Source organism: Bidens hawaiensis, unplaced genomic scaffold (assembly GCF_021521415.1).
Source record: "Bidens hawaiensis isolate Kalapana, Puna unplaced genomic scaffold, B.hawaiensis_p1.1 tig00047572_1, whole genome shotgun sequence".
Classification (NCBI taxonomy): Eukaryota; Viridiplantae; Streptophyta; class Magnoliopsida; order Asterales; family Asteraceae; genus Bidens; species Bidens hawaiensis.
This window is the reverse complement of record NW_027498511.1, coordinates 8,292-71,720: the sequence shown is the minus strand read 5'-3', so window position 1 is coordinate 71,720 and position 63,429 is coordinate 8,292. Positions and strand designations below refer to the sequence as shown.

The 63,429-nt window shown below is 34.4% G+C and overlaps 2 protein-coding genes across 2 annotated transcripts; one reads left to right on the top strand and one right to left on the bottom strand.

Annotated features, from left to right (window-relative positions):
* The first annotated feature begins 27,435 nt into the window (after positions 1–27,435).
* LOC143597104 (uncharacterized) lies at positions 27,436–28,389 on the top strand. Its single transcript, XM_077075698.1, has one exon. The coding sequence runs from the start codon at positions 27,436–27,438 to the stop codon at positions 28,387–28,389; it is 954 nt and encodes a 317-aa protein (XP_076931813.1).
* Positions 28,390–28,938: 549 nt separating this feature from the next.
* On the bottom strand, positions 28,939–35,731 carry LOC143597103 (uncharacterized). Its single transcript, XM_077075697.1, has 18 exons — positions 34,817–35,731; positions 34,711–34,737; positions 34,590–34,616; positions 34,454–34,480; positions 34,357–34,383; positions 34,223–34,249; positions 34,086–34,112; positions 33,960–33,986; positions 33,836–33,862; positions 33,698–33,724; positions 33,579–33,605; positions 33,484–33,501; positions 33,347–33,373; positions 32,666–32,818; positions 30,970–31,076; positions 30,563–30,741; positions 30,378–30,447; positions 28,939–29,563 (listed from the first exon to the last, which is right to left on the bottom strand). Exons 1-18 carry the CDS (start codon positions 35,729–35,731, stop codon positions 28,939–28,941), a joined length of 2,364 nt encoding a protein of 787 aa, XP_076931812.1.
* Between the last annotated feature and the right edge of the window lie 27,698 nt (positions 35,732–63,429).

Genomic DNA, 63,429 nt, shown 5'->3' with positions numbered 1-63,429 from the left:
ACCAACTTAAATAACATTATTTAATGTCTTCTCTCAAAATATAAATCATCCATATGATTTATTTATTTCATAAGAACAATGTAATAAGAAACCCCTTTCCAAATATCATAAGTGTTAATATTTATTTACTATGAACATATCATCTATAAAAAAATATTATTGGTGTTTGTCTAGCTTGTTATTGACTATGGCCCGACTTGGATTATAACGTACTAGCCACATCAATTGTAATATGTGTCTTGGGCAGACCAAGTCCAACAATCTCCCACTTGCACAAGATACATAGAAGATTGATGCAAGTAGCAAATACCGCCTATCAACGATTTACTACCCCTAATACGTATGACGAAGTGCCATTCAATAACATCATCCCCTTCAAGTCCCTTTCTTAAAATGATTTAGGTGAATCTATCATTTATCCTTTTGTCTCAGATGTCATGTAAAATCCAGAGACATAGAGTGATCATTCTCTGTTGATTTAACTTAGCAGGCCTTAGACATCTTACTCTCAACGAATAAGAGGGACAAATCCCCTCTCGACTACATATGTCTCTCACAAGCACCTTGTACTATACCTGATCTTAGACTTATGTACCGTCATGTTTCAAACAGCGAAGAACTAAGTCAAAGTATAATATTTGGTAAATATCAAGACCCAATATGTATCTCAGGTTGGAGGATACTATGACATTCTCCTTTACTCAAATTTACTTATGATTAATCACAAAGATTCCATGTAGTAACATTTGAGAGCGGGTCAGTCCAATATTTATATCCCATAAATATCTATGAACCTTGGCAGCAACCTCTTGCTCTATATTCATACCTTATGAATATCCACCAATCAAAGTTCATAATAGTCTTACTTTCATACTTGTCCCCACAAATATGAACGACTACGGACATTTAGAATAATTAACTTATTCATGGATTTAAACATGCTAAAATGGAACATAACTCAAAATTTTATAATCATAAACTATAATCATATGAATGAGTGAAAATAACAATTGTTCCGATAGCCAAATACAAAATAGATCAAATCCAATCACTGAATATTGAAGTCCTAAGGCACAAGTGTGACTTTCATGCTTTGGCATTTCAAGGAGCTTCGTGAGTGTATCCGCAATGTTTTGATCGGTGTGAACTTTGCGAATGCATATCTTTCCTTTCTCAACTTCATCCCTTATGTAGTTGAATCTCCGCTCAATGTGCCTCGTCTTTTGATGTGCACGAGGTTCCTTGATTTGAGCAATCGTACCCTCGTTGTCACAAAATATCTCTAGAGGGTCCTGAATGGTACGGACCACCCCTAGGTCGGCAATGAATTTCCTTATCCAAGCAGCTTCTTGTGCTGCCAATGAGGCGGCGATGTATTTTGATTCTGTAGTGGACAATGCTTCCACATCTTATTTTGAGCTCTTCCAAGAGACTGCCCCACCATTCATAATGAAAACATATCCCAATTGTGATCGAGAATCATCTCAATCAGTTTGGAAACTTGCATCAGTGTAACCCTTTACAACGAGTTCCTTCTCACCAGAACCGTATATCAAAAACATGTCTAAGGTATTTCAATATACTCTTAACCGCCATCCAATGGCTACTTCCCATATTTTTTTGGTATCTACTTGTCATGCTCAAGGCGCATGACACATCCAGTCTAGTACATATCATTGCAGACATGATGGATCCTATAGCCGATGCGTATGGGATTCCTTTCATTTTCTCTTGCTCTTCCTTTGAGCTTGGACATTGAGATGCACTCAATATCGTTCCTCTTTGAATAGGTACCAAACCTCTCTTAGAGTTCTCCATCTTGAACCTCTTCAAGATTTTGTCAATGTACTTTGGTTAAAGCTATCAACCGCTTTGATCTATCCTGATAGATCTTTATTCCCAGTATATAGGCGGCTTCACCAAGATCTTTGATGGAAAAACAACTCCCAAGCCAGGTTTTTACACCTTCCATGGTTAGAATGTCATTTCCAAATAGTAGTATGTCATCAGCATACAATACTACGAAAGTGATGATGCTCCCACTAGCTTTCTTATACACACAAGCTTCATCAGCGTTCTTGATTAATCCAAATTTCTTAACTTCCTCATCAAAACGGTGATTCCAATTTCTAGATGCATGTTTCAATCCATAGATTGATTTCTTTAACTTGCACACTTTATTAGGATGTTGTGGATCAACAAAACCTTCGTGCTGAACCATATAGACATCTTCTTGAAGATGCCCATTTAGAAAAGTGGTTTTGACATCCATTTGCCAAATCTCATAGTCATAATATACAGCTATGGCAAATAATATCCTAATCGACTATAGCATTGCCACAGGAGAGAAGGTCTTATCATAATCAACCCCTTGAGTTTGAGTAAAACCTTTTGCTACAAGTCTTCCTTTATAAGTATCCAAGTTTCCATGCATATCGATTTTCTTCTTGAAAACCCACTTACTTCCAACCGGTTTGGAATTAAGAGGTGGTATAACCAAATCCCATACTTGGTTGTTATGCATGGATTGCATCTCAACGTTCATGGCCTCAAGCCATTTGTCACAATCGTATTGTGACATTGCGTCATGGTATGTGGTGGGTTCATCCGAATCTACCACATAGCATCCATCGATGAAAAATCCATATCTTTCGGGTGGATGACTAATTTGTAACGCCCGTTAATTCCGGTTTCAAGAATTTAAGCTTGTAGAGTATGTATAATTCTCGGGATTTATCCAACGTTTCTCGGAAGCCTTTGCGTCATCTCGGTACGTTAAACCATTTAACTTTCCTTCCATTTTGCCTTACACTTCAATTTGGAGGGACTTGGATGTAACTATTTTTATTATATCATAAAACAATTAACCTAACCCTAAAACCCTTTCTAGCGGCCGATCGGAAAAGAGACCCCCCCTGCTCGAAAATCTTCTATCCAGCCAAGTTTGATCCGTAAAATCTTCAATTCAAGGTCGGCTTTATGATTCCCCATGTCTTTTACACCTTAATTGATCATATTAACGCGCTTATTGGTCGTTAAGGTTGAGTTTTGATGATAACAGTTTGCTGACAGATTCTTATACGTTTATTGTAGGGTCTGTAACATGATGATAATCCATTGTTTGGTATCGATTCTTGATTCCATGATCTTCTACTTTGAGTCTAGTTTCCAGAAAGGTATAATACGTAATTTTTGGACTAGATTTGAATGGTTTTTATGAATTTATAAAATCGAGTGTCAAAGCTGACGCGGGATGACGGATTCTGGTCTGTCTTCCCGACGTCATAACCCTTTTTCGACAAGTCCAAATTGGTTGGTTCCACTTCTGAAAGTTAGTATTTTGAGTTAGGAACCAAACCCAATTGGAATCATTTAATTTTGCTGGGTTATAATTTATATAAAAATAAAATCATTTTGTTGCGCACTGAAATAGCTGCACATACCACTCTGTGTTGGTGGAATTTTTATGATTTTTGTGTCCACTAGAAAAATATAATAAAAATATTTTTATAAGACATTTATTAAAGTCTGGTAAAAATTTAATAATTTATTTCAAAGTTTATTCTATGTAATTAAATGCATCTTCGCATGCTAATATCTGCACGTTTTACTTGTTATTGATCGATAAGTTCGTTTTAGGCTTAACCGGTGGATGTTCTATTGTTTTCTTGTCGGGGCTGTTTGAAGTGAGTTTTTGCACCGCAATCTTCCTAGGTATGTCCCATATATCATACTTTAAAATCATGTTCATTGGTGTTCGTTAGATTGGTCAACTAGTTGTAGTTTGATTGTTAGTGTTCGGTTGACTAGAATTGTAGTTTTATGCGTTTAACGCGAGGGTCGAAGTGATTAATGACCAATTCAGCTTAGAGGAACTTGGTTTGATGTATGGGCTGTTGAAAAATCATTTTTATAAGTTATGGGGCTGAATTGGTTGTCGGTTACTCTAACGGGTCGATACAACGCGCAATTGCGTTTATTGAATAGTTGGTGCGTTGTACTTGCGAGTTACCGACCCATTTGACTCGTGTAGCGTCGTGTGGACTTGTTGGCTGTGATTTTATCATGTTGGGTCCACACGGGGCTGAGTTGGATGTTAATGGCCTAAACGACTCTTAAACGCGCATAGTGGTATCACCTAGTGATTCCAGGGGTAATTTGGGAATTCTTTATTCCCGGGAATATCTAAGGGTCATTTTGGTGAATGTGAGGCCTCGGGGGCTATTGTGATTTAGTTTGATGAGGTCGAGGCTTTAGGTGACCCGAGCTCCGTTAGAACGTCTCGTAGGATAAACGAGTCATCTTGATGTCATTAGTATTGATTGAATGTAAACCGGCAGGTGTTTGAGTCTTGGGATTACTTAGGGATTCTCTAGCTCAGGGTGAATCCGTGTCTCGTGTCAGGTAAGTTCATGATGCCCCTTTTTAACTCTTTTTAAGTTTTTGGGCTAGCATGCACACCTAAGCGATTTGCTTGATGAAACGTTTAAACTATTTTATATAGGCTTGCTAGTATTTGGTAGGCCTTGGGATGTTATAGTATGTATGTGTGTGTGTGTGTGTATATATATATGTATATATATATTATTGTATGGCCAATATTTGGCGATGTTGTAGTCGTATCGACTACGGATGTTACGTAAGCCTACTTTGTGTTTGCATACGTTGATGAGATGTTACGTGTTTGGGTTGTACGTTTGTTCGACCCTGATATTATTACTTGGATGTTATATATATATGTGTATATATATATATTATATATATATACACATATATATACGTATGTATATATATATATGTATATATGTATATATATACGTATATATGTGTGTGTATATATATATATATAATTATGTATATACAGGAATGTACTTATAAGGATGTTTATATATATGTATGTATGTATGTATGTATCTATATATATATATATAAGAATGATTATTTACCATTGCTGATGGCTTAACTGATGTACTCCTTTTATCTTTTAAACTCTTGGAATGACTATTATGAGTATTATTATTGATGTTATTTATTAAAACTTGAACTCACTCAGCTTAAGCTGACTTTGTGTGCATGTTAGTGTGAGTTTCAGGTTAGGAGGAGGATTCCTTATCGCTTGGACGTGCGCAAAGCTACTTGGACGGTGAAGGGCATACGTGAATAGAAGATTTCATCTTTGAATATTTTATTTTAAAAAGTTTATAAATTATATTTAAATTGGTTTTGGGCATAATTCCCGAGTTTTTGGGAACTTATTTTATTATTTATGTTTTCCGCTGAATTATACTCTGAATTGATTATTTTAATGAAATGAATTATTTTCAAGTTTAAACATTTTTACAAGTATTTTGTATTAATACCAACTGTTGGGTTCCCGGGGTTCGGGGCCTTACAATTTGTTAATATTATACATTATCTTATGTTTTGGATAATATTATTACTTATGTTTTAACGGAAAATCGGTTATTAATATGATATAAGTGTTTTAATGGTGAGGATATGAAGTTTGCACATTTGAAATACTTGAACTAGTGTTTATAAGTTGAAATTAAAATTATTGCTTTAACGAAATGGTTTTTACTAAATTAAAGTTTACGTTTAAAATTTGTAAACGATTTTTAATTATGGTTTACGAAAATGAAAATTTTGGTTTTTAAGTGTGGAAAGGTGAGTTATATTTTATAATCTTTTAAGTTGAAAATTAATATTTAAATTTTCATTCTTAACCTTGGACTTTATAAGTTAAATTACATAGTTTTGGGTTTTGGAATATTTACGCGTTTTAGCTAAGTTATCGATAAGACTCGGGATTTCATAAACAATCGAATAAAAACGAACATTGAACATTAAATGTCGGGAACACTTTTATTAATAATAAATAGTCCATCGAAATGACCCAACGGGTCGGGTTTACAAATACAAATACGAATCGAAAATTGACGAATGTCACAAAAACAAAAACCGAAAATTCGAAATGGGTCGGCTTTTCGGGTTTGAAAAGTAACGAATGTTACTTGATTCACAACTTTTAGAAAATTTCGTCCCGACATTAAAATAAAAATAAAATTTTAAAAGAAAACAACTAATACTAAGGAGTTGTTAAAAGTTTTAAAAAAAAATTTTGTATATGTAATTAAATAAAAACAATAACGTCGATCTTTGAATAACCCGAAAGACGCCACAAATGGGAATATGGTAAGGTCACTTATATATAGGAAGTACCAGCGGCGTGTCCACTATGCCCTTATCATATTTCATTTGTCCCGTCTTTCAAAATCATTCCAGGTTTCGAGTTATTGCACACAACGTAGTTATTATGTCTTCCATGCGAGGACTTGGATAATTACGTGTCGACCGATAATTACCTTTATTGTCGGATGGTCCACATAACCCGTCCTATTGTGTGGGTTTAAAATATAATAATTCCTTATGTGAAAACTTTAGAATTCAAGGAAGATGAACTATACATATCAAAATTTAACAAAATATAGAAACCAATCATTAAAGTCAAGGATAAGCGAGAATATGATATCATTGAAGTTCTAAAGATACAAACAATGTTTACCAAACAAACTGTAGGAAACTCTTGAGTAATACTAAATAACTAGAATAACAAACAATAGAAGTCAAGAACATCTCAATGAATGAAATAATGAGGTTGAGAATAGCAGTGTAATTAAATGTGGCATTAAGCCAACAAAATGCAAACACGAAAGTCGGTAAAGCATTAGGTTCGTGAATAAACGAAACTTTAAGATCAAATATCCGAATAGAATAAATTCTTGGAGTCATTAATGACTCGTTTAAACAAATCAAAATTTCCCGTAAAATATCAATATGAATTAAGGCCACATTGAGATTAAGAATCACAGAATGAATAAATAAAAAATGAAACATTTGTCTCAAATTGATAAACCATTGAAATCAAGAATAAAAAAAAAGATCAAATTAAAACATCGGTCAAATTGAAGAAACGTTGAAATCAAGAATAACAAAATAACTTGAATAAAACCTTGAGCGGAAATAGAACTCCTTGAGCGGAAATAAAACTAATCAAACAATCAAAACTATTCGTGTAAAAATAATAAACTCAACATGTGCATGGTCCCAATTTCCACTAAACAATTGTGCTTATGGGAAATCAGTTATAGACCGCGAGACTGAAATAAAAAAGTACACCGATTCAAAATGCAACTATGAATAAAAATAGTTCACTAAATAACGAATAACCAAACTCAATATTCAGTTCGTAAACAAATCTTCGAAGAAATTGATATATAAAAATTATTTCGGTAACGTCCAAGCAGGATAATATATATATAACAATATATATTCATGAAGAAGAAAGAAAAAGGAAAACAATAGGTAGTTTGTGATGCTTGTCTTCTCGAAGATGGGTTATGGTATGAAAGTTGTTATAGAGGCGGTGTTATGATTTCTTAATCGAAATTCATTGATGTTGACAAAGAAGGGGAAAAGAAATGATTGTTGAGATTTGTTCAAGTTTGTGAAAATCAATTGTAAAAAAAACGTGATGTTTTTATAACTCAAGGAAAAATAATAATTTGCAAAGAAATATTTAGTAAGTACTATAGGGCGAAACTTTATAAAGCCTTTTAGTGTAAAAGATTTTCTGTCGGGTTGTGTCTTATGAAAACATTATGGAGGATCGTCAAATGTTATAACAGTTATAGTGATAATATTATATTAACGGGACTCACGGACTTAGCAAATATGAAGAAGTTGGTTATTGAGTGAAAGGTGATAAGAGTAATTTATAACAATTTTTTTTTATCTAACTTAAAAGTTCTTTTTGAAATAATAATAATAATAACAAAAATGATAATAATAATTATAATTTAAAAAAATGATAATAATAATAACAATAATAATAATTATTATAGTAATAATAACGATAGTGATTGTACGGATAATGATAAAAATAATATTGGGGATAACCCATTTGGTTAAATGAGATTTCTTTTTGAAAAAGTATCTTGATTATACTTCGTGTAACGAAATATTTTTGTGAATATATATATATATATATATATATATGTTAATTGACTATTTAAAATAATCGAGATTTAAAATTTTTTACGTAAAAGGTGTTTATAAAAGAGATAAAAAATTATGCGTGGAAAAATTATTTAAAATTTAGGCATCGTTGATGAGTTTGAAAAGATTAAGCATTGATGTAATACAACGAATAGACTTTTGGTGGGCAAGGGATGTGGGGTAAGGTATTGCATGGCGGAAACAAGTTAGGCCTTATAGCGGTGTGCTCGGGTTATTATCATGGTAGCAGGCTTGAAGCATGAGGATAAGGTAGAGAAGAAGGTTGGGATGAATGGTTGGGTAATAGGTCGTGAGAATAAATATGTAGTGTTGAGTATGTATAGTTATGAGGCAAAAATTGATGAGTTGGCCGAAATTATCACAGCTTAGAGTACTTCGACATTGCGGTAGCGGAGTGGTGGAATTACAAGTATTACGCAAAGCGTAGGTTTCCGTGTAAGTATTTTGTTAGGTTATGTTTGAGTATCCAAGAGTTGTGTTGGGTTTGGATTGACTTAGGCATGTGTTGTTGTGGTTAGTGATGAATTTTTGGTTTTCATGGTCGGAACTACGATGGTCAATTGTTTGATGATCTGGGTTGTCATTTTGTGGGTTGAGTTTCGAGGGCAACGCCGCGGAGAACGAGAAGGCATGTCGCGAAGCGTGAGGGATTCATATGGCATGAGTCGTAAATATGAAATTTGTATTAAAATCAAAAGAAACATTACATTAAAGATTCTTAAAATCGGAATCCATCAATAAATATGAAAATAATAAAGGAGTACAATCGAATGAAACAAACTTTGAAATCAAAATTGAAATTGATATTCTCGTGAGTCAGCATGAGTTTTCGTATTTCAATAATAATAATCTCGTAAATTTTGAATTAAAAATATATCAAATTTTGAAATAAAAATATGGAATTAATATAAACCCAATATAAGTAATGAAATCGAATTGAAAATCGAGTGTTTATGTTCCACCATAACTTTTTGACTTTTCAATTAAAACCATAATAATAATTAAATTGTATAAGAAAACGAATTAAAAATCGACAATTCATGTATCACCATGACTTTTCGTGCTTTCAATTTAAAACATACGAAATAATGATTATTTACAAATAAAGAAACGAATAGAAAATCGACTATTCATGTATCACCATGACTTTTTGAATTTTCAACACAATAAATGAATATATATATGAAATAAACGAATTGAAATTCAACTATTCACATAACCCAATGACTTTTAAAACCGCAATATAAACAATTGAGTCTTCGGAATCATACGTTGTATGAATCATCATAATTTGTATGTTCCAATAAAAATAAAAGGAATATTGGTTTTAAATAATCCCAACTATGGCCTATTGGTAAATATCAGTCCCAACTTTACACTTGTCTGCTGACCGTCCCAACTATTGATGTATTTGTTTTTAACGGCCCGCGACTAACAGATGTTAACTCCGTTAGTGATTTGCTGATGTGGACCTTCTTCTCTGGCCGCATCACGCCGGAAACTTTCCAGAAACCTGCAACTCGCCTTCATTCTCCCTAATATCGTTACACCATCTCTCTCTATCTTTCCCCTCATTCGAAATCTAACCGACGTGCCGCCGTTGTTGTCTCCGGCAAAGTCCACCCACGTCAATAGTGCACCATTCGAGGTAATTGACACATCATTCGACTCGTTTTTATCCTATTAACAAAAGCCCTATGCTTATTTTGTAAATCGTGTAACATTGATTTCAAATTTTTGAAAATAAAATCGAGTTTGGTATATAAGGATTGGCCATGAAAAAAGATGAAATCTACTTCATTTTCTAATTTTCGATGTCTTTTGAAGAGGGAGGGAGACGTTGTGACGATATTAGGGAGAATGGAGGCGAGTTGCAGGTTTCCGGCAAGTTTATGGCATGATGCGACCGGAGAAGAAGGTCCACGTCAGCAAATCACTAACGGAGTTAACATCCGTTAGTCGCGGCCCGTTAAAAACAAATACATCAATAGTTGGGACGGTCAGCAGGCAAGTGTAAAGTTGGGACTGATATTTACCAATAGGCCATAGTTAGGATTATTTAAGACCAATATTCCAAAATAAAATGTGTAATCAAATCGAACTAAAAGTTGGGTATTCGTGTATCACCACGACTTGACAGACTTTCAGTTAAAACACATTATAAAACATTGAGGATCGGAGTCACACGTTGCATGAACCACCATGACTTGTGTGACATCCTAAGGAGTGCAACCATATCCTTATCACAAAGGGGACGTGGTCTTTAAGAAGATGAAATATCTTAACACTAAATTTGAAAATTGCTTGAAATTGCTTTTGAGAAAACTTGTTTTAGGCCTAAGCCTTGGGCTTGTGTGTGTGTACTTGTGTTCATGAGTCGTTAATGAAATCAGCAGTACAGTTATACAGTAATAGTAAATGCGTTTAAACAATCAAATAGAGGCTCACATAATTCTATCATGCAACCTAGACATTTAACCAATAAGCTATAGCTACCTAGAACACTACGTTTAATGTCCTATCTTATAGCCACGGCTTTGATACCAATCTGTAACACCCCGGCTAAAGCGGAAATGCCTGAACGTGACGTACAGATTGCTCAAACACACGTGACACTATTAGGCTACCATAATAACATTATTTCATTTAAATCATCATGTAACACAAGTTTGTCAAATAATACCAGTTGTAAACAAATAATTAAACGAAACGATAAGTTGTTCTTTGAATATCCTATAAGCATGCTATGTGTCTTCTAGCCTTCATCCTCGTATCTTTACACCTTCGCATATGTATAAAATAAAGTCAGCTATGAACATAGCTGGTGAGATTCCCACAGTTGATATAATACGTAAAAATCACACAATTCCATGAAACTTGTGAAATGAGCACATAAGGGTTCTTCACACTCGATGCAATGGGCCTGAAAGTAAAGAACAAACGAAGGTCCTTTCCAGTTGGGGCTACCAATAAGGGTTCTTCACACTCGATGCAATGGGCATGAAAGTAAAGAACAAACGAAGGTCCTTTCCAGTTGGGGCTACCAATGTACTCGATTATGAGGTCACTTTTCCACTCGATACAAATGGACCTGAGTGCAAAGGGGGGCGTATGATCATACTTATTGAGGCAACCACTCGAAATCCATGTATATAACAAATAAGTAAGTGAGCATACAAGTCCATGATATGAATTGTAGTTTGTAAGCAAAGTTGTAAATCTTGAAGTTTGATAATAAATACATATGCCACCCCAAAATATGAAAGCGTTTAAAAAGGGATTGTGAAAACTCACCTTAGGAATTGAGGTAAAAAAGGAAAACCTGAAAGCGTCGAGAATGGCAAAGAATCGAGCGCGTCACGAAAGCCGAAACGAGCGATCCGCACTAACTGGATTAGGTAAAAACGAGACTTAATCGATAATTGTACGGGGTTGATTCATTATATAACTTGTAATGAATATTTGTTAATATTATACATTATCTTATATTTTAGATAATATTATTAATTATGTTTTAACGGAAAATCGGTTATTAATATGATATAAGTGTTTTAACGGCGAGGATATGAAGTTTGCACGTTCGAAATACTTGAACTAGTGTTTATAAGTTGAAATTAAAATTATTGCTTTAACGAAATGGTTTTTAGTAAATTAAAGTTTACGTTGAAAATTTGTAAACGATTTTTAATTACCGTTTACGAAAACAAAAAAATTGGTTTTTAAGTGTGAAAAGGTGAGTTATATTTTGTAATTAATTTACATAATTTTTATTTAATTTAAAAAGATTTTTATAAATTTATTTTGATTTTTAATTGATTGAAAATGATTATTAAATAAACTGCAAAGTAAATAATATATATAAAAAATGTGACTAACCTGGGTTTCGAACCCGAGTCTGGGGGTTATAAGTTTCGCGTTTTACCAGTTGGGCTAGGTGGAACATTCGTTTAGGTTTGGTTTTCATTATTTAAATATATTAACAGTTTTATGTGTTTTTAATTAATAATAATAACTGTAAACAGTTAGTTTACAAAAAGGAAAAGTTAGAGTTTGACCCGGGTACTGTTGGATACAAACAAAGGTGTTAACCAGCTGCTCTAAGAATTTATTCGTTTTAGATTTGAGAAAAATTATATATATATATAAACCTCAATTTCATCATCTTCTTCATATGAACCATAGAATTAACAACTTTTAATTTACATTGTGTTTGCTAAAATTACATTAGGGTTTTTATTTATTGAACCAACGCTAATCAAATGTACATAACAATTACCTTAAAAGGTGTTGATTTGATGAAGAACAAGTACTCGCCGGAGCCGAAGCTTTGCCGGATTATTACGGCCAAAATAGATAGAATTAGAGGGAAAGAAAGGTGTGAGCGAGTAGGAATGAAGAAGGGTGTCCTATTTATACTATCTAGGGAAGCGTCTACGCGTCAAATCCGTTAATTGATTTTCTGAAAATCCCGGCGTCCATTACGGTCACTAATCACGGTGTTAAAACATAATTATTTAGTTTGTTAAGATATTATAACGACAATTATCGAGTTTTATATAATTTAATTGGTAAAAGAAATGCGTTTATTGGTGGTGCGGCCACCTCCACCGGAAAAATGGGTACGAGTGGGATAGGGTTGGGTATATTTTATTATTTAATTAATATAATTTAAATAATAATTACACTTTGGACCCTAAAGTTTCATAATCTTTTAAGTTGAAAATTAATATTTAAATTTTCATTCTTAACCTTGGACTTTATAAGTTAAATTACATAGTTTTCGGTTTTGGAATATTTACGCATTTTAGCTAGGTTATCGATAAGACTCGGGATTTCATAAACAATCGAATAACAATGAACATTGAACATTAAATGTCAGGAACACTTTTATTAATAATAGATAATGCATCGAAACGACCCAACGGGTCGGGTTTACAAATACAAATACGAATCGAAAATTAACGAATGTCACAAAAACAAAAACCGAAAATTCGAAATGGTTCGGGTTTTCGGTTTGAAAAGTAACGAATGTTACATATACTTTTTGTCATAAATCTATGTAACACTCAATAGATTATGATCAACCTTCTCACAGTAATTCACCTTCTCAAATGTGATTCTTCCATTTGAAACTTCATCTTCTTGAGTAATCAACGCACCTTGACTACTAGCAAATGCAACATAACCCCGTTGAATATTTTTTATATTTAAAAGGAGATTAATATTACCCTTTATATGCCAAGAACATCCACTATCCATTATCTATTTATCTCCTAAAATAGTCTTGGATGAACTCTACACATACAAGTAAAAGATAAGTTAAAAGAGGTAACCCAAGCCTTAGTCTTAGGTTGAACCTCTTGTTCCTTTTGGCATAACATAAATCTTGGTTTTCATGTTGGAACAACATCAATAGGAACCTTGACACCTTCATGCTTCTTTTTCAACATGTGTTGATGTAATTTCTAGAACTGGCTATATGTCAAAGTGGCTTTCAACCTCTTAGTCAAGTTAGGTTCAACAGAAATTACACCAATGTTTACATTTTTGCAAATAGGTTTAAATAACTCAACATTCTGACCTTAACTTTCTTTTTCTCATAAATTACACCGTAATGTGCCATAACATCTTTTATAATTGCTTAATTAAACTTCATCCTTTTAACTAACTATTAATAAACTTACGATAACTAGATTTAATAGCATGTGTGACATGTAGCATTTTATATAATGTGCTTTCTAAGCATAACATAACATAAGTATATATTGCACATAACATGCAGCATGTAGCATATGTAACATGTAGCATGTGTAACAAAGTTCATATTTAAACATATAACAATCATATATTTAAATGCATTTCACTTTTATTATTTGTGATTTATTATTCTTGTTAGACCACCAACGTACGTAGACAGACTCACGTGTGTGCTCACGTGACACATGACATGCATGTGCGTTTTCTAATGGAGTTAACGGAGATATCATAGTTTAGTTAACGGAGTTAACCTAAAAATATCGAGTGTCACGGATAGAGTATGTTGTTTACTTAGTAACTGTTTTAGAACTACAAGGGATTTGAGTTCGAGTAGGATGTAAGATCTTTTTGTTATACATGCAGGTAGATTATACATTATATGGAGTGGTTTTTGATCATTAATAAAAGCAATCAAGTCGTGGCTAGAGTTTTTAGTCACATGACTAGTTGTTCAAATGGGGTGCTCGACAACTAATTTTGAACAAAAATACATTAGCCTATATTGTTTGAATCATTGAGATCACACTTAGCCTTTGTTTACTTTTGAAAACCCTCAGGATAGATTTTATTTTTCATTCCTTGTCTTATAAAGTGGTAGTTTGAACCAACAATGTAGATTTTACCAATTATAATATGTTTAATACGAAACTAGCCCTCTTTGGTGGTTTTTTTATGTCACCTATCTTGTTTTGAAGAATTTAGTTGCTATTTCAAACAATAATATCATGGTTTGCTTTTGATTGAATAGTACGATTGATTCACCTAATTAGATGGGAAATGAAGTGTTCATCTCGAATTAACTAAGAAATAAATGCCTTAAACCAAAAGAAAAATCTATTACAATAGTATGAGACGATTTTCTTTGTGCATAACGTGTAGATTTTATGCGGGTCGAAACTCGATACCTTGTACAATGAGCTCTGGGGTGTCTGTTGGGTTGCAAAGAGGCCACATATAAATGGTGATGTTTGAGATACATCTAGGGTCTAATGTAAAGCTAATGTTTTTGCCTTTATCATCCCTATAAATATTAGTTGACTCATTGTCTGAGACACACCGAAGAAAGCAAGATTTCCACGTGCTTTCCCTGAATGAAAATTAAAAAAAAAAAAAAGTTGTAACAATTTTTAGAGTAAAGTGTTTGAATTTTAAAACTATTTGGTTATTATCTTCATGTTATGATAGTACATACCTTCGCTAAAAATGATGGTACTGCTCATCTTGTTGTATATTCATCCATTGAACATTTGACTTGGTCCCCAAGTTCAACTCCAACCAATCATCTTTTCTCTTACGTGGTAACTGTACGGTTTTAAGTTCGTTTATTGGCCTCAAAGATCCAGATACACCGTGTGGTCCAATTACAGGGCTTTGAGGAATACTCAAATATGTTATTAGTTTTCCATGGCCTTGGCCGAGTAGCGCACGACCATCATCCAACTTCATTGTCACCATACTTTGCCAAGCAAAATGTTGGGGCAACTTGTAAACGAGGTAGCATCCGTATGTTGTGTTTGTTGAAAAAATATTTGTTGGAACTTCGAAACGCATACCCGCTACTTTTGAAGGTGATAGGTGTAATGCATTTTCAATTCTACATAGAGCAAAACAAACAACCTCATATAAAAACTTTTGGGATTCAAAATGTCAATGGCACAAGTTTAGACTAAAAAATAGCATACCTATTTAAAAATCGATCCATTAGCGTAATAAATTTGATATAGAATGCCAAACTATCATATATGTAATAAATTTATAAAAAAATTATCCCGGTTAGCAAGGCTTTATATAAAACATATTAGATATATCAAAAAGTACACATTAGTCTAACTCTTGCGCACTTCATCCGTCTTAGTTGAGGAATATTAATACTTATATTTAAAATAATAAATGAGGGGAGAGATAGAGTGAGAACCATATAAGAGAGAAGTAGGAGATGTGTATGTAACCTTAAATCACCAATTTGCCAAACTACCAAGTTGTCAAACTAGATATAGCGTTATAGTTCTACAAATCATTCAAATTTGATACTTATCTTTGGCCCAACTGATAACTTTCCTTAGTGCAACACAACCATTGTAGTACTGAAACTCTTATTTGATTAATCCATGTAAGTCTACGTATAGGGATTATTATGTAATTAAAAGAAACTATGTTTAGTATTGTGTTTATTATATAGGGGCGGGTTATTGTATAACAATCGGATATCATGCATTACATACGCAAGTTTCTTAACATCGATTTCAATGGAACGCGATGGTATAACCGTAAATATCTAACAAGTAACCCAAAACTAATTTCGCTTTAAATTCATCGAGTATAATCCAATTTGTGAACTTCACGTTCTATCTCATCCAACTTCTAAACCCTAATCAGAGCTTAAACTACAAAATCTCAAAAGTTAAAACCAAAATCAAAATAGAACATCATTGAACATTAGGAATCTTCATATCGATAAAAAAATTGGTGATTTAATCAATCGAATTGATGTGTGGGAGGTTGTAGAATCATCAATCGATTATGAAATTGCAGAAAAATACTCAGTTGAGCTCTAATTAGGGTTCAAAATATAACGTTCAAGTGAGCTATGATTAGGGTTGGGCCAAGTGAATAAAACGATTGCAAATAGAGATAATATGTGTAGCTTTTAAAACAGAGTGTAAAAAATTCTTTGAACAAATTTCTAACCAAAACGAATTACACACTATACATTTAAAGCGTTTAGACAAAAAATCCAAGTCATTTAGAACAAATTTCTAACCAAAACGAATTACGCACTTACAACGATCAGGACAAAAATCTAAGACATTTAGAACAAATTTCTAACCAAACGAAATTACAAACTGTACATTTAAAATGATTAGACAAAAATCTAAGAAATTCAGAACAAATTTGTAACCAAAACGAATAACACACGTAAAATGTTCAAAACAAAAATCTAAGACATTCAAAACAAATTTCTGACCAAAACGAATTACACATTGTACATTTGAAACGTACAAACAAAAATCTAAGACATTCAAAACAAAATTTTGACCAAAACGAATTACCATTTTACATTTAAAACATTCAGGCAAAAATGCACCTTATACATTTAAAAGCTTTGTAACTTTGAATTCATGTTTAGTTCAGAAATTGAAGTTGATATGAGGATTAATTGATGATTTCGACATGATTTAGATTAATTTACTTGCTTAATTTTGTATAAGAGTTCATCAATTTAACACTATGAATCATGTATTCAGGTGAAGTTCAAAAGTGATCTAATTTGACATCTTCAGATCCAGAAGTTTAGGTTTAAAATCAACGTAAATCGTGAACTGATCAAAATGATTCACGCAAACGATTAATTAGAACGGATTCAGAATTGATGAGATTTACAATTTTATCACCGCGTGTTTTTTGAAATCGATGGTGTAGGAAGTCGCGCATGTAATGCACGATAAGGGATTGTTGTATTGGACCTTTATATATATATATATATATATATATATATATATATAGAGAGAGAGAGAGAGCATAGGGTCTAGAGTGTATAAATGAAACTTTTTAACTACGAAGATGGTGTGTCACATATATACATATCTTTCAGTAAGTTCCTTGAAACCTTACAACCTTAGAACGCATTAGTTGGACTTGTATAAATAACGCAAACCAATTCAAGGTGTAAGTGATGAAGATCTGGAAGAAGATGAAGACTCCATTCTCTTGAAGAATGAAGACGCTAAAGCATGAAGATATTGAAGATGTGGATTGATTATAATAGGGGACTATTGAAACAGTAATATGATTAATCCGCGCAAGTCTAAGCAAGGGTGATTTCGTAATTAGTAGGAACTATGTTTATTATTGTATTAATTGCATACGTAAAGTATTGGGTCTAGGGTTCTATGACTTGGTAACTACCAAGATGATGTGTTAGATACGCACGTATCTTCGAATCAATGCCTTGAAACTAGGGGTGTGTTTTTTAACCGTACCCGAATAAGAAACCCAAATCGAAGCGACCCGATACCCAAATAACCCAATCCGAATTCACCCGAACCCGAGATAAAATATTCGGGTCGGCATTTGGGTTGAAATACCCAGATTTGGGTTGACCCGAATAACCCGAAGTATAATACATCGATGCATGTATCCCTAATTTTATATGGTAGTTTAGCGGTGAAGTAGCACAGTGATCTTATGTATTCTTGTTTGGTGGTTCTCAAGACTCCAATTAATATTGGATCTATCATATCCCAGTGTATTAATGACCATAAAGCATGCAGAGAATGTATCTTCAACTCAAAAACTTAAATAGTATAGTATTTAAACCAATATTTATTGAGCATGTTTCTTCAATCTACACAAGTATTAATCCACATGTTACAACGCTCCTTCATCCCGTCTAATGCATTCTTGTATGATAAATTTCATGTTTTGCTAAATAATATTTGCTATTGTTGAATATGACTGTAATATGGTTTTATAACGGCTCGGAATACGGTTTTTTAATTAAAAATTATGATATTGTTAAAGGTGGAATTTTTTTTAATTGGTTAAACCCGAAACCCAACCCGAATTTACCTGACCCGTATAACCCGAAACCCGAACAAACCGAACTTATTTGGGTCGGTTCTTGGGTCAATTTGTTTTGAGCTCAAACCCGAACAACCCGAAACCCGAATAAATAACCCGAAGAACACCCCTACTTGAAACGATGCAACATGTGAAGACATTAGTTGTACTTGCATAAACAGGGTAAACCAATTCAAAACTATTTTATTTCTTCAACTACCTTGTCTGTTTAATTTGGGATTCTCGGCAACAAGCAGAGATCCATACTACATTGGGCTTAGCAACCATGTTGTGATTGTGACATGTTAACATTGGAAAGAAACTTTTAAAAACCTGAGTTTTCATGCCTCACTGGATACAGTTTATTAAAATTTTAATTATCTATTTTTTTTTTCAGAAAATTATTCTTAAAGAAAACTAGGTTTAACACCTTTTCTGAAGACCTTTCGATTTTTTTGATAACTTTTAAGAGGTTGAATGAAAATTTACATGTTGATTATTACGCGGCTTAACTTTCTACAGAATGAATCAAAATACTTGTTAGAAACATTTATAAGAATATACATTATGGGGTGGCGCCCCTACCATCTCACCAAGCATATTAGTGTCCCACCATCACCATCACCATCACCATCAGGGGCGGACCCACTATTGTAGTGCGGGGGTCGTCGGACCCCTGTGAAAAAACTAGTTTTTAGTAGATTATATGCGTCAAAATCTCGATTGACCCCTATGAAATTATGGGATCGACCCCTGTGAATTTGTTGTTGATAGAACAAAGAGTATTTGAGATTATAAAAAGAAAGGAAAAGTGAAAGAAAGAAAAAGATATTTCCGACGGCAGAGACAAGAGCTGTGAAACATGTAAACATTTGAAGAAGACCTGATATTTATTTGAAATATGTTGGGCCTTTTTTTTAAATTAACTTACAGCTCAATGTTCCAAAATATTTGATTTTGATCCACAGAGATAAAATTCAATATTAATATAATTTAATAGTAGATATTTAGAAAATAATTCTAACCGATCATTTTTCTCTTTATTATTAATTTATATAAAACGTAGCACCCCAGTACAGAAGTTATGATATGATTTATTTATTTTCGTAATTTGTTTGTTTACCCATATAATTTATTATATGATAGTTTCTTATAGGCTATTAACAGTTTTATTGCATAGATAAATCCTTTACAGTTTTAAAAAAAATATTATTATTTATCAAATCATCTATATTAAAAGACGTCGACATTAGTTAGAAAGCATGTGGCGTAAGATTACTTGTATAAAGCAATATTAGTTATGCATTTTTAATGGCATTTAATGGACTATTTTTGGTTATATAATATTTTGTATGATTATATTTTTTAACTAGATTTAGATCCCGTGTGATGCACGAGAATCTCAAAAGAAATATAATTAAATTATAGAAATTAAAAAAACCTATATTTTATCAAATTAAATAGTTTAATAAGTTCAAATTATATTTTCGATGTAGTATTCATGCGAATATGTGATGCATTCTCACACAATTTCTTCATAATCACGAAAAGATGAACCTAATGATTTTATAAGCTGTAATTATATATTTTAATGGAATAGCAAATTCTAAAAGAGATGATAAGATATATCATTATAAATGACATAAAAATAGAACATATATAAAATTAGCATGATTAAAACACGTTTTTGCTACAGATTTGAAAGATATGGATGAAAACTCCATGAATCCATGGAGGTTAAATGAATACGTGAAAATAAAAGTATTATTCATTCATAATTTATTCTTGTTTTTATCTTCTTAGACCTATAAATATCGTTTATTAATTTTTCCACATTCATCTTCTACACTGAAAAGTTTTTATAAATTGATTTAATAAAAAAAAGATATATATGATTTCATTAAAGATATAAATATTTTTATTATACTAAAATAAATATCCACATATTTTAATTTCTATAATTTAGGTAATTAGTTATTTGATTAAATGATTAATTGATATGTTTTGATTACACTGACATAAATAAGATTCATTAAAAATAGAAAAATAGTTTTAGCGGGAAAATTTGGCTAAGAGTGAATCTCCCAGTGACATGTGTCCCAGTTATTTTATTTTATTAGAATAGGTAGATATAACCTGTCTCGAACAAATTTGACCTAATCAGAATGCCCAATCCGGACCGATAAAATTAGAGGCATTTACATATTTCCCCTTCCTAAACTTTGAAATTACATGTTTCCCCAAACCATGCTTAAAGAGCATTGTACATTTTGCATTAAAAACTTGTATTTTGGGGAAATATGTAATTTCCCTTGTTTAGGAAGGGGAAATATGTAAAAATCCCATAAAATTATATATTGATTTGACATGATCCGGACCAAAATGTTTTTTATATCGATAGTCAACCGGCCCAAAAAATTTAGACTCCTGTAAAAAAAAATTTATGGGACCGTCACTGATCACCATCAACATAAGGTATTAGCCCCATCGACGTTATCCCCTTAAGACACTCGTACACTTTCGTTTGTTGGGGTTCTCTTCTCTTCACCAATCGCATTCAAACACACACATTTATTATATATTTCTTATTTTCTTGAATATAATTATTAGTTAAATCACACGGCACTAGCTAAAGCACAATGGTCATATGAATTTGAATTAACAATTTTTAGGTTGCCTTCGAGCATTCCCGACCCATTCCATATATTTTTCCCTATAATTTAGCTAAAAAACACCATTCCATAATTTACCTATCATTTTTCAAAAATCTTCCGCATTCTATTCCCTATTTATATCCATAAATTTTTTTATTATTATTTATTCTCTTTTGTCTTGTTATATAGTATACTAGGATAAAGCCCATGTGATACACGGGCAGTTAAAAACAACAAAAAAGTTAAATTTAGTAATATACATGATAACATACGTTATAGATTCATAAGATATTAATAATGATAAACAAAATGTTACAATTCATAAATCTTTAAAAGCATCTTTGAATACAACATTAGATGTTAACTTAATTGTTTAATGATTTTCAAGTATTAATTATAAGTGAATTAAGAATATATCATTTACAAGTCAAGAAATCCAACACAATAACTACTTAAATGGAGTTGGTAAGCATCTTTAGTTTGAAACATGAGGTATTGGGTTTGAGACTTGTATCACACAATAATTCATTTTTTAAAATTTTACAAAGTGTTATCTTCATATGAAAATGGTTGTATTTGAAGAGAAACCGGGTCATGGGTTATAACATAACTAAACGGGTTCATGCTCCATATTGTGTTTAGAAGAAGAGATGATAAAATAGGAAACTGCTCACATGATATCTATATGGCATCATATATGGAATCCCAAGAATGAGCCATGTGGAAAAATCATATTGCTTTAATATATAGTTAGATCAGATTAGATTAGATAATGATTGAGAAATAGTGGATATATTATATGGTATGAATCAAAAGTGAGACTATATATTTAGGTTTTTATTTTAGTTACCATATAACTCATCCATATAGTAAGGAATTGATTGGAAAGGTGATTTTGATGGTTTTATCAAATTTTACCCTAAATTACATGTGTTTGACAACATTAGAGAATGGGCTACTGTAATGTATAGTATAATAAACCCCAAAATATCCAAAAAGATACTGTATTTGTTTTACTTCAAAATTGTATTATCAGTTATATTATAATTTTAATGTCTTTTGGATTACATCGAAACAGAAGGCAAGCGGGCAACAAGCTGCGCCGCTACTCCTTTTTGAATCGCAAAACCCAATCTTTTAAAAACTATATTTGCTGATCTTGAGTCATAACATTACTATGCATGACCCGCTGAACACGGGTAAGTAGCTCCACAGCTTCAGGCACGAGGAAACCAAAAGTGTCAAAAACAAAATGAATAAATACATGTTGGTTGTCAAGACACGCCTTTTCATGTTTTGCCACCTTACCTGAAGCAGCTTTTACTTCATAAATTTTAAACTGATCGTTCTCAAATTCAGAGAGCAAAAATTTGTGAAGAGAAATTGGAGGAGAAGACAGTTCAATTTTCTTCCATTTTTTTTTTTTTTTTTTGGAAAACAGAAAAGACAAAAGTGTCATGTAAAAACAAATTAAATTTTTAACATAATTTACTTAAAAAGAGTACTTTTCTAAAACAAAAAATGACAAATATATTTCTACTGGGAAAAGAGGTTCGAACCACTTCGTTGATCTATTGTTACATAATACGCAAATAATGGTGGCACAAAGCCTTTATATTGTACGAGTTTTGTCAATAATTTATGGTTGTTAATTGAGTAGATGCAAAATCATAACATGTGGCCCTTTCTTGTCTAAATCAAAACGTAAAATGTTGCATTGTTTTTGGAGTTAGGAGAATAGTTGGTTTTTATTGAAATTACTTCTATTTATAACATAAAGTAAGCTCTATTGGTTGTTTAACAACCTCTGCACTAGTAAGTTCTAAACCAGTAAGAGGTCTGAATGGGAAAGAGACCCTGAGCTAGTAAATGCTAAGTACGGCGATGTGATTGTAATTGTTGGTGGAGGAGGGGGTGATGGGCCGAGGAGGTTGTACGCGAGTGAAGCCAAGGATTATGAACACATGCGAATGGTCACCCGACATTCTTTTGAAGCTAATGGATTAGAGGCTTGATGACTGATTAGAATGTGCCATTTTTTGAACCAAACACACTCAATGCTAACTGATTCAGAGGTAGCCCTTTCGTGCAATTATTAAAATACTACCAAACAGCCCTAAGTCATCCATTTGATAATATTCCGTTGTTTTATTTTTTCTACAATTTAATTTATCTCACTAGACACTATATGATAAAAAGTATGTTTTCTAGGAAAAGAACCGAATTGAGTAATATTCATACGTAACAGAGAGAGAGAGAGAGAGAGAGAAACCTGGATTCCTTCAAAGGTACACGATTGATTTTAACCGGTCGCTGATTATAAGAAAGTAAGGTTGGTGGAAGCCTGAAACATTTCTTTCCATTTAATTTCGTTATCCAAAACCACTGCAACCAAACAAATTAAGTATTTCAAAAAAATCCCCACAATAATATTGATGAATAGTTAACAAATTGTCCATGGAAATTTTATGTCAAGTGAAGAAGTAACCCAACTGATAGACCCTTTGGTTGGGTTAAATTTCAAAATTAATTAGATTAGAGAGACAAGATCTGAGATGATTCGTTTAATTTTAATGCAAATACTGAAACACATGGAATTTAAATATGCAAACTTAACTTAGGAGTAAACCACTAGCAATCACTAGTCTTATTTTAAGGAAACAAGTATGCCACTAAACTACTAATGCATAATAACTGAATAAAACATGCAAAATTAAACATGTAATGAGAACGTACAACATAATCCAGTAGCTTAACGGGCTATCTGGTCAATCTCATGGGCCTACTATCTAGCCCATTTGGTTCAGAATGCTGGCCCATATCACCAACCATCATGAAATATAAAATCTTAGTTATAAAGAAGGAAGAGAAAATTATGCTTGGCCACCCTGTGTTTTATGCTCGGGAGACGTTCGAAGGTCCCAGCCCAATTTTTCGGGTATTGCACCCCTGTCGTTTTCCGATTGCCGATATGGGCCATTGCCGTTAGTTGACCGTCATTTGACCGTTTAATGTCAAGGGTAACTTAGTAATTGAATAATAATAATAATAATAGCAGCAGCAGCAAGTTAAACACTTTTATCAAATTTATGAAATTTGTTTAAGAGCATGTTTGGGATTGAATTTGAAAAATACTAATAGGTTGGCCAAATCTCCAGCGATTTACTTTTGAGAGGTGACTAAAATTGTTAACGATGTTAAGATCATTAATCCAATTAAGATTACAAAAATTACAATCCTAAATGCCTCTTTGTGGTAAAGACACCTTGATCCTAAAACTTGCAATATGAGTTCCGTGTTCCCTAACTTAATGCGCTCGACAAATCTTACCGGCCCATAATCTATATACTAAATCTTAAAACTTTATTCAATTTATAATGAAACAATATTAAAACTTATAGAGTAAGTTAATAGTAACACTAGTGACCAGTAGTGGCCCAACCTTTTTGATGGCCTAAAGCTAATTAAAATATATAGGGCTTTTTTTCAAAATTTATAATTTTTTGCTTACGATCATAACACGTCGAAATATGGTAAAATCAAGTAATAAGATTTTATATGGGTCATTTTAGCTACTCCGATTGAAAATCGACAACTACAAGATAAATAACTTAGTAGATCTAACGAAAGAGAAAAAATACGCCAATAATCAACTAAGCAGAATCTTGAGTCATGGAAATGAAACACTCATTTGTGTAAGATGGATGAAAACAATCAAACTTTTGAAACCTTGACCCGTGAATGTCTGTTGGTTATAAGTTGTGAGAATCGATGATGTATAACATAAAAAAGAAAATAGCAATAAACACTCTTAAAAAAACAATCAAAAATAACCAGCATGATAAAGTCTTTTCTTAATCAAATTAAGTATTCTAATCACATAGGGAATAAATGTTAGATTTATCTTACACGGTAATTAAAAAAAAAAAGAACAAAAATAAAAACCCACAAGGAAAATTGTTTATGAAGAGGATAAGAAAGATAAATTGGATGGGCAGTAAGAAAGTAAGATTCGAACACATGCCTCCATGGAACAAAAAGCAACAGGCATACCACTAGACTGCACATCAATAACTTACTAAAACAGCCAACTACATATCAATATGATGTTAGGTATAAAGTTTTTTGAGAAAATAGGCCTCAAAATTTTAGGGGCCTAAAGCTAGGGCTTTAGTTTTTCATTCTGTTGGGCCGGCCCTGCACTAGTCTCCTGATTAAAGTGATAAATTATAAATGAAAAAACTTAGAAGCAAGCATTCTACATAATCTCTTCAAGATGGAATATAAGTTAAGTGAAAGATGAGGTTAAATATAACTGTAGTCTGTAGGTTCAAGTTCAAATTACTCTAGTTAAATCATCCATTTGCTAACGTGTTAATGTTGCTTATTAGCTCTTAGTTACAAAGTTTATACTAGAATATTGTGATACACTATTGCCAAAGTTTATCCTAGATCATGTGGTCCTTTGTATTGCTTCAGTGATATAAACTTTATATATCTTAAACCTGAAAGTGAAATGCAATACACCTGATTCCTTCATGAACTAAAAACTAAACTTCGAATCCAATTATTTCTTATATCTTCTGAAAAGTATAATGCATGACAATTTTCATAAACTAACCTTATGAAATGAGTATCTAAAAGCATATATATATGAGGTTAAAAGACTAACCATGTTAACATCATAATTGAGCTTGATAAGTACGCCCTTTGAAAGAGTGTAGTATGCTTCCTCTTTTGTGGGAAATATCACATCTTTTTGCGGTGTATTCATCATTTCTTTGTTTGAGTAATACAGAAATTGTTTATAATCACTTGGCAGTAGATTATCCCATTCTACGTTTGATCCTGGGAGATTCTTCACTTCTGACTTTTTTATTTCATTTTTTTCCTGAAATTGCAAAACGTATAAACTTTATTGACTAAAGGAAAAAAAAACATATTCATGTTTAACTAAGATATAATGCTCAAAGGTATAAAATTAAACAATACAAAAATTTGTTGAACTTAATGTTTCACAAGAACGGTCATCCGGCTAATATCTGGACGACCGCTAACTTGACCATAAACGATTCAACTTTGAAAGTTTTTTGTTAACACCGTTGCCTAGAATATTTTTTTTTTAAAATAGTGTATATTTAAGGTTTCTAATCACTTGGGGGGGGGGGGGGGGGCTGACTTTACTTTTTAATCACAAATGGGGTAGTTGCTGTTAATAGTGGCGAATAAGGGTTTTGGTATAGGGGTGTAAGAGAATGTAAGAGGGTTGTCAAGTGAGAGAATCTTATTTGCATCTGATAGTGGCGAATAAGGTTAATTGCGTTTGATAGTGGCGAGTAAGAATGAGGTCACGTGACCAGCTACTACTTGCCCTTAGTAATGGCAAATAACGTTAATTTCACTTGATATTGGCGATTAAGGGCATATGATCTGCCAAGATCAGCTTCTTACGCAGTTTGTTATTAAAAGAAGTTGTTGGTTATATTAAATGAAGTTGTTGAAAGATTAAATGAAGGTTGTTGGAGAATTAATAAAAGTTGTTGGTTTATGTTGCCTGATAAAGTTATTCTTTCTAACAAACGTAAATCAAATTTCATACTCTCCAACCCAACAAAAGAAAAATGTTTAATCCTATTTTTGTTAAGTTATTTTGGGATGGTAATGTATCAAACGAAAATGGCATTATTTCGTGTGATGAGTCCACCAGAAACACTATCCTTATTATTCAACGGAAGATTTCGTATGAAGAATTTGTGGATTTGATTTATCAGCATCTTCAAGTTCATAAAGAATTTTACAAGCTTACTTTGAAGTTATATTACACTTATTTAGGCATTAACGAATCAACAAAGATTTTCAACGACCATAGCCTAAACGTGTTTTATTTCTTAGCTTCAGTCGAGGGTAATTTTCGCCCTAATGTTCATGTTATTATCAAGCCAAGAATTTCCATCCAGCAAACCAGTTGTACGGACATGCTTTGTGGGTTATCGACGGTAATCGAGGCTCCCCAACAGTCAATCTATCCGTATGAAGGGTTTGCGAACCCACTTGTAGTTGGTCCATCCACCAGTTTTCATGAAATGGCTGACGCTGAGGATCAGTCGAAATCAGAAGTTGAGTCATGTAGTAGTCAAGAATCTGAAGCAGACCCGTCATCCGTGGAAACTACCGATGATGAAGATGAAATTATACCACAATATTACTCCACCAATATACAAGAATCCTCACATGGAAACGTTAATTATTCTTATGATCATGAGGAGTTAAGAGCTTTTGAAGCCCTGATTTTGATGAAGATGATGACCAAGATATGGAGGTATGGAACAAAAATGTTCCTTACTTAGTGTGTGTGGGTATGTACTTTGAAAACAAAGCTGATGTAATGCTTGGCGTTCGGGAATGGAATATCAAATGTGGCAAGGAGTTGTATGTTGTTGAAAGCAAACGCGATAAATGGAGAGCAAAATGCTACTCAAGAAATCCAAAATGCAACAACAATTTTAGGAGCGACCCACCATGTAATTGGTATGTTTACGCCGTTAAGAAGAAAAATGACAACATGTGGCAAATTACTAGATGGGTTGATTCACACAACTGCTATGGGACGGTAGTTGGAAACAACAATAGAAGCTTGAAATCTAGAGACATTGCAACACGTATCGTCCACAACATGCGTGAAGACATTTCATATCCCATAAAACAGATTCGAGCATTTATAAAAGATCAGTTTCACGTCGATATCTCTTATAGCAAGGCATGGCGAGCTCGAAAAGAGGCGATAGAGAGGATTTACGGTTCATGGGAGAGTAATTTCCGAGAATTACCGCAATACATTGCAGCATTACAAGCGGCTAACCCTGGTACTGTTGTTGAATGGTTACATGCTCCAGCCAGATCATCCGAGTGCCATACTTTTACATATGTTTTTTGGGTGTTTGGGCCCTCAATTAAAACATTTCTACATTGCATGCCGGTTATATCGGTTGACGGTACTTATTTGAAGGGATCATATAGGGGCAAAATGTTAATAGCTGTCACCAAAAATGCAAACAAATACGTTGTGCCTATTGCCTTCGCAATAGTTGATGAGGAAACGGTAGAAAGCTGGACATGGTTCTTTACACAACTGTGGGTGCACATCGCAGTGCATCGGGGAAAAAAGTTGTGTGTTATTTCCGATAGACACAAAGGTATTATTAATGCCCTAAAAAACCTTCAGGTTTGGAGTGAAAATTCGGTGCACCAATTTTGTTTAAGACACATTCGAAGCAACTTAATGCAAAAGTTTAAGGTGTCTAGGTTAAAAAAACTTTGTTGGATTATTGGAATTGGCTGAAACATACCAAATTGTCTTAAAACCCTACTAGGAATGTGGGGTTCGACAACGTGCCAACATATGAGATAAGTTTCACTCCTCCAAGACTCTTGACCGTTTCTACAAATTTCAAGAAGATTTTGTAGAATATTGTCATACGGGCACCAAAAATATTGAAACTCGGATAAAGAATGAAGCATTGACCGGTAGACGCCCACAACGTGCGAGGGGTTGTGACGACGCGATAGCGGACCACGCCATCTTTGTACAAAAACACAGGTTAGTGAATTTTTTTAAACATATATAATACATTTCAACATATTTTATAAAATAAATTATCAAATAATAATATATACCGTGAACCATAAGGTCTACTCCAGTCAATTTCATAAAATGTTTTTGGAACTATTGAGGGAAATCTTTCCCAAGCCCAAAACTGTAACAGTAGCATAGCACCGCCAATCTCTGTCGACTTAGGATCAACGGCTTTACAAAGATTTCTGTATAAAACTGCAAGAACGGCACTTCCCCAACTAATCTGACCGCATTGATTTAAATCGTTTATGTGATTTAAAAATTTGACGTGGACAAAGTTGTTAGCGGATTCGCAAAATAATGTTCAACCGATATAAGTAAAACTATTGCTTTTGCTCGTTGCATACATTGAAGTTCGGTGGCATTATCAAGAAGTTGAGTCTCCTCAATGGCGTCCATAACAAACGTCATGTTTATTCTTTGCGAACTTATTTCTTCACCGGTGATTTCTATACCTGCCAATTCTTGAAAACTTGTTATAATTTCATCATTTGACCATTTTCTTTCATTACCACACAATACTGTACCCTCGACCCGTAAACCAAACAAAATTGCCACATCTTGTAAGGTTATAGTTACTTCTCCGAATGGCATATGAAACGTGTGTGCTTCAAGACGCCATCTTTCAACTAATGTGGATATTAAAGCATTGTCAACCCTCCGTGTCTCACATTGAAAAATGCCCTCGAAGCCAGCCTCACGTATATAATGCATAACATTTTCAGATAGTGGATGTTTACGAAGGTAAGACCACAATTTCTCATCACACCTTCTCAACCTAAGTACACCCTCATCTTTCAAATTCTCTTGTTGATAAAATGCATAACCAGCTCTATGATTATTTCTTAGAAACAACAAATCATTGACCAAAGGACCGGACCTGAAATGTCGTACCATTTTTTAACGTGAACAATAACAAATAATATTGAAGATGATGAAGGTATGGTGATGAAGTTATTTGAGAAATGACTTCGGATGACGAATGTATAAGAGTTTTTTTTTAAGAGTTTTTTATTCATCATGTTTGGATTTTATGGATGTATATATCGGACTCTGCAAACAATACAAGCTTTGTAGTTGTGTTGTCTATCAACATTGTCTTTCATTTTCAAGATATTCCCTGCAAAGTTTATACCTTTTTCTATTTTTTAATTTATTTTCATAATTTTAACATGTGAAGACAATGTAGGTTTTATTCGTACATCATAGGCCCTTAATCGTCAATATCAAGTGAAATTAACGTTATTCGCCATTACTAAGGGCAAGTAGTAGCTGGTCACGTGACCTCATTCTTACTCGCCACTATCAAACGCAATTAACCTTATTCGCCACTATCAGATGCAAATAAGATTCTCTCACCTGACAACTCTCTTACATTCTCTTACACACCTATACCAAAACCCTTATTCGCCGCTATTAACAGCATCTACCCCATTTGTGATTAAAAAATAAAGTCAGCCCCGCAAGTGATTAAAACCTTAAATATACACTATTTTTAAAAAAAATTCTGTTGCCTAACCTCTATCCTGACCGCCATTTAAAACGGAGTGGGATTGGATGTTAAAGTGTGTAGCCCAAAAAGGTACATGTGTACTTCTTTTGATTTTTTCTTCTAAATCTTTCTATCACTATACAAAGTGTAAAGAAAGCCCATAAAATTCAGTTAAAGATCACAATTATTCAAGTATATATACCTTCTGTATTGGCAGGAAGTGGATGCCTTCAAACAAGAGATAAGACCTAGAACCAAAAGGTCTGTCCAGCCTAAGAAAAGTAACTTCAAAATCAACAATTCTTTTGAAATTGGCTGTTTGGAAGAGTTCAAACATCCACCATCCGCCGTTCTCCATCTTACTAGGATATGAAATATATGATTTACTTTTGTAGTTTAGTGTGTATATCAGACTAAACGCGGCATTATTATCCTCCAAACCAGGATAAGAATCAGGTTTGCATACTAGGTATACTGCATATGAGACATCAGATGATAGAAACTGTGTTCCTATCTTGACTTGCATTTCATGATTTGGTAAAAGAACCTTTGCTACCTTAGAGAACCTGAGCATGTTAGACAACATACAACTATATCACTATTTCATAAATAATAAATACACACTGCCATGTTTCTTATAAAATGAGTGAATTTGCTTGTACAAAACTATTGGAAAAGAATAATATTCTTTTATTTTTTTTATTTTTTCAAAGTAGTTAACTACTTTGTATCTTATCAAACTTATGGGATCATGACATAATATTTTGTGAAGCAAACAGTAGAGAGATAATTACCGAGAATTAGGTTGATGTCGTACTGTACATCTCTCATGATCTAGAGAGACAAACTTGACTGCTGATATCATTTCTTGAGTCTTTCCATCGTCATTTATTGAAATCCACTATGAAAAACACAATTTATTATGAACCAATTATTAGTTATTCAATAGTTACCAATTTAATTTTAATACAATATGAACCACAATGCTTCTCTAATGTATAAATCAAAAGATTCGGTTGAATAATAATGTAGGGAAGATATATATATATATATGATGCTTCTTGTAAGAAGTGACTTGCCAAAAGCTTTATTAACTATAAAATGGGGGAATGTACGCTACATCTTGATCGAAACGGGTATTGCTCTCTTTGATATATATTAAAATGTTGAACAAAAAGATTCACTTGAACAAATGTGTGGACAAGATGATGTTTCTAGTGTGGGCAATATGATACTTCTAATAAGAAGTTCCGTGATAAAAGTTTTATTTACTATGTAATGATTGATTCAACATGTCTTCTTAGATCGTTAACTCGACATCAAATGAAAATGAGTTGAGCTCATCTCTATATACCCTGGACCTATATTTATACTAATTACCAAAATAACCTAATCCTAACATGATACTAAGTCTATTAAAGCAATAAAAAACAAACCCGATAACCCTTACTAATATAATAAACTAAACGTTTAAATTCAAACTGTAACCAACTTTCTCTTTCTCTCTTAATCTCTAAATTTGTTCTCTTTATCACACGTACATGAACTTATTCAGGACTAGCTCCTAAGAATAAGTTTGTTTCTACTACGAATATGTATCATCCACATGCAATGCTATATTTTATAAGCTAGTGGAACATGATATATATGCTTGTATTTCTAAATATATGGAAAATCATTGTCATACCCGCTTTAGATTATTTGTGTTTTAACGGCTTAAATACACCAAACACCTCACTTGAGGTTCGAACTCTCACCATTTTTGGCTAGGGAAACCACCAATTAATCACCTAATTGGTGGTTATGACTCCAAGATCAGCAAATATAGTTTTTAAAATATTGGGTTTTGCGATTCAAAAAGGGGTAGCGGCGCAACTTGTTGCCCGCTTGCCTTCTGTTTCGATGTAATCCAATAAACAATTAATATTCACAAAAAAAATAAAATAAAATTTAAAAATCATATGGGTTGATTTGGGTCATAGGTTTTAATCACCTAATACCACATATGAGCTTCTAATGTTGAATGCAGTACATCTATGAATTCGAATTTTATGATAATTAATTAATTGGATGTTATGCATTCGTATAAAAATACTATACTATTGCAAAATAATAAACAACTAATTTCTAAATTAAAAAGTTAAATACACCAATGTTAGTTTCTGAAAATAAATAATAAAATAAATAAGAGAAAGAAAGAAAGTTGTCCTTTTTGTAATAAAAAAGTTGTCCTACAAAAGGTTCCTGTTTAATCAATGTTTTTTTAAGGTTATCCTTTGAACGCGTTTCTTGATTAATCTACGTTTGATTGTTGTTATTCTTTAAACACGTGTTTAATTTAGGCTCTTGCGTTTTTTTTTTCGATTCATGAGAGTTAAAGATTATTATATCTTTGTAATGTTTTTCTAGATTGTATGAGTGCATGTCCATATGGGCTTTAATCATAACTAGAGCACGAAAAACTAAAAATATGAAAGGAAAATAACTTACCACTTTGCCATTATCGACTAAGATTCCCCTTGAGAGATGCGAATAAATCCGATCACCGTAAATCTGATCGCCGACAATATTGTATGAAAGAGGAGTATCTGGCAAGTCATATATGGCTTTCATGACTTCATAGTCTATCCGTGATTCACCAATCTCATGGAAATAAAGGTCAACTCGTTTAGTAATGTAAATACCGAAAACCATATTCAAATTAAAAAAAATAATAAAGCAAAAAAACACTTTAGTAATACCATACTCAAACTAAAACTAACAAATTAAATGCTCGTTTTTATTATTTATTTTTTTTATTAATATTAACATATGAAAAAAGTAATGACACTTTAAAAATCATGAGTGAAGTTGATTTAATAATAAAGCTAAAAGAATTATACAGCTAAAGATGAGGATCAAAAGTGTAAGCGGCTTTTAAATAACAAAAACATGGGTAAAAAGGATAAGACAAAATTGTAATTAAAAGATACAATAAACTATTAACTATTAATAAGATGCGTTTAAGTCTTGTATAGTAAGCACTAATAGTTATATTATATTACTTAATTAGAACTTAATACTTAAGATGCCATTATGTTATGCATACGTTATGATATAGTAAGTTAAATACACATATTAAGTTGGTTGATTTGTCTAGTTATTTTGATGAACTTCATAAACAAAGCATACCTCCAATTCCAATGCTCCCACAAGTTTCTGTACCACCAAATAAAAACTCAGAAAAGGTCTATAAAAATCATTCTAGTTGCATTAACATATAATGTCATAAAGTAACCTTTATTATATTAAAATAAACTAGGACTTACCTGCAACTTCCAGGCTTCCTAAAGTTTCAACAGGAATTAATTTAGTATAGAAACAATGAAGTAGTATTCACATAATTATCAACAAAAGTAAACACCTGCAATTTCAATGTTTCCTCAAATTCCTGTACCTCCGAACAGATATTTAGAAAAGTGGATGAGTTGATCATGCATTTACACAAAGAAACCTCTTTAACTGTCAACAATTTGAACTTACATGCTGCTGCAATGCTTCCACAAGTTTCTGTAACTCCATACAAAGTTTCACCAAAGTTTATGAGTATAATCCAGTTCATTTATAATATAAGGATCTGGATACAAAATCACGTTTCATGTTCAGAAAATTAGAACTTACGCGCAATCCTAATGCTTCTTCAAGTTCCTGATATCAAACCATTTTTGAAAGAAAAATATGGGTTCAATCTAGAACATAATAATCAAACAAAAGAAACACGTATTTTGGAAGGAATTCAACTTACTTGCATTTCACGAGCCTCCTCAAATTGCTTAATTCAACATCAAATAAAAGTTTGAAGAGTGTGTGAGATCATTTGCATATATGCACACTAAGTAATGTCATAATTTTCGAACAAGTTTGCGATTACCTGAACTTGCAATGTTTCTACAAGTTTCTGTATCATCAAGAAAATCATCAGTAAAGGTCTGGGAGCTCATGCTTCATAGTTAAGTTTACATTGGTACAAAGTAACCTCTTGTTAATTTTTGACAAGTATGTACTTACATGCAACCCCAAGGCCTCTTCAAGTTCCTAACAGACATCAAATGAAATTTCAAGTAAGCGTATGAGTTCAAGCCAGTTAATTTAGCGCATATAAGCACAAAGTAATATTTTAATTTTGAGAAACTCGAACTTACTTGCACTTCTCTCGCCTCCTCAAATTGCTTCACCGCCAGAGAAAATTTTAGCATAATGTACCAGATCATTTATTATGTTTCCACAACGTGAACTTACCTGAATTTGCAATGTTACCACAAGTTTCTGTACAACCAAGTAATTTATCAGAAAAGGGTAGGAGGTTGATATATGTGGTTTAATTTAGTTTAGTTAGACACCAAGGTCACTTGATGTCCACTAAACTTGTACTTACTTTCAGTTCCATTGCTTCTTCAACTTCCTATACCATCAGCCAATTTTTAAAAGTATATGAGTCTAATATTGATAAAGTAAATTTAGCATATATGCAAACAAAGGAACCTCTTTAATCTTACTAGCAATTCAGGTGCTTCCTCCATTTCCTGTACATCCAAATAGTCAATTAAAAATTTGCAAACAAAAACATGCATTTAATTGGTTAAAGTTGAAATTCTAACTTACTAGAAGTTTCAATGCTTCCTGAAGCTTTCTTAACACCAAACCAGTTGAGGGCCTTCGTCTCCGATCATCATTCAAGCATTGAAATGCAATCTCTGAAAAGACTTTCAGGGAATCCGAGTTCATGTAGTTCTTCAGATCACGATCGATAATAAGATTTAATTTCCCTTCCTCATAGTAACGTTGGGCTAACGAGGCTAGAAATCGTTCTTCACTGTTTACATTTACGAAGCACAACCTCCCACATAGAACTTCAAACAATACTACTCCAAATGAATAAACATCAGACTCTTTAGTGAGGATCCCTGTACGGATATATGCTGGATCACAGTAACCATGTGTTCCGGAAGCATTAGTAATAAGATAAGTGTCATTCTCATTGGCACGGCCTATTTTCGAAAGCCCAAAATCCGCAATCATAGCTTTCCAGTTGTGATCTAATAGAATGTTTGCACTTTTAATATCTCTATGGATAACTCTTTGGTTCTTCGCAACATGGTTATGGAGATGATCCAAACCATGTGCTGCATCAATGCATATATTGATTCTTTGCATCCAAGTGAGCGGACACTTGGTTTTAGTCTGTTTTAGGTAACTGTCCAGACTTCCACGGTCTGCATACTCATAAACAAGGAACTTTTCATTGAGTTCTTCGCAGAAGCCGACAAGTGAAACAAGATTTTTATGTTTATAACGAGAAAGCAACTGAATCTCGGTTAAAAACTCTTTAATCCCCTGTCCATAATCAGCTTGTAGTCGCTTAACCGCAACGTTGGTAAGTTCACCAGAAAGTGAGAGTTGTCCTCTATAAACCGGACCATATCCACCTCTTCCTATCAGGGTTGTGAAGTTTTCAGTGGCTTGTTTAATATCTTGAAAGGGTATTATGAGGCTCTTTGAATCTTCAATCAATGACATATTTTGGGAATATTAATAAGAACTGGTCAAGAGTGAAAAGACCAAATAGATGATCCTAAGAAAGGCACGCCAAAATGATAGTGACTTGAAGACAATAGAGTATATATACTCAAACCAACTGCCGCCTAAGCTGCTATTTACCCGCCTAAAACCGTACCTATTGTACGTTATTCCAGGACTGTTAATAATAACAAGAATTCAAGAAGCAGTGTGAATGTGATGGAAGAGAAAGAGCGGGACTCACCAGTAATAATAATAATAATATTGTTACAGATCGACGGGAGAGATGCTAGTGGGGATCTAGAGAGAAAATTTATCGATAAAAAATAAATTACAGGGAATCCAACATGTCTGACGGACATAAAGAGAGAGTTAAGGAGATTTTGAGGCGAGTAATCATGTGGTTATCTAAGTCAAAAATATGAGGCTCTTATTTGCCTAGTCTTTACACCTAATCACACTAGTTGACTAAGTCTCCTAAAATTATAAATATTTTTATTTATCAAATACTAGGTTGGAAACCCGTGTAAACACGGGTTAGATAAAATAATTATTGTAAACAACTTAAATAATATGAAATAGTTTAAATATTTTGATTTTTAATGAATAGATATAAAGACTATTATAGTTTAGAATAAATTACAAATTATGAAAAACAGAAAAAGAAAAAAAAGGTTTAATAGGTTTTCAAATGCATAGATCAAATTTGTTATAACTAAAACTCATCAGAAAAGATAAAGATGGTCTAACAGTTAGGCAAATTTTTTATGCTTAATAATTAAATTGAAGAAATCAAAAATAAGTTGAAAGCCTGACAATCTCCAAGTGAACATACTTAAACTTGACTTTTGTAACTTTCAAACATGTGATCATAAATTTTTTCAAACATGTGATCATTTAAACTAAATAACAATTTATTATAAGTTATGCTAACCGAGAGTAACGCAAGCATAATCGTCTACATTGATGAAGAAATCAGCACTCACCTTGCAATTGTTGAGAAATAGGGTTGAGTTTTGAAATACAACTCATGATATCCTTCTATATGGTTCTGCGATTTGCCCAATTAATTAATTGAATCTGTAATGACAAGGACAAGTTAAAAAACAACCATTATTAATGTATCAATTCTTCATAATCTACCTCTGAAAAACCTAAACTGAATGTCTGAACAAAAATTGGGTTTTACCATTAAATATGTAAATGAAGGGTATTTAATTAACAGCTAATTTCAAGTGTTGAAACTTGAAAATAAAAAAGGTGTATCCCTATGACACTAACATTAAATTTATATTAAGTATGAGAAAAATTATCAATGAGTTAAAGATTAAATAAACAACCGCTAAAAAAATATGCGTAAGTAAAAACAAAGCGGTTTTATTATCACTAATCGTATTAAATATTGACAGATAAAAAATTTTGACAAACAAATTGTAAATCCTAACCATTCATATAATCGATTTCAAATATGCAATACTGGATTTAGATATAAACGGCCACCCGTTTCCATACACCAGTAATACGAAAACGCTTCCCAATTAAGTTTACAATTAAATTCCATTGCTGACTGTTAAATGTCTGGATTGTTATCAGCCCAACATGATAGTTATATTGATTGGATAATTGTGCGTATAGTTAGTAATAGCTAAATTAAAAATAAATAAGTATCATCAATCCAACTTTTTCATTTATATTAAGAATAGCCTAAAATAAATAATAATAAGAAAGAAAAAGAAAACATGTTAACCATGTAATTTTTGTGTGGATGGTGAACAACTCTAAAGAAACTTGGCCCTATCGATCAAGCTATCATTGGTTTATCTGCATTATAATAGTAGGATTAAATTATACTTCATCATTCAAGTGGTTGACGATTCAGTAAATACATCCAATCTATCTAATAATTGGTTGTGTTTTTATATCAAAAAAAGGTCAAATAAAGAACTTAGCTAGAATAAGGTCAAATTGATATAACGGGTCAAAATCTCCTGTAGTATTTTTTTATGCATACAACAACTTATATGATTAGTATAAGAATAATTTTGTCGTAATCTTTGTTTAAATAGACCTGGAAGCATGACCAGGTTTGGTACATCTGTTAACACTTTTAGGTCTATTATTTTATTAGTTTTGTAACTGATTCCAAAATGTATTGTTTTTTAAATATGATGTATTCCTTTAAAAACATTCGATTTGATATATACATATATATATATATATATGGTAAGGGGCTATTAGGCTACGTATAAAACGAAAATCCATTTGAGTTGTGAAAACTCTATAAACCCATTCTCAACCACATGTTTTTAATTAATATTTAAATCTTGTGGTCCACAATTAAAGTGAATAAAAAATGTAAATATAAATATAACGTTTTCTCTATCCTGAAAACATATATAAAAATTAGTAAAAAAATGTTAAAAAAATAGTAAAACATTTTTTTTATGTTTCGATGTTTTGTATTAAATGTTACAACATATATTACATGTAACAAAAAAAAAAGATGTTACATAGGGTTTTCGTGGGTTTTCACAACTTAAATGAGTTTTCATTTTAACCTTACCCTATAGTAAGGATCCTAACCCTTGGCAAATTAAGAACTTTAAGAACTATTTTTGACCACTAAAAAAAACCTCTAAAAAATATTTAAAAAATTATAAAACAAAAAAAAACGAAAATTTTAAAAAAGTAAAAAACCCAAAATTCTTATATTTCATTCCGGTTTCATTAAAAAAGCGATTTTTTTTATTCGTATTATACCTATACACATATGTATATTTTCATTTAATTTCTAGTTACGTAATGTACACATATGTACATTATCATTTACCTTAAATTATACATATGTGTATAGAAAAAAACATATGTGTACATATTATACATATATGTATAATTTAGCTAAACCGAATTATTTTTTCTTTTTTTTTAATTCGTATTATACCTATACACATATGTATACTTTCATTTAATCTTTAGTTACGTAATGTACACATATGTACATTATCATTTACATTAAATTATACATATGTGTATAGAAAAAAAACATATATGTACATATTATACACACACACACACATATATATATATATAATTTAGCTAAACCGGGATTTTTTTTTGTTTTTAGAAACAGGGATGATAAATAAGAACTTTGGTTTTTTTACTTTTTTTTATTTTTGTGTTTTTCTTTTGTTTTATGATTTTTTTTATTTTTGGGTTTTTTTTTGTGGTCCAAAATAGTTCTCATAGTTCTCAATTCTCAAAAGGTTCTCACATGATTCTGATCCTATATATATATAGGGTAAGGTTAAAATGAAAACCACTTGAGTTGTGAAAACCCGCGAAAACCCTATGTAACATCATTTTTTTTGTTACATGTAATATATGTTGTAACATTTAATACAAAACATCGAAACATAAAAAAAAATGTTTTGCTATTTTTTAACATTTTTTTGCTAATTTTTATATATGTTTTCAGGAGAGAGAAAAAATTATATTTATATTTACATTTTTTATTCACTTTAATTGTGGACCACAAGATTTAAACATTAATTAAAAACATGTGGTTGAGAATAGGTTTATAGAGTTTTAACAACTCAAGTGGGTTTTCATTTTATACTTAGCCTATATATATATATAAGAGGGATATTTTGAGAACCATGGTGAGTTTTAAGAACTTAAGAACTCCATTCTAGACCACACATTTAATTAAATGGATTAGAATATGTGGTTGAGATTAAATATGGCAAAAAAGTCAAAGTAGAAGAGAGAAGAAAGATGTAAGTGGTTACACTAACTTTTACGTCCGTTACACATGTGTAAAAAGTCGACTCGGTGTGTAAAAAATTTTGTAATTTTTTTTACGTGTATGTAACCTACACATATTACGCATGTGTAAAAAAAATTTTGAAAAAAAAATCGTTACACTGAGTTCTTTCAAGTTCTTAAAACTCAAAGGGGTTCTCATTTGAAATCTCCTATATATATATATATATATATATATATATATATATATATATATATATATATATAATGCATTTCGTAAACTTTAGTTGAGTCTAAAAACTTTCTTTTTCCATAAATATATATTAGGCATTTCAGCCGATTTATTTTTCGAATATGTTTCCATAAATCATAGTATAATCTGTTATTGATAATAACATAAGAAAATCCATCCAATTTGAAATTTGTAAGTTTTATGTTTAATTAATATACAATTCACTAATGTAAGTTGGAGAAAATACAATATCATGATTAACATTGACATACAGATGTGATAACCGATTGGAATCGGGATTTGAGGTACGAAATTATTAGGATTGCATATAATCGGAAATTACATTTTCGAGTATGGATTTGTATAAAAATTTCAATAATAGGGATTTAGGGTTTGCAAAACAACATAATCATACCGATTTAAAGATTAAGATTTGGTGCGCAAGCACATGTTGAATGGCGATTTGAACCTTCAATAGGGTTTTGGTGTGTAACTTGTGAGCGCGTATGATGTGAACAACGCTTTGAATCCAATAGAGTCTGGTGCATCGACAGGGATAATTGATAAGACTGGTTATGGAATGTTTTAAATCTTTAATTTAATTTAATAAATATAATTAAGAATTAAAGGCTAAAATATATGAGAGTGCCACTTGGCAAATATTAGGCTAATTAGGTTGTTTGTGGTTCAACCACATTTTTATTTATTATAAGGCTATGTGTTATCAGGGCTTTGTTGGGGGCTTGAGTAAGAAAAAAGTGCTGCCACATAAGCGACACGTAGGCACACTTTTTTCTCATCCACAAATGCACAGAAGGTGTGTAATGGGACAGGCTTTGTTGGGGCTTAGTTAGTGATTAGATAATTATTATGTAATAATTATTTATGTTAGATTATGTATTATAAAATATAAATAAACTTATTATTAAATATGCTTATAATCTAGAAGATTAAAGTTTCATCCGTTTTTACATAAAAAGAAAATAAAACTAAAATAGAGTTAAAAAATTAAATTCAAGTTTAAGTTCTAGACTGATAACATTATGCTTTTTATCTATCAAGATGTTCAAATATAAAATAATATTTATATAATATTAGTTTTCTTTTTATCTAACAAGCTTTCATTCACAACCACAAAAAAGACATTGCAAAATATGCATTTCTCAATCTTCATCCTCCTCCATCTCTCTCTAGATATACATACACATATTTTCCGGCCACCTACTTCATCAACGTCTTCACCCGTCCTCCATCTCTGTCTAGCTCGTTTTTTCCGGCTCTGGTCACCTCCAATCACATGGCATCGTAGAAACTAGAAACCCCCAAAGATGGCCCACCCCCATTTAACTTCTTCATCCCCTCACGCTGTGGCCAGCTTCCGGTGTTTAATGGTAGTGTAGGGGGCGCAGTTTGCTGATGTGGCTCACCATCCACACCCATGGCATGATGGTAACACATAGTCTAATACTAGATTTGTATGATTGCCTGAAACTCTTTCAATTCCAAGAGATCTGGTATGTGATGTTCGGTTTATTTGTACATATTTATTTGTGTTAACGTATTTGTTTTACTCGTTTATTTTAGGAACTTTGTTACTTCATACATGTTTATTGTATTTCAGGTCACAGGTACTTAATGCGCTTAATTTGGACCGGTATGAGCATGGAATGAAGACCCGGGATGTCCTGCACGCTTACCGAGGCAGTTAAACGAAGTTGCTGAGAAAAGAGGCCCATCGCGCTACGCGATGCCCTGTAAATGACAGCGTTGACTTTGGTCCATCGCGTAGCGCGATGGACCAGGAGAGATGGTCCCTAGAATCGTGAAAGTTAGGGTTTGTTTTATATTACATTCTTGACGACCCTAGACGCTATTCACCACCTTCCAGGCGATTTCCAAAGCAGAAGAGCAAGTCCCGATCATCCCCAATCATCTCTAAGTGTCCTACATGGCCTACCAGATCATAACCGAGGCCCAAGAGATGCCGATGCGCGGCTAGTTTCTTCGAGTCATACCCGGGATGTAGAGTATTGTATCTTTCAGTTTTTCTCATGTATTTAGAATGAATTGATTGTAATGATCTTTGATTAATCTATGAGTATTGATGTCTGGTATTATTGAGCACTCAGTCGGTTTAGGTTTATTTCGATCAGAACGATTATTGTGCCAGTTGCTATGATAATTGCTTATAGGATTGTTTTGACTAGTTGAATGTGATGAAGCATACGCTTTCCCTTAGTTGAGTCACACTGGCAGGGACTATTTGATAACCAGTGCCGTGTGTTAGTAAGCGTTGATGCCTAAGGTTTGTCTAGTTAGTCAATCGGTGTTAATCAGTGATTGTTAGTCTGTTGAGTTGCATGAGTTTGCTGTTAGGTTAATTACTTGGATTCCCGGGTGTGATTTGTCTTTGTTAATTGATTGAACACGTGATTACTTGCTTGCTTGTTACAACATATAAACCATTTGCTAGTGTGATCAGCACTTTAATTAAATTACTTCATAAGTTAGAAATTGATTTCACTTCACACTGACCACATACTCCTAGTGGATACGATACCTGACTTAACCTAGCTGCTTAGGTTAATTAGGTTTTTGCATGACTCAAACGACGGTTATCAGTATGGTATTTGATAACCATTTTACTTGAAATTTGGTACCCGTCCCGTGCCAATATATTAGAATGAATGTAATATTTGAATCACAATTATTTATTCACTTTGACGATGGAAGTACTCTGTGAATTATTATTGATTCACATTAGCAATAACATAAGTTCATATGTGAACACCATAAATATGTAGTTATATTTGGATGTGGTTTAAACTTAATGCAAATTCACGTGTAAAACTATTTGCTTCTCATTTTTAGAAGATACTAAAATACGTTAATACGAGGTTGGTGAGTTCATAGGGTTTTGTGGCTCGATAAAACCGTAAGTAATGATCATATAGGTAAGTACAAACCCAAGTACAATTGTGTCAATGTGTGCATTTTCAGCCCATGAAACAATGTGGCAATGAGTGACTAATGCATGATACCTCACAAACTAGCAAGGTATACGAGTTAATATATAATCCATGTGCCCGTAATCAAACCTAAATCCAACAAATGATGTTCGGTGACCAACGCAACATTAAACAGTTAGCTAAAGACTAGCCATGAGCAGGTGCTTAATCCCAATCATACTACCCATTTATTCCTTAGCTTGTCAAGCTAGCGATTAACCATGAGTAGGTGATCAATCCTAATTATACTACCCATATATTCCTTGGCTTCCCAAGATAATTATTACAATAAAAATGTGGATCCAATGATCACGTTAAACAAGGCATCACATATACCCATGATTATAGGTCCTGCTTCAAGAAAGGAAAAAAATTTGGGCTGAAGGCGAAATTTTTTTGGTCTTAAGTAAAAGGAGTATTTTGTTGGGTTTAAACAATTTAATTTTGATATGGGGTTTACTTGGTTATAATTTAGGTTGTGTAAACAAAATTTGTATAAAAACAAGATTATACATGTCTCAAATGAGACTAGAACCCATAAATATTTGGTTGGAGTAATACTCTTTTACCAGTAGAACAAGCTAATGGTTATGTAATTGAGTTTAAACACTAAATATACATATTTTTTAAATAAAAATACATAAAAATTAAAAAAAAAAATCCGGGCCTAGGGTAGGGGTGTTCAAGAAATCCAAAATTTGAACCGAAACCGAAACCCGAATAATCCAATCCGAATTCTTATTCGGATCGGATTGATCCGTATATCCGAATAACTAATTCGGATTTGGATCGGATTCGGATATGGATTTCAAAATATTCCGGATAGTTCGGATTATTCGGATATCCGAATAATCCGAATACATAACATGTTATTAGTGTATATATCCAAGACCATTAACATTTATAATAACTTTATAACCATAACTTCATTATTCGTTCAATAAGCCTAACACACAATAGACAAAAATGTCATAACACTCTGCCGTTATTAGGGCTGTAAACGAACCGAACGAACACGAACAAGGCCTTGTTCATTTTGTTCGTTAAGAAAATAATGTGTTCACGAACGGTTCACGAACACTTACTGAACGAGATTTTATGTTCGTGTTCGTTCATTAAGGAAATTAATGTGTTCACTGTAACACCCCGACCAAAGGCGGATTATACATCGGGGCGCCACATATTGCTTCGTTACTCGCGACACTATTGGTGTCAATATTTATTAATACACATTTTATCGCGCACGCGCAGCGGGGAAAATAAAGAACATAAATCAAACATAAATCAATATATTATAAATTATAACATTCAAACAACATTAACTTGTCTTGATACATTTTAATTCTAGGTCCAAAAGTAAAAACGTCCTACGTGTCCACAAGCTCCAAAACAGCTACTGCAAACCTGAACATGTGTTAAAATAAACGTCAAACACTTGCGTGTTGGTGAGAAATCAAGTTTAATAGATAATCATAGATAATCACAGTAAATCTGCGCGCAACACGTGTATGTCTAGAGTTTAACAAGGGTGTAATCAGATTGTGATCAAGCCTAAGATAGTTCATAGATCATAGTTCAATCCATGCTCCCAATTGAGCATAAAAACGAGAAAACATCTGTGCAAGTGTAAACAAAGAAAACCGTAAACGATAGGTCTCCCGTGTTCAACTAATGGTACCAACGGAACTGCGGAATAGGCCGAACAAAGCGGTTAATGATACACACATACAAATAAACAGCCAAGTAAACGTCCTCAACACATGGGATACTGCGCGACTAAAGTTCATAAACAAGTTTAAGACTCAAGTTTTGTATGAACACATGAACATCCCAAAGCATTTAAAATAAAAAGGGATTAGATACGAGATAACTCACTTGATAAACGATGCGGTGATAGATATGCAAGAATCAACTCTTAAACAAGCAAAGTTAACCTATAATTAAAGATTATTGTTTTAATGATTTGTTTTAAGTCTTGATTATAAGTTAGCATAATTAATAAGTAAATTATAATATATATTACCGGAAAAGCAGGAAGAACAAGGAGGAAGACGGAGGCAGAGAGGAAGACGGCAGAGAGAGCAAGGAGCAAGAGAACAGGAGAGATTAAGTGTTTTGTGTGTGATGTGTTATGAAATATTATTATTATTTATAGAAAAACCCTAGGAGACATAATCCCTAGAAAAGGGGAAAAGATCTCAAAAAGCAAAAGATTCCAAAAGCAAAAGATATCAAAAGATATGGCAGCTGCAGGGGGCAAGATAAAGCTGTCAGGGAACAGTAAAAAGCATGGGCGGATCAGATAAAGGTACTGGTCAAGCATGGCAAAAGCAGATCTCAAAAGATAATGTCAGTCACTTTTTCTACCAACCAATGGGGGTTGGTACGCATGCTGCGCCGAAAGTAACTATTCAGACATTAGATAGGTTAGGTCAACAGCACAGAAGATAAGACAACACAAAAGCAAACGGCTAGATTTAAACAGAAGATACAAGGGTTAAGCGCGGGAAGGCTGAGTGCGCGAGCGCGAAGGCTGGCACAACAATCCTTAGCGCACTGCGGGAAGAATCACAAATCCTTAGCGTGCTGCGTGAAGAACAAGAATTCTAAGCGCATCGCGGGAAGAACATACATTCTTAGCGCATTGCGGGAAGAACATGCATTCATAGCGCGCTGCGAGAAGAGTTCTCTTCACGCATCGCAGGAACAAGATGTCTTCACGCAGGCTTCCATGTAAGGAGTCTGGCGCGTGGAGCTGCAGACATCCTTAGGCGGGAAGAACCAAAGGACAAGCAAAGAGGAGGGAAACAAGGCGTAAGGGCGGGACGGCGACAAGAGGGAAAAGAAGGCGGAAAGAGAGAAGGAAGAGGGACGGGACGGCGGAAAGAAAGAGAGAGAGAGAGGCGGGAAGGAAAATATAAGTATAAATATTAAATAAATCATAAAAGAAAGAGATCGGGTCAGAGAAACGGGTACCTGGGTCGGGTCGGATCGGGGCAGATGTCACAGTCTCCCCTACTTTAAGAAATTTCGTCCCGAAATTTATCTCGAAGTAGGTTGCGCAGAGAACAGGTGCGGGTACTTGATCTTCATTTGATCTTCCCTTTCCCATGTAAACTCGGCTCCGCGCTTGGACTCCCAGCGAACTTTCACGATAGGGATACGACTGCGCTTGGTTTGCTTAACCTCGCGATCCATAATCTCAACAGGCTTCTCAATGAAATGCATGGATTCATCAACTTGAACTTCATCAAGTGGAATGTGAAGGTTCTCGTCAGCTAAACACTTCTTGAGATTGGAAACATGGAACGTTGGATGCACATTACTGAGCGCGAGCGGCAGGTCAAGTCTGTAGGCAACTTTTCCCACACGCGCGAGAATCTTGAATGGACCAACATAACGAGGAGCAAGCTTACCTTTCTTCCCAAAGCGGACAACACCCTTCCAGGGCGACACTTTGAGGAGAACAAGATCACCAACTTGAAATTCGAGAGGCTTCCGTCTACGATCTGCGTAACTCTTCTGTCGGCTTCTGGCAGTCAGCAAATGATCACGGATCTTGGCGATTTTATCGGTTGTCTCTTGAACAAGTTCGGGTCCTGTGATTTGAGTTTCACCCACTTCGCTCCAACAAATCGGGGAGCGGCATTTACGACCGTAAAGTGCTTCAAATGGGGCCATACCGATACTGGAATGATAGCTGTTGTTATAAGAAAACTCGATCAAAGGCAGGTGTGAATCCCAATTACCTCCAAAATCAAGAACACAAGATCGGAGCATATCCTCAAGAGTTTGAATAGTTCGCTCAGACTGACCGTCAGTCTGAGGATGATATGCCGTACTCATGTCCAAGCGAGTTCCTAGCGCAGATTGGAGAGATTTCCAAAAGCGAGATATAAAACGGCCATCGCGATCGGATATGATGCTCAAAGGAGTACCATGGCGGCAGACGATTTCCTTGACATAAAGCTGCGCGAGTTGCTCAACACGGTAGTTTTCACGAATGGGCAGAAAGTGAGCAGACTTAGTCAATCGATCCACTATTACCCAAATGCTATCATGTTTGCTTGCTGTCAAAGGTAACTTGGTAATAAAGTCCATCGCTATACCTTCCCATTTCCACGTAGGAATTTCTGGTTGTTCGAGCAAACCAGATGGGCGTTGGTGTTCAGCTTTAACTTTAGAACAAGTCAGGCACTTAGCTACGAACACAGCAATATCCTTTTTCATACCGGGCCACCAATAAGTTATGCGCAAATCCTTGTACATCTTATCAGCGCCAGGATGAATAGAATATCGAGATTTGTGCGCTTCACAAAGGATATCAGCGCGAAGATTCTCATCACAAGGGATCCAGATGCGATTGAGATAGCAGAGAATTCCACTCAGATTAGGGACAAAGAGTGCTTCCGCGCCACACGCTAACTCGGCGCGAAGGCTACCATTACTGATGGATGCGCGCTGCGCGTCACGAATGCGCGATTCAAGGTTGCTTTGGATCGGCGCGAAGTGAAGCTGCGTGCGCGGCAAAATACAGTTAAGCTGGCAGGGTTTTCGGCTGAGCGCATCGGCTACCACATTAGCCTTACCAGGATGATACCGGATCTCACAATCGTAATCGCTGATGAGTTCGTTCCATCGGCGTTGCCTCATGTTGAGTTCCTTTTGATCAAAGATATGCTGAAGGCTTTTATGGTCAGTGTAAAGGATACACTTAGTACCATAAAGGTAGTGTCTCCAGATCTTCAAGGCAAATACAACTGCACCAAGCTCGAGGTCGTGAGTTGTATAATTCTTTTCATGAACCTTAAGTTGCCTTGATGCGTAGGCGATAACCTTGCCTCGTTGCATAAGAACACAACCGAGACCTTGGTTGGATGCATCGCAATACACGACAAAATCATCATTACCCTCAGGTAGCGCAAGAACAGGAGCTTCACACAACAAACGCTTGAGCGTTAGAAAGGCTTCATCTTGCTTCGAGCCCCAAATATACGGTTTACCTTTGTGCGTCAGAGCTGTTAAAGGCAAAGCGATCTTCGAGAAGTTCGAAATGAAGCGCCGGTAATAACCAGCTAAGCCCAGAAAGGAACGGATCTCAGAAGGAGAGGATGGCGTAATCCAGTTCTTGATTGCTTCAATCTTGGATGGGTCGACATGAATACCCATCTTGTTTACAACATGACCAAGAAACTGTACTTCATCAGACCAAAATTCACACTTGGAAAGCTTAGCATAGAGTTGCTCGGCTCTAAGCTTTTGCAATACCAATCGGAGATGTTGCTCATGCTCGGCCTTGGTCTTAGAATACACCAGAACATCATCGATAAACACGATCACGAATTTATCCAAGAAAGGCCTACACACCCGATTCATAAGATCCATGAAAACGGCGGGTGCGTTGGTTAAACCGAAGGACATGACCAAGAATTCAAAATGGCCATAACGAGTACGAAAAGCAGTCTTCGGAACATCTTCATCGCGGATGCGCAACTGATGATAACCAGAACGGAGATCAATCTTCGAGAAACAGGAGGCACCTTGGAGTTAATCAAAGAGGTCGTCAATACGCGGTAAGGGATACCGGTTCTTAATGGTGAGTTTGTTCAACTCGCGGTAATCAATACACATGCGAAACGATCCATCTTTCTTTTTAACGAACAACACCGGAGCACCCCAGGGCGAAGAGCTAGGGCGAATGAATCCTTTAGCAGTCAACTCTTGAAGTTGGCTGGCCAATTCTTGCATCTCAGCGGGTGCAAGACGGTAAGGAGATTTAGCCACGGGGGAAGCACCAGGGACAAGATCAACACGAAACTCGACTTCACGAGCGGGAGGGATACCAGGAAGATCATCAGGAAAAACTTCAGGAAAATCACGCACAACAGGGATATCGCGAAGCTTCTTTCCTTCATCGGGTTTAACCACATGGGCTAGAAATGCAATACACTTCTTCCGCATGAGTCTTTGGGCTTCGGCGCAAGACATAAGTTTAAGACCACTGGAGGGTTTTTCGCCGTAGATATGAAGATCACCATTTTCTCGAGGTATGCGAATCAATTTCTTGGCGCAAATAACTTCGGCGCGATTCTTCGAGAGCCAGTCCATACCAATAATAATATCAAAGCTTCCAAGAGGCATAGGGATGAGGTCAATCAGAAAATCGTTTTCGTTAAGGTTAAGCGTACAATCTTTAATTACCGAGTTTATTAAAACAGTTTCGCCATTAGCCAATTCAACTGAAAAATCTTCTTTTAAGTCATCGCGCGGTCGCGCAAGCTTCTGCTCGAAGGCGCGAGAGATAAAACTTCGATCGGCGCCAGTATCAAAAAGCATAGATGCATAAAATCCGTTAAGCAAAAATGTACCATTAACTACGTCGTTATTCGCTTGCGCTTGGTGCGCGGTTATGTTAAAAGCTCGTCCACGCGTCACTTGGTTTGAAATCTGGTTCACCGGATTCGCTTGTGTAATCTGAACTTGTAGCCTTGGGCACGCGTTCCGGAAATGACTTGGATCACCGCAGTTAAAGCACGATCTGGGTCGTGGGTTTTGGTAAGTTGGCTGTGGGTTCTGCGGGTAGGCTGGTGGTGTTGGCGCAATCGGATTGGAGGGAGGGGTTCTACAGTACTCAACGGAGTGACCTACGCGGCCACATCGGTTACATTGTCGACACGGGACTTGAGGTGGGTGATGAAGTCTACAGGTTGGGCAAAAGGGTTGGTTTCCTGTGTAAGGTTTCTTAGTTGGCGGGGCAGGAAGTGCTGGATTGGTTAAGGCATAGTTGTGGACTACAGGAGGTGCTGGGTAGGTTGACAGTGGGTTAGGCGCGTAAACTGGTTGATAAATTGGTTGCTGGACAATGGGCGGGTTGGTAAGCGCATAGGCTTGTCTGCGCCTACGTTTCTGGTTATGGTTTGAGGGTTCTGGTTTGGTTTCTGTTGGTTCAGGGACAGTCTTGGTGGGTTTGGTCTTCTCAGTTCCCCGCAGGAACAGGGTTCCTGCTCTGACATGGTTGTCGCTGAGCACAGCGGCCAATTCGATGGCGTCAGAGAGGGTTACTGGGTTTCTGGCCCATACAGAATCTTGAATTTCCATGGGGAGACCCCCAAGGAATTTCTCTATGGCTCGGCGGGAAGGGGTAACAAGGTGAGGGACCAGTAAGCTTAGCTCGTGGAAGCGCGTCGTGTACTCGCGCGCTTCACCGCTGTATTGCTTCAAGTTCCAGAATTCTTCCTCCAGGCGCTTAACTTCGTTGGGAGGGCAGAATTCTCGCGTAAGAATTTCCTTGAATTCCTCCCATGTCATGCTAGAAGCAGCCTCTGCGCCACGCGCATGAGCTACTCCATTCCACCATGTAAGCGCTCTGGATTCCAAGACACTGGAAGCATATAGGGTTCGTCTTTCTGAGGGGCATTGGGTATGGAGGAAAGCGTTTTCAATCTTCTCAAGCCATTGGAGCATCACGGTGGCTCCTTCAAGACCTGTGAACTTCGGAGGGTTACCCGCATTAAAGGACTTAATGTTATAACTGGAGGTATTGTTTTGGCTCAAGGCTTGGGCTATTGCGGCGGCCATTTCCTGGGAACGTTGCTGTCTACGCATGCGCGAGGCTTCTCTTCTCTGAAATCGGCGAGATAGCGGAGGCATTCTATAAAAGTTTTAATTTTAGTTAATATCTTGGTTTTAGCGCAAAGTTTTAATCTTATAAAGCTTGGTTTCACGGAGTTAGATACTATCAAAAGTTAAAGTAAAATAAATGATCCTAAATGCAGACTTAATAGAGGTAACAAATTCGAATCAAGAATCGACAATTCATGTATCACCATGACTTTCCGAATTCCCAATTTAAAATATACGGGCAAACGAGTATTGGAGATTGACGATTCATGTATCACCATGACTTTTCAATCTTCAATATAAAACATACAAGAAAATGAGTATTGGAGGTTGACAATTCATGTATCACCATGACTTTTCAAGTCTCCAACCTCAGAACATAATCGTAAATGGAAATTGAAAATCAACTATTCATGTATCACCATGACTTTTCGGATTTTCAATCCCAACAAACGAATATGTAAGTAAAATCAATAAAAATCGAAATTCACAAAAATCGAAATATCGCGGAATAAAATCATATACTGCGCAAGCGCGAGCATATTCATAAATAACGAGTAATTAACAATAAGCGCGCAAACATGAGATTTCTCTCATGCGCGAGAAGGGACTCTTAGGTATTCTAGGCCGTTACGTCTAACCACCTATCCTAAAGTCAACGAGCTCTGATACCAATCTGTAACACCCCGACCAAAGGCGGATTATACATCGGGGCGCCACATATTGCTTCGTTACTCGCGACACTATTGGTGTCAATATTTATTAATACACATTTTATCGCGCACGCGCAGCGGGGAAAATAAAGAACATAAATCAAACATAAATCAATATATTATAAATTATAACATTCAAACAACATTAACTTGTCTTGATACATTTTAATTCTAGGTCCAAAAGTAAAAACGTCCTACGTGTCCACAAGCTCCAAAACAGCTACTGCAAACCTGAACATGTGTTAAAATAAACGTCAAACACTTGCGTGTTGGTGAGAAATCAAGTTTAATAGATAATCATAGATAATCACAGTAAATCTGCGCGCAACACGTGTATGTCTAGAGTTTAACAAGGGTGTAATCAGATTGTGATCAAGCCTAAGATAGTTCATAGATCATAGTTCAATCCATGCTCCCAATTGAGCATAAAAACGAGAAAACATCTGTGCAAGTGTAAACAAAGAAAACCGTAAACGATAGGTCTCCCGTGTTCAACTAATGGTACCAACGGAACTGCGGAATAGGCCGAACAAAGCGGTTAATGATACACACATACAAATAAACAGCCAAGTAAACGTCCTCAACACATGGGATACTGCGCGACTAAAGTTCATAAACAAGTTTAAGACTCAAGTTTTGTATGAACACATGAACATCCCAAAGCATTTAAAATAAAAAGGGATTAGATACGAGATAACTCACTTGATAAACGATGCGGTGATAGATATGCAAGAATCAACTCTTAAACAAGCAAAGTTAACCTATAATTAAAGATTATTGTTTTAATGATTTGTTTTAAGTCTTGATTATAAGTTAGCATAATTAATAAGTAAATTATAATATATATTACCGGAAAAGCAGGAAGAACAAGGAGGAAGACGGAGGCAGAGAGGAAGACGGCAGAGAGAGCAAGGAGCAAGAGAACAGGAGAGATTAAGTGTTTTGTGTGTGATGTGTTATGAAATATTATTATTATTTATAGAAAAACCCTAGGAGACATAATCCCTAGAAAAGGGGAAAAGATCTCAAAAAGCAAAAGATTCCAAAAGCAAAAGATATCAAAAGATATGGCAGCTGCAGGGGGCAAGATAAAGCTGTCAGGGAACAGTAAAAAGCATGGGCGGATCAGATAAAGGTACTGGTCAAGCATGGCAAAAGCAGATCTCAAAAGATAATGTCAGTCACTTTTTCTACCAACCAATGGGGGTTGGTACGCATGCTGCGCCGAAAGTAACTATTCAGACATTAGATAGGTTAGGTCAACAGCACAGAAGATAAGACAACACAAAAGCAAACGGCTAGATTTAAACAGAAGATACAAGGGTTAAGCGCGGGAAGGCTGAGTGCGCGAGCGCGAAGGCTGGCACAACAATCCTTAGCGCACTGCGGGAAGAATCACAAATCCTTAGCGTGCTGCGTGAAGAACAAGAATTCTAAGCGCATCGCGGGAAGAACATACATTCTTAGCGCATTGCGGGAAGAACATGCATTCATAGCGCGCTGCGAGAAGAGTTCTCTTCACGCATCGCAGGAACAAGATGTCTTCACGCAGGCTTCCATGTAAGGAGTCTGGCGCGTGGAGCTGCAGACATCCTTAGGCGGGAAGAACCAAAGGACAAGCAAAGAGGAGGGAAACAAGGCGTAAGGGCGGGACGGCGACAAGAGGGAAAAGAAGGCGGAAAGAGAGAAGGAAGAGGGACGGGACGGCGGAAAGAAAGAGAGAGAGAGAGGCGGGAAGGAAAATATAAGTATAAATATTAAATAAATCATAAAAGAAAGAGATCGGGTCAGAGAAACGGGTACCTGGGTCGGGTCGGATCGGGGCAGATGTCACATTCACGAACACAAACGAACACAAATAAATCAGCAGAGCCTAGAGATTGAGGCCGATGTATTCATCAATGTGAATAATGAAATCCTGTAAACGAATCGAATGAACATGAATAAAGACATGTTCGTGTTCGTTCATATAACTTTAAAAGAACACAAACACATAATCAAACAAATATTTATGTTCATGATTGTTTATTTAAAAATGGACATTTGTGTTCGTTTGTTTAAAATCTGAACGAGCATAACTGAACAAAGATAATGTGTGAACAAATGTAAATGAACACAAATATAAAGGAACTTAAATGAACATAAATTAACCAATATAAAACCTTTAAGAAGATGACCTATCCAGATAATATTTAATTATTTTCTATTAATACACAAACGAACATAAATAAACAGACATAAACGAACATAAACAAACGCTCATGAGCATAAATGAATGAACGGAACATGTGTTCATGTTCGTTCGTTTAATTAAACGAACACAAATTTTTTGTTCATGTTCGTTCGTTTATTAAATAAACGAACATAAATGAACTTCCCGCCAAACGGTTCACGAATGTTCACCGAACGTTCGATTCGTTTACAGGCCTAGTCGTTATACTCTCTAACACTACTTAACTTCCTTGTTCTTGTTATGTTTTATTTTATTTCCAGTTTTGTATGTTTATTTAATAAAACTTAAGTTTGTATATTTGTTATACGGATTATTCGGATAATTTCGAATTATCCGAATCCATCCGAATTCAATTCGGATTGGATTCGGATCGGATAGGAATGTCCCTAATTCGAATCAGATCGGCTTTCGGATGGGGTTCCAAAATTTTCAAATTCGAACAATCCGAACCAAATAAACCGAATAACTTGTTATCCAATCCGATGAACACCCTTAGCCTAGTGGGGTATCGGGCTTGCAGCCGTCGACCCCCCCTAGGGCCGACCTTGCATGATTATATAAAGATCGACTATTACATCTTTACAACATGTGTATGTTATTTCCGCAAGGGAAAATGTAAGTAAAAGTGGAGTCGTGAAACTCACATCTTGAGAATTTACGTTACCACGGAATCCTCTACGAAAAATCAGGCCTAAGTGTGTCCTATGGTAACGAAATACCCAATTTTTGGGGACGTTACAACCATGTCAGCATATATGTCAGTTTATGTAGTAGTGTTCACCCAACACTTCATGTGTGCGTGTATTATGACTCATTGGTGATTTTTTTCACTTTCATTTCGCGCGTGCGCGCGCGTGTGTATATATATATATGTATGTATATATAGGGGTAAGTTGATGTACAATAATCGCATAACGTACATTAGGTACGCGAATAACGCTCAAGGTTAAACAACAAATACGCTCAAATCGATTTCTAAAACCTAATACGTTCAAGGTTAAAACATAAAACGTTCAAGGTTAAAACCAACTATACTCAAGTCAAAAATTGATTTGATTTAAGATCCGGACGTGTTTGTTTGGATGAATTGATGATTAATTAGATAAATTTCAAAGTTCAATTGATAAATTGCTAAGACAAACCTCTGAACAAGGGGAACAACGTTCTGCGTTTTTCTGGTGAGTTGCCGAACACTTGTTATCAATGCTGATGATGGTGACGAAGGAGTGTTGATGTCGGCGATTGGTGGATAGATAGAGTTAGAGATGACTTGAGGGAGATTACTTGGTAGAGGAGTGCTTTGTAATTTAGGGTTTATGAAAATCAGCGATGTAAATGATTGCGTACATAACGTAGAATAAGAGATTATATTGTATTGACTCCTTTACACACACATATATATATATCTTAAGCTAGCGTTTATTCACATAAATAAATATATATCCTTTTATATATTTATTTTCAACCAGCATTTTTGTAATTTAAATATTTCAACTTGCATTCATGAGTAGGCTTCATGTACACTTTGTGTTGTAGGTTCGTATACAATGTATAAACATATATTCTCATGAATATTCCTAAAAACGTTTACATAAAATATATTCATATGTTTTATCAAATTTGTTGCTTTTAACGAAAACCTTTGTAAACAATATTTTATTTTACCAAAATAAGTTCAAAGATTATCATTTCTTTTTCAATATGATTTTCTAAGCTTAAAAGGTTCGTTTTTCTCCCAATATTCTTGTATTTTATCCAAAAATAAATCCAACCATAATTATGTTGAACCTTGCAAAAAGCTGATGACCAAATACTATACAACTGATGGATCAAACATTAGGTGTTCTCCATTATGAAGGTTTTCACAAACTATTGTTCTATGCAGATGATCAGGCAAACTGTTGATATAGAAGAACTGAAAATACAACAATTGTTCTACAGACTATTGAAGATCCAAACTGAAGACAAACGACTGATGTAACAAACATCAGTTGTTTAACAAATATCAGTAGTTAACATAGGATTCTCTTTAGACAATTGTTTGTAATTAGTTTTCAGTAGTTTGTAACCGTTTTTGTTAGATGTCACTATCACCTTTAGCTCATCAGTTGTTTTGCACATGTATAAAATGAAGAAGAGAGTCTCTTCTTAATTAACACTTTTCACGTCACAATACTTACCTGATTTGTGTACGTTTGTACTAGAAAAATAAGTGTGGATGATGACCTGAGGTTGAGGAGGAGCAATAGATTGTAATCATTCGATTGTAGTTAATAGATAATTGTTCTTCTACTTGACACCTATTGTGTAAACTTAGTTCATTTCATATACTAATTGAATTGTAATTCAAATATGATTTCAATTAAAGTGATACTAATTTATTCAAAGGATTAGATCAATAGATTACTGTTCCATTGGATTGAATTGTGTTCAAGTAGCTTAGATTGCAGACCTACGATCTTAACAATTGGTATCAGAGCACCAGGATCTCTAAATTTGATCTAATAACCAATTCAGTATTATAGATCTAAGCTCATTTTGATAATTCCAGTTGAGGATTCAAAAAGGATCAAAAACCTGTTCCATACTCTATTATTATTGAGAAACCAGTTGAACTAAGAATCATGTCAATGGTATAAGATCCTCACAATACTAGTTCAACCTCCTGACGTAGGCTACCGCGGTCTACTCAAACAATTGATTTTTATTAACTTAAATACCTATGAGTATGTGTGAGTAAGGTCATCTCCACAGGGACTCAAGGAAAGTGCAAGTTTATAATTTTTAACTAATTAATTAACCTAAGCGGACAGACGATGTCAAGCAGTTTTTGATAAGATTTAATTAGAACTAAAAAGATTACTTTTAAAATTTTGTAAACAATATTAATTAAAGGTATTCATTCTAGGTTTGGGTAATGTGTTCTTCAACTTAATCCCAGATTCACTTGTCTTGATTGCACACTAATTACTAGACCTATTAGTTTGATTGTGATGACAAACGATACCCTAACCGAATTGTTGACACAATTGAACTTGATCTACCTAATTACTAATTTATGTTTTATGAAAACCAATTAAGAGATAGTATTTGATGATCAATAGTCCAATGACACAAGAGCCTAACCCTAGGTGTTGATAAACAAAACCAAACAAGTGATGTATTAATTAATAATCAAAAACATAAATTGTTTAAACAACCAAGCAATAATTGAACAAGATAAAAGCAATAAACTCCTTCAATTTCTTATCATGAAGCACAATAAATCTGGTCATAAGGAGAATTACATAAAATCTTAACCTAGAACGAACACGAAAGTTTAGCCGAACATTGACATATTATGCAAAATACTTATCTTTGATGAACATACAAACCCAGAACAAATCGGAAGCTTCAGAATGGTGGAAAATCGCCCTAAGCTGCCCCATTTGCTTTTGGAATTAATGATCGCGCAAAGCCTTTTTCACCCTTTCTTTGCATCGTGCGAACTAAATTAACTTCATATTTAGATTTGTCTCATCAAAAAACCCGAAATTCATATATTATGGATTCCGTAACTCATTTTCTAGGCCGAGATATGCCCGTTTTACTAAAAGATACTTTCTTGGTAACCCGTCTTGTTTAGTTTTCCCTTCGGTTTCAGGTTTCTCATCCAATCCTTTCCCGAATCCTTCTTAACCATCCATATATGTTTCCCCATACTTCCATCTTCTCGAGGCTTGCTTAATCTTCATCCGGATGGCTCTGAATTAGCTCGTTTAAGCTCTAAACACCTGCGATCATAAAAGAACTCAAAGTAATTGTGTTCACTATATATAAACAATAAAATGCATGAAATAACACATTAATACACATGATTTATACCAGACCATCATCTCCAAACCACCCATGGGTTCGAGGTCAATACAACATCTGGGCACAAGAATGCTCCACCATCTATGCAGCCAAAACATTGGTTATTAGAGATATGTTGTTCGTGGACCTCATGTTCCAGAAACTGTTGATCCATTGGATGGAACAAGACGATTAAGAAGGATCCTAAGGATTATTCTGATCAAAATATACAGAAAATTGAATTGGATGCCAACATGCTATACTTGCCATGGTAATTCCAAATGAAATTTACGGTGGATTAATTCATCATAAGTTTGCTAATGCACTGAAAGAACAATAAGGTGGAAACCCACAAGTCCTCGAAAATACTCGTGAAATTCTCAGGCAGTAGTATGAAGCATTTTGTCATTTAATAGGAGAGATTTTAACACAACAATACGAGCGATTTGCAACTTTAATAAGTTAATTGACAATTGCTGATGTTACTTTTACAAACTCTACTCTTGACAACCGATTTCTGAGATCACTTCCAGAAAATTAGGACACTCATGCTATTATACTAAGAACTCTACTGAATTTTTAAGATCCGAGTCTGACTACTCTTCATGGTATGTTACTTACCTTTGAAAGAGAGATAAGTCAAAAGAAGAAGTTGATTGCTGCTGGTAAATCAACTGATGATTTTACTATTGGATCAACACTTCTATGTCAAGAGACGCAATCTATCCAAGCTGCTGACCAATGTTATTACTACCACATAGACATAATAACTGGTATTGGTTCAGTAGTTAACAATCAAGCATTTGTTGTTCAAAGAATTCTCCACATGTGTCTGACAATCCAGGCCCGGCCCAAGGGGAGGGTGAGGAGGGCAACGAACCCGGGCCCACTCTCTCGAGAGGCCCATAATTGTTAAAAAATAACATTTATATTTTATATATAGTTTTGTTTTAACACAAAAGAATATGAAATGACTCTTTGGTTGAATGGAAAGGTTCCTGGACAATGGAAACAAAGGTCACGGGTTCAATTCCCACTTTTAGTACTCCTTTTTTAATAGAAAAAAACTTTCATTTTGTTTCATATTAGTAATTTTAGTAACATATTTGTTTTGGGTTTTTGAAAGGTAGTCTAATTGGTAAAATTATCAAATTATCTATTACATAATTGAGAAGTCGATTATAGAGGCCCATTTTTTTTACTCGTCTCAGGCCCCAAAATTTTAAGGGGTTCTCGGAGACGGCCCTGTGACATCTCTCATTTATTATGGAAGATTTGCAACACATAGATCCAATTGATCCGGAGGAAATGGAAATTTTTCGTTACTGACAGTTAAGACAAACAAGTTCTACAAAACGATAGGAAGGAAGTAACCTGGAATCAATAACACGACAAAAGTGGGCTAGGATAAGGCGAAAATGACATGTCATAAGTGTGGTAGACTAGGACACTTTGCGCAGGAATGCAGAACTCAGTCACTGCCTTGTCCCAATCATTTCCAGCCTTTAATAACCTATCCAAGTTCACCTCTCCATCCTCATTCACAACAACGATCCTTCATTAACCATTCCACAACTCATTTTGCTAAAACCTCAACAATGCCTAATACTGATCCTCAATATCAGTATCAGTATTCACTCATACCTCAACCATTGCAGCAGATGTAGTTTGTTCAACCTCCTTTCATGCACCCCATTGACACATATGTTCAGCCGGCTCCAGTTACCACACATGGATCATCTTCATCCAGTCAGGATAACTCCAAGACAAGCTTCTTCACTCAGGAATTTGATAACCGGAGTAGTCTACCTAAAGAAATGAGTACCAAAGATCTATCTCTAGTGGTTATAGGTGAAGAATCGTCCGTAGAGAAAGAGATGGAGAATAATTTCAACAATGAAATTCTTCAAATACTGATGACAAGTGATGTTTCAGCAAATGTTAAAACTGTTGCTGAGAAGGCATTCCGAATTGCTGTTGACGAGGTAACGCCTAAAATTTGTGAAAAGTTATGTTCAAATGATTGCATCATTGCATTTTTGAATATCAAACTTACAAATATAAAAAGTGTGAACACACAGTCATATAACATTTAGCAACAATCTAGCAATATCACAACTACGCAAATAATGGCATTATGTTTTGGAGTATATACTTGTATAATAACTAAATAATAAAGTTTTGTATGCATAAAGCTCCCAAAATATAGAATTATAAAAAGAGGAGTGTGATTACTCACCTTGATAATGTGCTAGGAATTTCCCATGCAGATGCACACGGATAATAAAGTCGTGTCTTACGCGACAACTTAGTTGAAGGGTAGCAAAACCGATAAAAGGATTCCTTGCGCTAAAAGTAAACGTTGAGGAACCTATAATCATTATTTTGATTTTTAGAATCCAATTCGCTTTTATCTTTCGAGTGAAGATCTTAAACTGTTTATATTTAAAACAATATTTTTTTGTCTTTTTAACCTTTTTCGTATATAAAAAGATGAGCTTTAATACTTCTTTAATTTTAAAACAAATTACAAGATTTCTCTTAAAACTTTATAAAAGAAACACGTTTACAAACTCCTTAAAACAATACCAAAATTTCTTAATAAATAAAATTGGTTATGCGTCCATATGTTGGAAACAAAACTGATGGACATAAGTCCATAACTATTAATTAGTCATGTTTGTGGATTAAGAATAAAAAACAGTTCTTTATTTCTTTCAGAAAATCTCTACAACCCATCCAAATTTCAAACCCAAAATTCGATCTCTACACTAATGGTTAATGAATGGAGCAATAGGGCTTTTATTCAGAATATGAGAACAGGTAGGTTTGTGTAACTCGATTTGTTCGGTTCCATGACTGGTGAGCTTGGCTGGAAAGAAGAACAACCTGACGGCTGTAGTGAAGGTTTCATGATAATAGAAAACGACTTCGAGTGAGGGGTATGATTTTCGAGTTGGGTATGCTAGAAAAACGAGTGTGGCGGTCAGCTTATATAGGTTTTGAAAAGAAAAACCTCGTTTCACAAAGTTGGTAAATACAAAATCTCCGCTCGATGAAACGGTGTTAAATGTGCGCCTATAAGGCCATGGGGTATACTCTAACACCCAACTAAGTTAAAATGACATGGCACTTTAAACATGCATTAAGTCACTCCCCACTAGTGTTAAGCTTGTTAAAATGGCCAATGGATTATTATTTTAATTGGTTAAAAGAAACAATATGCATTAAATATGTATTAATTATGGATTAAGCCATTTCCTTTGGATGAGATAGAGTGAAAGAGAGAAAATGAGTGATGTGGAGCTTATGTAAAGTTAAAAGGGGTTAGAGTATACCTCATGGCCTAATTTCTAAAAATGTTGGCATTATGTTTGTTAAAATATCCCGAGTCAAATGGCGAAATCAATTTATCATTACGGTCATTGATAGAGTCCTTATTGTTTGCCGGTAAACACGGGACGACAAACGGATTTGTCGTCAAAGGAAAACGTTACAGAACATTGCAGGGAAGGTGCAAATTCATTTCAATGTTTCACTTTGAACCCTGCTGTTTAACCATTTAAATTTAAACCTTTTATTTTAATATAATTATACAAACTCTTTGTTTTTTTTTCCTTTTTTAATAATAAAACTAATTTAACAAGATTTTTATAACTAAGTCAATGTTTAAAAATGAACACATTCGGTTATGAGTAGGTAACTTGAAATCAAAATTTATATATATACATACACATGCACAATATTAATGTACTAAGATCAGATTATATTGACTTGCAACATGAATCAGATTCCAAATTCAAAAAAAAAAAATAAAATTATAAAAAAAAACTAACGAATTTCTTATTTCTTACAAATAACAAACTTGGATCGGGTTTACAATAAAAATACAAATACGAAAAAAAAACCGAAATGTTACACATAGTGTCACATACCATAAACTCATCTTTACTTGACTTCTACTTAAGGGTTTCACTTTCATCTGTATCTGCCTTGATTGTAACCAGCATCTTTCCTTTTGAAGCCTCGATTTAAATCGAGTATCTTCCTCTAACCCAATTAACAAAGATACTCTATGCCATACCACAACCTTGCTGATGAATACCTTATCTAACATTTTCGACGAGTTAGCTTCTCATATTGGTATAAAGTGAGCACCTTCCTTCAAACGGTCCACAATCACCCAGATAGTATCATAATTTCTAGCTGTACGCGGTATCTTAGTTATGAAATCCATGGTGATGTGTTTCCGTCTCCATTCTGGTGTGTCTAATGGCTCTGGTTATCCACACACCCTTTCACGTGGGGTTCCATACAATCGTTTAACCCTTATACGATCGTATGTAGGGTGTGTGAGTTTTGAGAGGGTGTACAAATATCATGTCCCTTTCTAATGGTTGCATCTTTCTATACAGCTTATGATGTTCTACCATGACTTGCAAGCAAGTCAACAATTACTAACATATCCTATAACTCTGTTCTTCATACCCGACCACCAGTAGTCTTTCTACAAATCTTGGTGCATCATGGTGGACCCCAGATGAATTGAGTATATAGACTTATGAGATTCGGCATTGAAGATTTCTGATGTGGTTTAAATTATACATATAAATATATAAATATTTCTTACAATTTTAAATACTTTTGGGCCAGGTTTTTATTGAATACTATTCCTAAGTGGTTCAAATGTGGGTTTTTAAGGTTTATGAGACAATGAGCTAAAATGGAGCATTTTAACTAAACTTGAGATTTGAGATTAACGAATGAATCAACAATAATATTTTATATTCTATATCTTATATCTTATTAATATTAAGGGATTATTACATATATCCTCTCCTTAACTTAGCATATTACATATTTCCCCAATCTTAAACATGTAATCACATATCTCCCCTTCTAGTATACAATTACCATATTACCCTCTTCAATTTACAATATAGCCCTCTTCAATTTACAAACCTGGCAAAAAAAACACAGCAGTCACGCTTCAACTCAATAGTCCTTCCATATTCCATATTCAGAGAAGGGAACGAACACAACTTCCATCTTCATAGAGAACGAACACAACATTCGCGCTTCCTCCGACGTTCGCGCCTTCCTCTGGCGTTTGCACTTCCTCCAGCGGCGTGCGGCGCTTCCTCTGGCAAGTGGCAGCCGGCGCTCTTCGATGACCTCAACTAACTGGTAAAAATTTTCATTTGTATGCATATGTTTGTAAGATAATTTTATAATATAAAGAGAACATGGTGGCTTTCATTTGTATGCATATGTTTGTAAGATAATTTTATAATATAAAGAGAACAGCTTTTGTTTGTATACATATGTCTGTCAAATAATTTCTGGTAACAATTTCTGTTTGTATTTATAACGAGGGCATAAAGCCTAATTTTATAATATGTATAATTTGGGAAGTGGGCCTAATGTTAATACTTGATTAGGTTCCTAGACAGTATAGATAAGTTATCATACACGTGTGTTCTTGAATGATTTACAAACACAAGATATAACAATTAATCATTGTAGATACTAAGCAAAAGATTGAACAAATATATTCAAGTAATGAAACTTTTTGGATTGCTTAATGCGACCATAAAGAAAGTATATGAAACCATATAACTAAACAAATTGTGTATCAATAAATTGTGTTTTAGATACTTTTATTATGCGTGAAATCTTAATATTTATTTGTTTTTGTTTATTCACGTTAGGTTATTATGGAAGATGATAACATGGATCTTATGGTGTAAGGCCCCGTTTCCGGGAACTCTACTTTCACGCTGGTTGGATTTACTCATTCACATAATTCGAATAATTGGAGTTAATTAAAACATTACGCGGAATAAAAGTCAACCATCATACATAACTTAAATACTTGTCTTAAGCGGAAACAACATGAGTCTTAAACATAAAACATAAACAACACGAGAATCTTCTTCATAACGATGCCAGTCTTCCTCTTATTGCCACGTGTCCCACTCAAGCAACCTGCCTCATCCTACTTACCTACGTGCATACTAAAAGTCAGCTACGCTGAGTGAGTTCTAGTTAATCAATTAACATACAAAACAATCACGTCATACTTATACGCGTCAGAAGATACGTATTTCGTACTTTACTTGCTATTACTTATTCATATATACTTCACGTGCATACATACGCATTTACACACTTTCTTTCCTACTTTCCTAAGGTATACCGTAAACTATCCTACTTCTACTTTCTCGGATATTATTAGGGTCTGGTCTCTTCTATCCCAGATATTAATAGGGTCTGGTCCCTCTAATCTCAGATAT

Excerpts from the sequence above, each read along its gene's own strand:
- LOC143597103 (XM_077075697.1), bottom strand. The coding sequence starts at position 35,731 with ATGTCATTGATTGAAGATTCAAAGAGCCTCATAATACCCTTTCAAGAT. Across the intron at positions 34,617-34,710 it reads AGGAAGCACCTGAATTGCTA|GAAGTTGAAGAAGCAATGGA; the intron begins GTAAGATTAAAG and ends CTGATGGTATAG. Across the intron at positions 34,113-34,222 it reads AAGAGGCCTTGGGGTTGCAT|AAACTTGTAGAAACATTGCA; the intron begins GTAAGTACATAC and ends TTGATGATACAG.
- LOC143597104 (XM_077075698.1), top strand. The coding sequence starts at position 27,436 with ATGCTTGGCGTTCGGGAATGGAATATCAAATGTGGCAAGGAGTTGTAT.